We start from the raw sequence: 72,089 nt of genomic DNA, 5'->3' as shown, positions 1-72,089 counted from the left end.
ATAAAAGCAGCAAGAGAAAGAAGCAAATAACATACAATGGAGCTCCAATACATCTGGCAGCAGACATTTCAGCACAAACCTTACAGGCTAGGAGAGAGTGGCACGACATATGTAAAGTATTGAATAAAAAAAAAAAATACCACGTTTAGTATAGAATAGTGTATCTGGTTTAAAAGAAAAAATAAAAATCCTTCAAAGATGAAGGAGAAATAAAGACTTTCCCAGGCAAACAAAATCTGAGGGATTTCATCAACACCAGACTTGTCTGACAAGAAATGCTAAAGGAAGTTCTCCAATCTGAAGGAAAGGGGTGTTAATAATCAATAAGAAATTATGTGAAGGTACAAAACTCACTGATAATAGGAAGTACACAGAAAAACACGGAATATTATTATAACACTATAATTGTGTTGTGTAAACTACTCATATTTTAAGTAGAAAAATGAAAAGACTAAACTATCAAAAATAACTACAATGTTTCAAGACATAATAGTACAATAAGATATAGATACAACGAAGAGTTAAAAAGCAGGCAAAGTTATAGAGTATTTTGGTTTCTTTTTGCCAGTTAATTGTTTGTTTCTTTATGCAATCAATGTAAACTAGTCATCAGTTTGAAATAATAGGTTATAAGATTTTATTTGCAAATCTTATGGTAATCTCAAACCTAAAAACATACAACGGGTAGACAAAAAATAAAAAGCAAGAAATTAAAACATACCACCAGAAAAAAATCACCTTCACTAAAAGGAAGATAGAAAAAAATAGAAGAAGGAAAAGAAGATCACAAAACATCCAGAGAGCAAATAACAAAATGCTCACAGTAAGTCCTTACTTATCAATAATTGCCTTAAATGTAAATGGACCAAACTCTTCAATCAAAAGACACAGAGTGGCTGAATGGATTAAAAATACCTAATGATCTGTTGCCTACAAGAAACATACTTCACCTATAAATACACATATAGACTGAAAATGAAGAGATGCAAAAAGATATTCCATGCCAATGGAAACGAAAAAAGAGCAGGAGTAGTTGTATGTATAGCAGACAAAATGGATTTCAAGATGAAAAGTATACAAAGAGACAAAGAATGTCATTATATAATGATAAAGGAGTTAATGTAGCAATAAGATATAGCAAATATAAATATATGATGCACATATACTAATATATATCTGCATATATAATTTATATGTAAATATCCATATATAACATATATATGTATCTCGTTATATAATTTATACATGTAAATCACTGTCAAGGACAGACTATATTAGGTCACAAAACAAGTCATGAAAAATTCCAAAAACCTGAAATAATATCAAGCATCTTCTCTGTCCACAATGGAATAAAACTACAAATTTATAACAAGAGAAATTTTGAAAACAACACAAACAAATGGTAATTAAACAATATGCTCCTGAAAACAAGTCAGTCATGAAGAAATTAAGAAAGAAATAGAAAAATTTCTTGAAATAAAACACAATGGAAACACAACATACCAAAACTTATGGGATACAGCTAAACATTACTGAGGAAGGGGTTTATAGCTATAAGGGCCTACATCAAAAAAGAAGAAAAACTAAATAAATAACCTAACAGTGCATCTTAAAGAACTAGAAAAGCAAAAGCCAACCAAATTCAAAATTAGTAGAAGAAAATAAATAACCAATATCAGAGCAAAATTAAAGAAAATTGAAACAAAAAATGCAAACAATCAATGAAATGAAAAGTTGATTTTTTGAAAACAAACGAAATTGACAAATCTATAGCAAGACTAAAAAAATGAGAAGGTCCAAATAAATAAAATCAGAGATGAAAAAGGAGACATTACTTCCGATAGTGCAGAAATTCAAAAGATCATTAGTAGCTACTATAAGCAACAATATACCAATACATTGTAAAATCTAAAAGAAATGGATACATTCCTAGACACATACAATCTACCAAGATTGAACCATGAAGAAATCCAAAGCCTGAGCAGACCAACAGCAAATAATAAGATTGAATCTGTAATAAAATGTCTCCCAGCAAATAAAAGCCCAGGGCCCAATGGCTTAACTCCTGAATTTTTCCAAACAGTTAAAGAAGTACTAATATCAAACCTACTCAAACTATTCTGAAAAATAGAGAAAGAGAAAAATACTTTCAAACTCATTCTATGAGACCAGTGTTACCCAGATGTCACAGCCAGACCAAGACACATGAGAAAAAGAATACTAGAGGCTAATATCCCTGATGAATATCAATGCAAAAATCCTCAGCAAAGTACTAGCAAACAGAATTCAACAACACACGAAAAAGATCCATGACCAAGTGAGATTTATCCCAGAGATGCAAGGATAGTTCAACATATGCAAATCAATGTGATACATCTTTCTAACAAAATGAAGGACTAAAACCGTATGATCATTTCAATTGATGCTGAAAAAGCATTTGATAAAATTCAACATCTTTTCACGAATGAAATCCTCAAAAAATTGGGTACAGAAGTAACCTACCTCAACATAATAAAAGCTATATATGCCAGACTCACAGCTAGTATCATACTGAATGGGAGAAAACTGAAAGTCTTTCATCATAGATCTGGAAAACAATAAGGATGCCCAGTTTCACCACTGTTATTCAACATAGTACCAGAAGTCCTAGCTACAGCAATTAGACGAGAGAAAAAATAAAGGGCATCCAAATTGAAGAGGAAGGAGTCAAATTATCATTCTTTGCAGATGATAGGATCCTATATTTGGAAAAGCCTCACTCCACCAAATGACTATTAGAACTTATAAACATATTCAGTAAATACGCAGGATACCAAATCAACATTCAAAAATCAGTGGTATTTTTATATGCCAACTGCAAACAATTTGAAAAAGAAATCAAGAAAGTAATCTTTTTTATAATAGCCACAAATAAAATTAAATACCAATAATTTAACCAAAGAAGTGAAAGATTTCTACAATAAAATCTACAAAACATTGATGAAAGAAATTGAAGAGGAAACAAAAAATGGAAAGATATTTCATGTCCAGGGGATTGGAAGAATCAATATCATTAAAATTTCCATATTTCCCAAAGCAATCTACAGATTCAATGCAATCCCTAACAAAATACCAATGACATTCTTCACAGAATTAGAAAAAATTGTCCTAAAATTTATATGGGATCAGAAAAGACCTAGAATAGTCAAAGCTATTCTAAGCAAAAAGAACACAACTGGAGGAATCACATTACCCGATTTCAAATAATGCTACAGAGCTATAGTACCCAAAACAGCATGGCACTGGCATAAAAACAGACATATGGGCCAGTGGAACAAAACAGAGAACCCAGAAATAAATCCACACATCTACAGTGAACTCATTTTTTACAAAGGTGTCAAAAATATATACCAGGGAAAGGACAGTTTCTTCAATAAGTGGTGGTGGGAAAACTAGATATCCCTATGCAGAAGAATGAAACTAGCCTCCTATTTCTCACCATATAACAAAAATCAAATTAAAATATATTAAAGATTTACATCTAAGACTTCAAACTATGAAAGCACTAAAAGAAAACATGGAAAAACTCTCCATGTAATTGGAATGGGCAAAGGCTTTTGAGTAATATGCCACAAGCCGAAATGGACAAATGTGATCACAACACGTTAAAAAGCTTCTGCACAGCAAAGGAAACAATCAATGAAGTCAAAAAGACAACCCACAGAATGGGAGAAAATCTTTGTCAACCACCTATCTGAAAAGGCATTAATAAGCAGAATGTATAAGGAGCTCAAACAATTCAGTAGGAAAAAAAATCTAATAATCTGACTAGAAAATGAGAGAAAGACTGAAAAGATATTTTCAAAAGACATACAAATGGCCAACAGGTATATGAAAAGGTTCTCAACATCACTGATCATCAGAGAAATACATTTGAAAACTACAAAGGGATATAATCTCACATCAATTAAAATGGCTTATATCCAAAACACAGGCAATAACAAATGCTAGCAAGGATATGGAGAAAAGGGAATGCTTGTACACTGTTGGTGGGAATGTATGTTAGTACAACCACTGTAGAGAACAGTTTGGAGGTTTCCACAAAGTAGCAATACAGCTATAATATTATCCAGCAATCCTCCTGTTAGGTATATACCCCAAAGAAAGGAAATCAGTATATTGAAGAGATATCTTTACTCCCATGTTAAATGCAGCTCTATTTACAACAGCCAAGATTTGGAAGCAACCTAAGTGTCCATCAAAAATGAATGGAGGGATTGCATTGGGAGTTATACCTGATGTAAATGACGAGTTGATGGGTGCTGACGAGTTGATGGGTGCAGCACAGCAGCATGGCACAGGTATACATATGTAACAAACCTGCACGTTATGCACATGTACCCTAGAACTTAAAGTATAATAATAATAATAAATAAATAAATAAATAAATAATTTAATTTGTTTTTATTTTACTTTGAGTTCTGGGATATATGTGCAGGTTTGTTACATAGGTATACGTGTGCCATGGTGGTTTGCTGCAACTATCAACCTGTCATCTAGGTTTTAAGCCTTGCATGCCTTAGGTAATAAACTATTTTTTAAAAGTAAAAAAAAAAAAAAAAAAAAAGATGAATGGATAAAGAAAATGAGGTACATATACACAATGGAGTATTTTTCAGCCATAAAAAATAATATCATGTAATTTGTGACAACATAAATTGCACTGGAGGTTATTATGTTAAGTGAAATAAGCCAGGCAAAGAAAGACAAACATCCCATCACCTGTTGTCACTTATTTGTGGGAGCTAAAAATTTAAACAAGTGACCTCATGGAGATGGTTGGAAGTATGGTTAACAGAGGTCGGGAAGGGTAGTGCATGGGGTAGGACTTGTAGGGGAAGTGGGGCTGATTAACGGGCACACAAAGAAGGTTACAAAGAATGAATAAAACCTAGTATTTCATAGCACAATTGGGTAACTGTAGTCAATAATAACATAATTGTACATTTTAAAATCACTAAAAGAGTGTAATTAGTTTCTAACACAACAGATAAATGCTTAAGGGGATGGATATCCCATTTATCTTTGTGGGATTATTGTGTATTGGATGCCTGTATCAAAATACCTTTTGTGCTCCATACATATATACACGTACTATGTACCCACGAAAATTCAAAATAACAAAATTTTAGAAAAGAACACTCTAGTTGCAGTGTGGATAATGGATCATAAGAAGGCAAAAACAGATATGGGGAGATCAGTTAGCAAGCTATTGCAGTAGTCCAGGAAAGATGATATTGGTATGGTTTTAGGCAGGTTGCATTAGAGATGGAAAAAAAGTAACAGATTTGAAATACATTTAGAATTTGATGATTGGTTGACTATAGACTGTGAAGAAGAGTGATGAATCAAGATTGAAACCCAGCATTCTTTCTGGCTTTTGCAAAAATATGTTGTCCTTTCCTATGAATTCTAAAAAATGAATCACCTCTGAGAAAATGTGGCTACAAAGACTAGTATGTGTCATTATAATGCACACATATATCATAACTTGCATTTGTGGCAGCAGCATTTTACTTGCAGGCCATTGTTGTACCAGAGTGAAATGAATTTGGGCATTTGGGGTCAAACTTTTATTTGAAAGTCCCTTTCCAGTAACTATGAAACCTTGGGCACATTATTTAAGCTGAGTTTCACCTTCCAAATCTATAAATATTTGTGTACACTGAATTAGATAATGTATATATAGTGGGAATAAAATTTAGAGATCTTAACTGGATTTTACATAATTCCTGGTTTTCACCCCATGAGGAAGGCACAAACACACACACACACACACACACACACACACACACACACACACACACATAGAGCAAAGGTCACGGATAACAAGGGTTTTGATTTGCTAGAGCTGAGTATCATGGAACTCAAAGAGTAAAGCCGTGAATACAACTGGACGTGTGTGTGTGTGTGTGTGTGTGTGTGTGTGGCTTGATTGCCCTGACAATGTAAATTATTTTTCACAGGCTGGATGAGATGGTGTTGCAGAAAGGGAAAAGAAAAGGATTCTTTTCTCTAGGGACATAACTAGAGAAGGCAGTTTTGAACAAAAGAATCCCAAGAAATGTTTGGGAGAAATCAGTGCCTAGTTTCCTAAAGGAAGCCTGAGGTAGAAACCTTTGGAAATGTTCCCTATTAACAAAAAAACAAAGTATTCTTATAGTAAAATTTAAAAATGTGACCAACTCATCTGCAACTGTAGATAGCAAATGTCTCCTATGTGGTCCCACATCTGTGTCATGGCAGCAGTAGAGATAGTTAGAAATTACCCTGTGTTGGAAATGAGTTGGAAGCTTTCTTGGTGTCTATCAGTTAGAAAGTGATAGGTAAAATGTAGCAAATGCATACAAGAGTATTATGTTACAGTTAGAAAAAAAGCAGATTGTGTCAAAGAACAACATAGATGGATCTTTAAAAATTAGGTCTTGGGGAAAAATTAGGAAACAGAATGAGATCTACAATTTTTTTCATTGATTACTCATCCTCTTCCTCCATAATCATCAAATCTATGGAAACCCTTTGAACGCTTGCTTTTTCATCTAGTCATTCAACAGATATTTCAGTCCCTATTATGTACCAGCCCAAGAGCTACATATACACTATTCGATGTTAAAAAAGAAGTGTTCAATCTTCAAGAAGCTTAAAATCTAGTAGGAGTGCCAGAAAAGCAAATAGGCAATCACAATGCAATAAAATAATTATTAGCATGTATTCATTCTCTTTCTTACCCTTTTCATCTTTCCAGGTGAAATGTCAGTTTAGCAACTGATACAAAGACACACCTAAAGCCCAAATGACTATAACGACCTCCAAGTACATCAACCAAGTAAGCAATGTCTCATGCATTATCTCTCAGACAGCTGAAACTCATTAGTTTCCTGGGGCAGTCCTATAAATACGTCCTCCACCCAAACATGAACAGTAGGTCCTGACCTTAGTCAGAAAACTGACAACCAAATGTCCTGTGTGTTATATATCTGTGGTATTCACTATGACAACAAGAACCACTTCAAAAAACAATATGTGGCATTTGATAAAATAGAAGGTGCTGGAGGGAAGAGATCATCAATTCAGTAAAATTAGATCCAGCTGTGAGGCACTCAGGCTGGTGCTATCTGTAAATCGCCTTTTTCCCCCTGACTTGTACATTATAGCAATCTACTACAGATTACAAGAGCACGGCCAAAAGCCATATGTTTGGCATCATATGAATAGCATCTGGTATTTTTTAAGATACAACTAAAAATGTTGAAAACACAATAAAACAACTGTCATTCACTTAATGTTTGTGCTTATATCTTAGCTCATAGATGGTTTTATGACAAATAAACAGTTGTATAAAGTCTCAGTTTAGTCACCTTCCATTATACATTTCTTTCCTTGGTGAATTACACTTTTGTCTTTCCTTTTGGCTTGGTCTGAGTGTCCTTTTGTGCTACTGTAGATGGTGAAACATTGTATAAGCAGAATGAAGATATCTTTTGAGGTGGATTCAACCAAATAGTCTACAAGGCCATAAATATTATTTACACTCAATTATGTTTACTAAAAGTCAGTCGGGCTCTGGCTAGTATGTTTCATAAGGTCTAGAATTCAGGATTCCATCAGAGTAGTAAGGGAAAAACACATGCAGTTGGCACTTTGGAAAGTGGACAAGGGCAGTTTTTCCAGCCTATATATAAACTAGCATTCTTGATCAAGTCTATCCTCTGATTTGGAAACAATTTAGGCATTTTGACAAGGGTATCTGTTAATAATTGGTAACCTCAAAGTGGTTTATGTAAACCTAACAAGAGGTAGAAACTTCTTAGTTACTGATTTAGGAAGACACTTAACCCCTTGCTGAAACAAATTAATTATATCGACTGATTCATGTCTTCTTTGCATCTGCCCATACAATATTGCAGTTAGGCTTAAAATTTTAAGGTAGGAATAGTGTTTCCTTTCTGTCTTCAGAAGCCAATTCAGGAAACGGTAAGTATACTAATTGCACTTGAAAGGCATATTACAGAGAGGATGGCAAAAATGTTACTATGGCTTTTTAGAAAACCACAGTTTAAAAAAAACGGCAACTTTCCTCTCTAAAATTGGGATATAATTTCCCAAATCAAGGTACACTGTATATGAAACACCACATTTATACTTATTGAATACTTCTAACCACTCTTTCTTACTTCAGAGTTTACACTTTTCATTGTGATTTATTTTTGAGAGTAGCTAGTATGTGGTCTGCTCTGCAGATATGTAGATTTCATATCCAAAAAAAGATCATAATAATAACAATAAAGGTAAAGATGAATTAGGACAACTTCTCAGTGAAAAGCAGAAAGGCTTGGAATTTATGAAAAGAAAAACTAGAAAATCCCTTAATTAATTTAGCTAATTTATAATCAAAATTAAGGATTTATACTCTAGATTTATTACTTCACTTGTTGGTTAACTCTTAGTTTCTCTAAATAAATCACTTAGTCATTTAAAAATAACCAATTTATTTGTAGTAAATTATTTTTAAATTAGTGATGTTTAATGGTATTACATGGACTAAATTCCAAAGTCTACTTTAATAGAGCACAGAATGTAATTTTTAATTATATTTTTTCCTACCTTGGCACTCCCATGCTACTTTATTCCAATTATAGTACTTATCAAGGTAAAATATATTTACTATAATTAGACTATGTGTTCTTCTAGCCGTCTTATTCATCTTTGTGCCCCTAGTGCCTACCTGGAAAAAGCTAACTGGTAGAGCAGTGGAGGGGGAATAAAAAAGGTTGTTGAATATACAAAAAAAAAAAAAAAATCTGAAAACAAAAGAAGCTGGTCAGTTTGGAGACTGTTTCTCTAGTGCACACTGCACAACTATTTCATCTCTTTAAAGATGTAAACCCTAATCGGTGCCAACCTGTGAAACACAAACCCATTAAAATGGCAGAAGCCACAGTGTACATAATCCAAAGAGCAATAAAGTTGACTAATGGAACTGATGACCATTAAGTTCCAAGCAAGGAGCCTGATATAGTCAAATAGTACTGGGTATGTTTAATAGTGCACTTTACTATGTGAGTTATAGATCAGTCACTGCTAGTTTGGTGAGAGGATGGAACATGGCAGCAGATTGACAACATTTCCCTCACAGAGATATTCTCCCTTCATTTATATACATGGGGAGTTTGTGTTATAACTGAAAGACAGTAAATAGTCTGACTGAGGTAGATGTTACAAGTGGGAAAGAAAGTAGCCTTTGTTTCCTACCTGACCATATGGATTAGATTTGAGCTCTTACTCTTAAATGACAGAAGGCCAAGTGGATATTAATTGGACTTAATGTTGATCCTCTGCATATCTAAAAAGATAAAATTGTACAGAATGGTTTAAAATAACTCCTACTAATCTTGAAACTCACTCCCAAGGATAATTCCTTTTATACCTTTTGTAATATTCTATATTTCAAAAGAATACATTTATACTCTCTTGGTTTATGAATTTTAGGCATTATCAACTGAATTCTAGTTATCTGAAATTTTAGCTTACCTATTGAACTAATCTCTTCTCCTCCTTCTTTTCAATATGAATGGATTCATCTGTTTTCATATTGCTATAAAGAACTGCTCAAGACTCAGTAATTTATAAAGAAAAGAGGTTTAGCTGACACATAGTTCAGCAAGACTGGGGAAACCTCAGTCTTACAATAATGGCAGAAAGCGAAGGGGAAGCAAGGCACCTTCTTCAATAGGCAGCAGGAAGGAAAAGTGCCAAGCAAATGGGGAAGAGCCCCTTATCAAACTGTCAGATCTCATGAGAACTCACTTTCAGGAGAACAGCATAGGCAAAATGGCCCCCATGATTCAATTACCTCCACTTGATCTCTCCCTTGACATACGGGGATTATGGGGATTACAATTAAAGATGAGATTTGGGTGGGGACACAAAGCCTAACCATACCAATGAATAAGCAATATTTTGTCTTCTTTAGTAAAGTTTAAGTAATATATTTACTCATTTATTCTTTGTTGCATTAATCAAAGTAACAGTATGTCTCAAAGGACATGAGTTTGTTCTTTTTTATGGCTGCATAGTATTCCATGGCATATGCACCACATTTTCCTTATCCATAATAGTCTTCTATTAATGGGCATTTAGGTTAATTTCATGTCTTTGCTATTGTGAATAGCACTCTGATTAACATATGTGTGCACATGTGTTCATGATAGAACAACTTATATTTCTTTGGGTATATACCCAGTAATAGGAGTGCTGGGTTGAATGGTAGTTCTGTTTTTAGCTCTTTGAGGAATTGTCACACTCCTTTCCACAATGGCTAAACTAATTTACACTCCCACCAAGAGTGTATAAGCATTCCCTCTTTGCAACCTTGCCAGCACCAGTTATTTTTTAATTTTTTATAATAGCCATTCTCACTGGTATCAGATGGTATCTCATGGTGGTTTTGATTTACTTTTCTCCAATTATCATTCACATTGAGCTTTTTTTCATATGCTTCTCCACCAAATGTGTGCATTCCTTTGAAAAGTGTCTGTTGATGTCCTCTCTCCACTTTTTAATGGAGTTGTTTTTTCTTGTAAATTTAAGTTCCTTATAGATTCTGGATATTAGACCTTTGTCAGATGCATAGTTTGCAAAGATTTTCTCTCATTCTGTAGGTTGTCTGTTTACTCTATTGATAGTTTCTTTGGCTGTGCAGATCTTTCATTTAATTAGATTCCATTTGTCAGTGTTTGCTGTTGTTGTGATTGCTTTGCTGTCTTCATGATTAAGTCTTTGCCAAGTCCTGTGTCCAGAATGGTATTGCCTAGGTTGTCATCCAGAGGTTTTAGTTTTAAGTTTTACATTTAAGAATTTTATCCATCTTGATTTTTGTATATGGTGTAACAAAGGGGTCCAGTTTCAACTTTCTGCATATGGCTAACCAGTTATCCCAGCACATTTATTGAATAGGGAATGCTTTCCCCATTGCTTGTTTTTGTCAGCTTTGTTGAAGATCAGATGGTTGTAGGTATGCACTCTTATTTCTGGGCTCTTTATTCTGTTCCACTGGTCTTTATGTCTGTTTTTGTAATAGTACCATGATGTTTGTTTACTGTAGCTCCATAGTATAGTTTGATTGGGGAGCATGGTGCCTCCTGTTTTGTTATCTTTGCTTATGATGGCCTTGGCTATGCAGACTCCTTTTTGGTTCCATATAAATTTTTTTTAAGTGCTACAAATTTCCCTCTTAACACTGCCTTGGCTGCGTCCCAGAAATTCTGGTATGTTGTATCTTTGCTCTCATTAGTTTCAACGAACTTCTTGATTTCTGCCTTAATGTCATTATTTACTCAAAAGTCACTCAGGAGCAGGTTGTTCAATTTTGATATAATTATATGGTTTTGAGTTATTTTCTTCACCTTGAATTCTATTTTTATTGCACTGTGGTCCAAGAGAGTGATTGCTATGATCTCAGTTCTGCATTTGCTGAGGATTGTTTTATGCCTGATTGTGTGATCAATTTCAGAGTATGTTTCATGTGCACAAGAGAAGAATCTATATTCTGTTGTTTGGGGGTGGAGAGCTCTATAGATGTCTATCAGGTCCATTTGTTGGGTTCAGGTCCTGAATATCTGTGTTAATTTTTTGCCTTGATAACCTGTCTCATACTGTCAGTGGGTTGTTGAAGCCTCCCAGTATTACTCTCTAAGAGTCTAAGTCTCTCTGAAGGTCTGTAAGAACTTGCTTTATGAATATGGGTGCTCCTGTGTTGGGTGCATATATATTTAGGATAGTCAGATCTTCTTGTGTAATTGATTCCTTCATTATGTAATGCTCTTGTCCTTTCTGAATTTTGTTGGTTTAAGGTATGTTTTGTCTGAAATTAGCATTGCAACCCCTGATTTTTTTTTTCTTTTTTCCATTTCCTTGGTAGATTTTTCTCCATCCCTTTATTTTAAGCCTATGGATGTCACTGCATGTGAGATGGGTCTCTTAAAGACAGCATCCACTGGGTTTTGCTTCTTTATCCAGATTTCTACTCTATGCCTTCCAAGTGGAGGCATTTAGCCTGTTTACATTCAAGGTTAGTATTGATATGCATGGATTTGATCCTGTCATCAAGTGAATAGCTGGGTATTATGCTGATTTGCTTGTGTGGTTGCGTCACAGTGTCACTCATCTCTGTACTTTAGTGTGTTTTTGTAGTGGCTGGTAATGGTCTTTTCTTTCCATATTTAGTACTTCTTTAAGGAGCTCTTATAAGGCATTTCTGGTGGGAACAAATTCCCTCAGAATTTGCTTATCTAAAAAGAATCTTATTTCTCATTCACTTATGAAGCTTAGTTTGACTGTACATAAAATTCTTGGTTGGAATTTCTTTTCATTTTATCACTGTTCAATGTAGGCCCCCAATCTCTTCTGACTTGTGGAGTTTCTGCTGAGGTCTGCTGTTACTCTGACTGACTTCCCTTTGTAGATAACCATTCTTTCTCTTTAGCAGCTTCCTTCATTTCAACTTTATAGATTCTGAAGATTATGTGTCTTGGGGATGATCTTCTTGTAAAGTGTCTTGCAGGAATCCTCTGCATTTCCTGAATTTGAATGTTGGCCTCTCTAGCTTGGTTGGGGATATTCTCATGGATAACCTGAAATGTATTTTCCATTCTCTTCATCTCTTTCAGACACACAAATGAGTTGTTGACTTGGTCTCTTTACGTGATCCCATACTTCTTGGAGGCTTCTTTCATTCCATTTTTTTTTTTATTCTTGTTAACTATCTTATTTCAGAAATTAGTCTTCAAGCTCTGAGATTCTTTCCTCAGCTTGGTATATTCTGCTGTTAATACTTGTGATTGCATTATATAATTCTTGTGGTGTGTTTCTCAGCTCCATCAGGTCAGTTACATTCTTTTCTATACTGATTTTTTCTGTCAGTCCTTTATCATTTTATTGATTCTTCACTGTCTTAGATTGAGTTTCAACATTCTCCTAAGTTTCAATTATCTTTGTTCCTATCTACATTCTGAATTCTATTTCTGTCATTTCAGCCATCTCAGCCCAGTTAAGAACTTTTACTGGAAAGCTGGTGCAATTGTTTGGAGGAAAGAAGGAACTCTGGCTTTTTGAGTTGTCAGAGTTCTTGTGCTGGTTCTTTCTCATTTTTGTGGGCTTATGTGCCTTCACTCTTTGCAGCTCCTGCCCTTTAGATATTTTTAAATCCCATTTAATGACCTTCAAGGTATTATTATTATTATTATTTGAGATGGATTTTCACTCATCACCCAGGCTGGAGTGCAATGATGCGATCTTGGCTCACTGCAACCTCCTCCTCCCGAGTTCAAGCGATTCTCCTGCCTCAGCTTCCCAAGTAGCTGGAATTACAGGCATGTGCCACCACACCCGGGGTTTTTTGTTTTTGTATTTTTAGTAGATACAGGGTTTCACCATGTTGGTCAGGCTGGTCTCAAACCCCTGACCTCAGGTGATCCACCTGCCTTGGCCTCCCAAAATGCTGTGACTGCAGGTGTGAGCCACCGTGCCCAGCCAGACCTTCAGGGTTTAATTGTGCTGAGGTGGGTTCAGTCAACTAGCTTCATTTCTGCAAGATTTTAGGGAGCCAAGGTTCAGTTCAGGACTTCTGAACTGTGTGCTCTAATTTTAGGGGACTGGTATTGAGCCCTGGTTTTGTGCTCTGGTCCCTCGAGGTTAGGAACTTGCTGCACTGGCAGGACCAAGATGCTATTGGACCACTGGTCACAATACTATCATGGGTAGTGGCAGCCAAAGCACTTCATAGGGCGGTGACAGTGGGATCCATATTTATTCACATGTCAGCAGCAGCAGCAGTGCAGCAAGGTGCACGTTGGTTGGCTGGCGGCAGGGTGTTAGAGGGTGCTGAGGTGACAGCCTCCATGTGAGCATTCAGATAATGTTGGCTTTTGTTTCAAGAACACAGAGCAAAAAAAGTAGAAAAGCACTTCCCTGGGGCTTGAACAATGTTAGTCTTGACAGTGGATATTCAGGATATTTAAGGTTACTGGTTGCACTATCAGAGCTGGACACTGGATCATGAGTAACAAAGGTAGGTGCTCACATATAGTTTAATAAAAGTTTATATGCATGCATTTGGGATATCTAGTCATCAACTACATCTCTAAAGAAATGTGAGGCCCAAGGCTAAGGTCCTCTTGCCTAGTAATAAGGGTGATACTGCTGCCAACAACGGAAGTGACTCAGATGCCAGTAAAGGTCCTAAGACAACATATACAAAAAGAATAAATATCATTGTTAGACAAAAACAAAAACATTCAACAATACCTGTTGAAATATGGTAAGGAAGATTCATTAAGGACCACTGAGGGACTACAGCAACAGGATTTGTCAGTGGGGGAGAACTGGGGTAAGGGGGATTCTTCATGAAGACAGGCCAGAGTAGTTAGACATCACCTGGGGAATGGTGAAGGATTAAAGAACTTGATCAAATGTTGACAGTGATCAGATATCAAGGGTGGGAGGTTCTTGCCAAACTGTCTTAGCACGGTTCTTTGCTAAAACTGGATTTTACAAGAAAGTACAAACACAGGCCTAGGAGAAGGTCCAGAATTCTGGCTAAAGTTCGATCAACAGAGAATCTTTGTCATTACTAACAGTGACCCTTAAAGGCTCCTATGTCATTGTTATTATTTCAGGAGAAAATAAAGATTTAAAAATTAATAAATTTGACAAACGCTAAACTGCAACTTCCATGATGCAGGTATCATGTCTGTGGAGGTCACTACCATATACTGTGAATACTTGATGCCCAATAGGATCTTTAAAAATATTTATTAAATAAATTAGTGAATAAAACATTTTTATTTTGTCTACTATGCAATATGTGATAAGCTAGAGTTAAGACAGTGGGTGTTCCCTATCCATGGCTTCAAGGGGACACCAGAGACAAGATTCACATGCTAGAGTAGAATTCAGCAACCTCTCATCAGCCTTTCTACAACTTCTGGGACAGCTCAACCTAAAGCACAGGGAGACCCTCTGCCATAAACAACATTAGACACAACAGCAGAGCCATTGCTCATTACTAAGGTCATAGGTGAATTTCAGGGTTAAGTCAACACCAGATCTGAGTTCTCATTACTTTCAATTCAATGCACAATTTGAAAGCAAGCCAATTAATCTGAGAGGATATGTTTCAGTACTATGACAGCCTTATTCCAGCTTCAGCTTGGACTTTGGTTCCCATTACTTTCAATTCAATACACAATTTGAAAGCAAGCCAGTTAATCTAAGAGGATATGTTTCAGTACTGTAACAGCCTTATTCCAGCTTCAGCTTGGACTTTGGTTCCTACTCTGCTTCTGTTCCCGAGTTTAAATGAACTTCCAGTCTCTGTTCCAAATTGGAGTTGTGCCACAAGCATTTCCCCTGGCAAGTCACTTTAGTGATGAACTTTAGGGGTTGGTGGCACAACCCATGAACTTAATCTGGATGGGTAATTTGGAACTGGTAATGAAGCTTGGTTCAATTTATCAGCTGCCAACCCTTGATTGAAATATTTAAATTCATCCAAGCCTCAGAAAATTTATGAGAACTTTATAAAAAGAGAAAAATAAACGTTGTTGCAATAAAATGAAACACATTTTTGGATAATGCCTACTTTTATAGCTGTCAAAGATTATACTTTTCATGGAATTATACTTTAATTCATTTGATTTTTCTTTCTCCAGAATAATCACACGTACCCGGACTCCCAGTCCAGGTAATTACATGAACATGTCAACTCATTTAATGACAGCATGGAGTTTTTACCAGTTATACGTAAATAATGTACTTGTACAACTGGAAGTGATTTGCAACAACTTTGACTTATCAAGCAATACTAAGTTTAGCACTGATAGATATTAGTAAAATGTTGGATGGGATTCAGACCACATTGGTTGGAATAAACCAGTTTAGGTTTCAGGGGAAGCAGAGGGTTAGTAGCATAATAAAAATCAAGAGCATTAAATTCACCTAAAGGGCCAGGCTGACAGCCCTGGAGGCCAATATCTTTCCTTTATTCCCAAAGCATGTATAACATAGGCTTCACACTCAAGTATTAGTAAGATTTCCTCTAGCGTTCTTCCAATAAATTTAGCCATTTTCCATGAAGGAATGCCTTATATATATTAAAGAAAAAAGCCTCCACCTCATCATTTAAAATTTAATCTTAAAATTTCTTAATAAAAGAAAAAATATTTCCTGAGATTACAAAAACCTCCACTGTGAGTTTAAAGCACTTGGAGCTCCTTAAAGACAGAAACTATGTCTATAAGACACATTCCTCACAGAAAGGGTTTGGTCCAAGGTGGGTGTTCTACCCATGCTTATTGAATAAATGTATTAGTTAATATAATTTACTAATTTTGTCAGCATTAACTTAAAAAAATTTCAATTGGAGTAAGAGTTCACACATTTTGTAACTAGTACACGAAGGCCAAATACTGAAGCGCCAATTATCTACCTAAAAATATGCTGACTGAGACAATACAATGTATGTTTTACAATGTAGTATTTTTTCTATATGCAATAGAAGGTTAAATTCTTTAAATTTCTATATACAATATTTCCATTTACAATGCCAGTGGCTAATCTTTCCTGCTTTTTTATTTAGGCTTATTTCTACATGATTTTTTTCTTAAAGAATATGATGTGTATTTCCTTTTTCTCTATAGAGTGCAGCTATGGGAATTAGAAATATTTTCAAATCGTCACATAAACACGTCTGACATTCTGCATTCTATGGATCTCACTGTATGCACACAGCTCTAATCCTCCTGTTCTGGACTTTAGGTTATACCTTGCACATAAGATTAATTACCATTCCCTGCTTTATGAACCCAAGGTGCTCCGGGCAATATATCACAGCAAGAATAAGTTCTAAAGCAGTATGATAAACTATCTTACCATCACAGCTTTACATTATTTGGGGATAGAGTGCTCACACACTACATTTTTTTTTTATTTCTGCCTACATTGATTGAAGTTTATACTAGTTTAAAAAAAAAAAAAAAAACTCAAGGGACATTTTAACTTTAATGGTCCTTGTATGTGTGGTTATAGCAGATGGCCTAACTACTAAAATGAAGTTGTCGTACCATGGTTTTATGGTACTATAACAATAACCTGGGAATTGCATCCATGATAGAAAACTCTACAAGTGGTCAATTATCTTGTGCTCTTAGGCAGAAAAGTACTAAATGAATATATAAATAATTGTATCAATGTATGAAATCATTAGTAGCCAGCTTACAAATACACGAGCTGCAAAAAGCACAAGCCAACTAGAAATAACAGCACTTATCACCCATTCTAGCAAGGTCAACAATTGGAAGTATTTTGGTGGAAAAGTTAAGTTTCTGTTTTCTTTCAACTAAAGGAGAAGATAATTTGTAGCACTCAGACCCTGAGGGTGCTAAAGCCAAGCTGTAGCTAATTTGGAGTTTTAAAGATGGGAGAGCTTCCCCTGGTTATTTCATACCATTTCCCCCTTTGAAAGAGTTCTTAAGCAAATGTTTACCTTGTCATCATGTGTAAGTTGGGCAATATGTTCTGAGTATTATGGGGTTATGCGCTCCCCACTGTGGGTTATTCACAGAACTTCCTCTAGTTGTTGTGCAAAGCAAGTTACTGTGAAGGTTCTCCAAGGTTCTGGTTGATTTGTGTTTGGAATAAGTCTTTTGTTGTTACTTGCTCTCTGACAGAGGAACTGGAAATTATCTGGACTTTGGAAGAGACTTTGTGATATTTGGATAATGCTCTCAAAGTGAGTGGTATATTAGCATGTGGCTTACTCACGCAAAACAAGTCAAAAGACGAATTTAAAATATATTTCTTAAAAGTCTGAGTTTTTTGAAGTCCCTAACAGTCCCAATTTTGTGGTACAACAGACTCACATTGGCTAAAAAATCTAACAAGGCCTTTAACTATCACATTCTGCAATCTGAGTTTAATAACACTGCAGAAACTGTTTCTCCCTTCCCCATAAACTTATAACAAATGCATAGTTTATTTAAGAATCACATCTTAAAAATTAAGTAGACAGTGATACCACTTGTCTGCCACTATATTTTGCCAAGGTCTAAAATAAAGTTTTTGAATAGCAACACCACAAATCTAACTCGATTCTATAGTGACTAATTCTGGTCTTTTTTCTTCATAATAGGATGCTGGGTAGTAAACTGCTAAATATGTAAAGTAGTGAACAGTTAATTAGGGTATATACATTTTCACAAAAGAATACATCCTTTTATTTAAATTGTGAGGATCTCTGTAATTATATAACTCCAGTTAAAAAATAGAAGTATAAATTTGATGCCCAATGTAAACAGAGGTCTGGGTCAAAAGACTCTCTAGCTCTCCCCTATTTCCCTACTCTCTACTCTCTACTCTCCACACACCACTAGAAGATGATGCTGCATTCTTTTATCATAGCTCTCTTCCTTACCCCCAGAATCTACAAATGAAATAATTAAAGAAATGATTTAATTGATGTGCTGGATAAGCTGAATATCACCTTTACCTAAAGATGTGTGCACACAGGATGAATTCATCTCAGAGTGACTTTGTCAAAACGAGAACCGACATACCAACTACAGCCCCATACCTGACATGCTGGAACACCAGGGTGCCCCCATCAGCACAAGACACTTCTGTGCTCTTCTCTCCTTTTATCAATCAATGGCACATTATTCACCATGTGGAACACTTTTTTTGGTGCCAAATTCTATGATTAAGGGAAAGTATTATGTGCTGTTCAGTTTGCCTTTAGGGAATATTTTAACATTTTAATACATCTAAAAACATGATTTGTGACTAGCCACAGAAATTCTAGCAAATGTGTATTCCTAAGTAATGCCCAGTTCCAAGACTTCAGCTGAAGCACCTAGTCTGGTTCTGCTCTCCTGGCTGTTCTCAATCACAGCCCTGTCAACCCTACTATTATTATTAGGGGATCTAGCTGCCTCCTGAGTTGCTACCTTTAAATAGTAATGACTGAAATGACAAGAGAGGCCTACTGTTACTAACATTTTAATACAATCCCATATTAGGGGTATGTCCTTAAAACAGTACAAGACTAGAGACAGTTGGAATCCCAAGTCAGGAACATGTTGACCCTGATGCCCATTTTATCTCAGCAGGATGATGGGCTGCCTGACACACTTATTTGGTCCCAAGTGATAACCTGGCATGTGAAGACTATCAGGAAGATAAAAATTTTTCAGCTACGCATGCAGAGATGAATGGCTATCAGCTTATATGAAACACAAAATATCTTTATGGAACCAAGTGTTTATTTCCATTCATTCACTAATTTATTCATTCACTCAACTCAGTATCAAGTAAGACTCTTGCTTGATGCTGAGGTGAATGAATTAATAAGGCATAGCCAAATAAAGACTGGGTTAGTGTCTCAGCCAGTTCCATCTTCAAGACATGCATGTCATGTTTATTGATATATTCCTTTGATGAGCAACTACATTTTGAGACTTTTCCATGGCCAACTAAGGCTATAATGAGAACCAGGTAGACGGGCCCCTGCATAGGAAAGAGAGAGACAAGCTCAAAATCTTTTAAATTTCCTAGGCTGGATAAATTATAAAAAACTAGCTTCTTCATATGCCTCCTCAAACGAGTAAAGGATTAGAAATTCAGGCCTATCTATGAATGGAAATAAGATGGCCTTTATATAAGGCCTGAAGATAACTAAAGTAATGAAGAGTGAGAGAAAAAAGAAAAGCAGAAAGGAATGACATATAAAAGAAACAGAAGAGGAATATGGACAAGGAGCATTACAGAAAGAAGTAAAATAGGAGAGAAAAGGGGGCCAAAGGCAAAACCGGTGAAGAGCTGTGATGCCCAAGACAGGCCCTCACCAGCCATTGCATTGAATTAAGAGAAGAAAAGGCAATATGTGGAGAGCAAAGATGGGAAAGACAAAAAGGTGAGAGGCGGAGAACATCAAACTTCACACCAACTCCACTACTTTACCTAATCCACGTTGCCATCATCATCATGGAGTACTGCAATAGTGTCTTGTCATCTTTCTGACCCCTGCTTCTCTATAGTTTTTTCTACACAGAATCTAAAATGAACCTCATAAAAAGTAAAAAGGCGATTATGCCTGCTCAGAACATTCAAATGCCTTCCCTTCCCACTGAGAATAAAATTCAAAGTCCTCATTACAGTTTCAGAGTGCACACATTATCTGGCCTAATTTAGCTCTTCTTCAGCATGCTACAAGGCTGGCTGACTTTCTGTTTCTTGAACACACTGGGTTTATTTTCTCTTCATGGCCTTTGTGCTCAGTTGAAACTCTCTCCCATCACATCTTCTCAAAGCTGGCTTCTCATATTGGAGATCACAGCTGAAAACTTTCACTGTATCTATCTCATAGTAAAACTCAATAAACGTCTGCTGAATGAATGAATGAATGAGCCTTATAAAAGCTTTGTCATAAAATTAACCTGAGGAGCAAAGATGACTTGGGTAATGAGAATGCTTGTTTAAATAGATGATTTAGGGATATCTTGTAGGAAAAAAAGAATAATATCTTTTTCTAGAGAACAGAAATAATGTCAATGTATGTAAGAGGAGAATAGGTTTCAGTCTAATACAATACTTTCAAAATTAGAATAGTTTATGTTTCTTTGGATTTCCTCTGTATTGAGCTACTCACATAGCTAGTAATTGACAAAGGTGTTAAATGAATGAATGGAATTACTTCCTACATACTTGGAGTTGACTTTAAATTCCAAAGTGGAGGCCATTGTAACTACTTGCTTTATTAAGAGTTCACTCTAGACTTTTACTTCACACCATAACTACTATAAGGTCAAGACTTACTTGTTCACAGGAGATATGTATTGTAACACTCTGAGCTGTCAGCTCTCACCTGAGTGCTGACGAACGTGATCTCAGTTGCCACAAATCTGTTCTCTACTTATCAAGGAAGCAAAAGTCCCAAGCCATGTATATGCCTGTCTTTTCTTACTTGTCATATATTCGAATAACACACTGGTTTAGTCTGGCATTAACAAGCTATCAGAAAAAAACCTCAAATCTCACGACAACAGAAAATTTTTCCAAATAAAATTTTGCAATTTTATTTCTAAACTCAAAGATGGCTCAATTTTAAAAAGCCACTGGTTTTGCTATTGTTAAAGAACACAGTCCCTATTTAGAATTGCATCGACCTTTAAAAAAATCTATTCCCTATGCAATTTCATTAGTTCTTTCTGCAGTAATTGACACTAGCAATACTAGCTCTATTACTTTGAGTTAATTTTTAAATTTTTATTAGAGTTCTTATTAATCCAATGACATTGTTTTCCTACCAGCACATTTTTGCATATGCTATTCTTCCTGACAGAGGATCCCATAATTCCCCCCCATCCCTGTGATCTATATGCCCAGCCTTTATGACACAGAAAAAAGTCTTAGCTAATCTTTGGAGAGTACTTCAGTTACACAAATTGAGAGAATTCTTTATTTCTTAGAACTCCCACAGCAATTAAGGCCTAGACCACTAATCAGGCAATGTGGTAGCTATTCTCCAAAGACAGCCTCCAAAAATGTCTCCCTTCCCTGTCTGCTGTTTCTCACATCAAGAGTGGGGTTTATTCTATCCCGTTCCCTAAACTCAGTACCGATTTTGTGACTGCCTGGCCCAATAGAATGTAGTAAAAGGGGGTATTTTGGGAAACCCAACTTTGACTTTCTAACTCTTGGAGGTCTCAACCATGACGTAAGAGGTGCAGGCCAAAGAGGCCACATGGAGGATGAGACATCTCTGGGAGACTGAGTCCAGGTGGAGGAATCCGGAGAATTCAAGCAAGTGAAGAAGTCGTCTTGAACATTCTAGTCTAGCTTTGATTTGATTGCAAGAGTATGAGAAACTTCAAGTGAACCTGCAGAAGCACTGCCCAGCATAGCCCCAACCAGTCCACAGAAATAATTGCAGTTGTCGTAAGCTATTTTTAGAGTAGTTTGTTATGCAGCAATAAACAAACAAAATAGAACAAAATAGCAGTTATGTTAGAAGCACAAATTTTTATGGCTCAAAGGGCTTAACATCTTAGCAAACTGTCATATGTCTTCAAGTTATTTTCTGTGTTATTTGTTCAAACTGTAAACTTCTTAAGGACACAGAATGTGTTCTAATGTTTTATATGCCTCTCATTCTCAAGCATAGTGCATTAAAAATAGTACATTATGAAATAATATTTAATATCTTGTCCACAGAATAAATACCTTAGAGTTTCATTTAATTTCTTTTGGTTCCTGGAAGCTTCAGAATAATGCAGATTTTGTTACAAAATCATTTACAAGATTTCAGAATCTGAAACATTATTATGCTATCATTTCTATCTTATACATTTATTATTTTCCATATGTAAAGAAGCATTAATTCATAGTTATTCAACTATAATAATATAAAAAGAAAATAACTTTGAGCTTTCCCTTAGAAAGCTAAGTAGAAAAATGACTCAGTTGCATCCATAAACAACGCAACATTTAAAATTCCAAATGACTAAGAAAAACATTTTATTTTATTACTCCAGGGCATAGAATCTATATTACTCGTAATATCCCAAAGCACTTTAGAGGACTTATGTGAGTAGCAATGAAATGATTGCATTTCCAGAAAGGACACTTAGCAAGTTTATTGCTGTTTTTTTCTGTACTTCATCAGTGACTCAATCTTTTGGCTAGACATTATAACTCCTTCTGAATCACTGGAGGCTTGTTCAAAAAATATTTCAAATAACTGTGTACCTTTAGGGCCTCATTCTTAAAACCTTCAGGAATATTTCAGCAATTTCATGATCTCATGGGCTAATTACTTTTAGCTGTACAATTTTGCACCTATATCACATATTGTCTGAGGAATAAAGTGTACTAAATGTACCTGATAATGTATCTGGCTACATTTATTTCCTATTACAGAAGTGTTATAAGTATTCTGGGTCATTCATTTAATTTAAAGGCTTACCTTCAACTGAGATCACAAGTGGTATTAGAAAGCAAGACAATAAAATGATATGCAATTTTGAAAAGATAATTTAAAATGTTAGAAGCTGAAACTATAAACATAGAATATAAATCAAAATTTTAAATTTAAAGATGTTAAAACTATGTACTTATATAATATTTTTCATATGCATAAATTGGTCCTCAAAGCACATGAATTTTCTACATTTTCTTGCTGGTGTCATCTGGGTTTCCTCTGGTTACCCAATGTGAGAAAGAAATAGGATCAGAATAATAGTAAAAAATGTCCATTTAAGGTCACACCTCAAGGAACTGGAGAAACAAGAACAAATTAAACCCAAACCCAGCAGAATAAAAGAAATAACAAACATCAGAACAGAACTAAATGAAATTGAAACAAAATAACAATACAAAAGATAAATGAAACAAAAAGCTGGTTCTTTGAAAAGATAAATAAAATTGATAGATCATTGTGAGATTAACCAAGAAAAGAAGAGAGATGATCCAAATAAGCTCAATTAGAAATGAAACAAGATTTATTACAACCGATACCACAGGGGGAAAAAAAAAAAAAAAAAAAAAAAAAGATTGTTCAAGGCTACTATGAACACCTTTACACACATAAACTAGAAAACCTACAGGAGATAAGAAATTCTTGGAAATATACAACACTTCCAGATTAAACTAGGAAGAAATAGAAACTCTGAATGGACCAATAACAGGCAGTGAGATTAAAATACAAATTTTAAATATATCAACAAAAAAGTCCAGGACCAGATGAATTCACAGCTGAATTCTATCAGACACTCAAAGAAAAATTGGTACCAATCCTATTGACATTATGCTATAAGACAAAGAAGGAATCCTCCCTAAATCATTCTATGAAGCCAGTATCACCCTAATATCAAAACCAGGGAAGGACATAACAAAAAAAGAAAACTATAGGTTAACATCCTTGATGAATACAGATATAAAAACCCTTAACAAAATATTAGCTAATCAAATCCAACAGCATATTAAAAAGGTAATCCACCATGATCAACTGGGTTTCATACCAGGGATGCAGGGACAATTTAATATATATAATTCAATAAATGTGATGCAACACATAAACAGAATTAAAAACAAAAAGCATGTATCAATAGATGCAGAAAAAAAATTGACAAAATCCAGCATTTATGATTATTTATGATTTATGATTGAAACCCTCAGCAAAAATACCATAGAAGGGACCTACCTTAAGATCATAAAAGCTATCTATAACAAACCCACAGCCAACATAATACTGAACAGGAAAAAGTTGAACGCATGTCCCCTGAGAAGTGGAACAAGACAAGGACACCCATTCTTGCCACTTCTATTCAATATAGTACTGGAAGTCCTAGCTAGAGCAATCAGACAAGAGGAAGAAACAAACTGCATCCTGCCAGGCATGATGGCTCACGCCTATAATCCCAGCACTTTGGGAGGCAGGGCAGGTGGATTACCTGAGGTCAGGAGTTCGAGACCAGCCTGGCCAACATGGTGAAACCCCACCTCTACTAAAAAAATACAAACAAACAAACAAAAAAAAATTAGCCAGGCGTGGTGGCAGGTGCCTGTAATCCCAGCTACTTGAGAGGCCAAGGCAGGAGAATCGCTTGGACCTGGGAGGTGGAGGTTGTAGTGAGCCAAGATCGCGCCACTGCACTCCAGTCTGGGTGACGAAGCAAGACTCCATCTCAAGAAAAAAAAAAAAAAAAAGAAATAAACTGCATCCAAATCAGTTAAGAGTAAGTCAAACTGTCGTTTGCTGATGATATGATCGTATACCTAGAAAACACTAAAGATTCTCCCAAAAAGCTCCTAGAACTGCTCAATGAAATCAGCGAAGTTTCAGGATACACAATTAATGTACTCAAATCAGTAGCTCTGCTATACACCAACAGTGACAAAGCTGAGAATAAAATTAAAAACTCAACCCCTTTTACAAAATCTGCAAAAGTAAAAAATAAAATACTTAGGAATATACCTAACCAAGAGGTGAACGACCTCTACAAGGAAAACTACAAAACACTGATAAAAGAAATCACAGATGACACACATGGAAACACATCCCATGCTCACGGATGGGTAGAATCAACACTGTGAAAATGACAAATTCATTGCAAAAAGAAATCTACAAATTCAATGCAATTCTCATCAAAATACCACCATCATTCTTCACAGAACTAGAAAATATAATACTAAAATTCATATGGAACCAAAAAAATCACACGCAGTCAAAGCAAAACTAAGCAAAAAGAATAAATCTGAAGGCCATCACATTACCTAACTTCAAACTATACTATAAGGTCCTTGTTGCCAACATATCACGGTACTGGTATAAAAACAGTCACATAGACCAATGGAACAGAATAGAGAACTCAGAAATAAAGTCAAATACTTACAGCTAACTGATCTTTGACAAAGCAAACAAAAACATAAAGTGGGGAAAGGACACCCTATTCAACAAATGGTGCTGGAATAATTGGCAAGCCACAGGTAGAAGAATGAAACTGGATCCTCATCTCTCCCATTATATAAAAATCAACTCAAGATGGATATAGATTTAAATCCAAGACCAGAAACCATAAAAATTATAGGAGATAACATTGGAAAAACCCTTCTTGACATTGAATTAGGCAAATATTTTATGACCAAGAACCCAAAAGCAAATGCAAATGCAACAAAGATAAATAGATGGGACTTTAACTAAAAAGCTTCTGCACAGCAAAAGAAATAATCAGCAAAGTAAACAGACAACCCCCAGAGTGTGAGAAAATCTTCACGATCTATAAATCTGACAAAGGACTAATATCCAGAATCTACAAAGAACCCCCCCCAAAAAAAAAACAAGAAAAAAAAAAATAATCCCAACAAAAAGCGGGCTAAGGACATGAATAGACGATTCTCAAAAGAAGATATACAAATGGCCAACAAACATATGAAATAATGCTCAACATCACTAATGATCAGGGAAATGCAAAGCAAAACCACAATGTGATTCCACCTTACTCCTGTAAGAATGGCCATAATCAAAAACTTTAAAAAAAAATAGATGTTGGTGAGGATGTTGTGAAAACGGGACCCTTTTCTACAGCTAGTGGGAATGTACAACCACTATGGAAAAGTGTGCAGATTCCTTTAAAATTGAAAAGTAGAACTATTATTTAATCCAGCAATCTCACTACTGGGTCCCAGAAGGAGTCGTTACATGAAAAAGATATTTGCAAACACATGTTTATGGCAGCACAATTCACAATTGGAAAAATATGGAACCAGCCCAAATGCACATCTATCAACGAGTGGGTAAAGAAATTGTGGTATATATATACACCATGGAATACTACTCAGCCATAAAAAATTAATAATAATAATGGTATTTGCAGCAACCTGGATGGAACTGGAGACCATTATTGCATGTGAATTAATTCGGGGATGGAAAACCAAACATCGTATGTTCTCACTCTTAAGTGGGAGCTAAGCTATGAGGACACAAAGACATAAGAATAATACAAGGGATTGCGGACTTGAGGGAAAGGGTGGGAGGAGGGTGATAGATAAAAGACTACACATTGGGACTTTGGGAGGCGAGGCGGGCAGATCACGAGGTCAGGATATTGAGACCATCCTGGCTAACACGGCAAAATCCCGTCTCTACTAAAAAATACAAAAAATTAGCCAGGCATGGTGGCGGGCGTCTGCAGTCCCAGCTACTCGGCAGGCTGAGGCAGGAGAATGGCATGAACCCGGGAGGCGGAGCTTGCAGTGAGCCGAGATCGCACCACTGTACTCCAGACTGGGTGACAGAGCAAGACTCTGTCTCAAAAAAGAAAGAAAGAAAGACTACACATTGGGTATGGTGTACACTGCTTGGGTGATGGGTATACCAAAATCTCACACATCACCACTAAAGAATTTATTCATGTAACCAAACAGTACCTGTTCCCCAAAAGCCTATTGAAATTTGAAAAAAAAAAAATCCTAATACAGTATCCAAACAACTAAAAATACTCCAACCCAATACATTAAAGTTTTTATAGTTTAATATTTTTGAAGAATCAATGGGTTCTACAGAACAACTTATTTGTCAGAAATGCCTACCCAGTGTCTGCTTCTCCTTCCCTTAATTACAGAACCTTCACTGTGCTCAGCCAAAACCAAAATAAAACAAACCTCACTTTCTCCAGACTCCAGTGCAGCTAATGGTGGTCTATGACATGTATAAGTGAATAAGATAAAAAGCTTTGTCTTTCCTGATGCAGGCACTACCTTTTCCTGTTTCTTCTTTTATTCCCCCAGTGCAAAACATAAAGATGATACCTGGATATGCAGTAGCTGTCTTTAGACTAGAAGGATATGCACAAAGATGAAGAAAGGCCTTCTCAGAAAGACTGAGAAACAGAAAGAGCCCAGTACCCTGATGAAATAGTTAAGCCACCACAGAAAACCTAAATTGCCCACTTCCCCATTTTATCTAAGCTGCTGTATCTGGGATTTTCATAACATATCTTAACATCCCAAACTAATGCAAGTCCTCTAGATTATGGTTTAAATCAAAATCGTAATTCATCAATGTTTACCCTCAACTGATTAAAATTAAGTTAAACTGACTTAGACACTAAACAAACACTTTATGTAATTTTTTTTTTCCTTCCTGAGTTCTCCCACATCTGCTGCTTCCTCTTTATTTCAGAACTTCAAGCCTTTGGTGTAATTACTTCATACCTGACCCACTCAAACGCCTTCCAAATTAGTTTCGCTGTCCCTATTATCTCTTAACCCACTCAGTTACTAGAATAATCTTCAAGAAACTCACTACCTCCAGGTCCCTACACTGATTCTACATCTCTGGTGTTTCAAGTCTCCACCATTTGGAAGTCTTCCTGACAATCTCTTCAGTCTCATCGTATCCACCCTGCTTCACTCCAATCTGGAGTTACTCTTAAGGTTTATTCCTTCTTGTATCATTGTACCACTGCCTGTATGTTTTCTGCCAATTGTCAACCCTCCTTTATCCTTTTCCACCATGTCTGAACTTAGTGCCAAAAAAAAGAAAAGAAAAATTATATCAGGAAGACTTTCTGATCCAAATCTTGTACATTGCATGTCTGTGATTACTATGACCTTGATTGTTTTTCTGTATTATATATGATCACTATTTTTTAAATTTATTTTACTTTTGCTGTTGGATACAATATACACTATCTGGGTGACAGGTACATTTAAAACCCAAACTTCACTACTACACAACTCATCCGGGTAACCAAAAACCACTTGCATTACTAAAGCTATTAAAATAAAATTTAAGGCAGGGCATGGTGGCTCACGCCTGTAATCTCCACACTTTGGGAGGCCGAGGCGGGCAGATCACGAGGTCAGGAGATCAAGACCATCCTGGCTAACATGGTGAAACCCCGTCTCTAATAAAAAAATACAAACAAAATTTGCCAGGCGTGGTGGCGGGTGCCTGAAGTCCCAGCTACTCGGGAGGCTAAGGCAGGAGAATGGCATGAACCTGGGAGGCGGAGCTTGCAGTGAGCAGAGATGGTGCCACTGCGCTCCAGCCTGGGCAACAGAGCGAGACTCCGTCTCAAAAAAATAAAAATTAAAATAAAATAAAATAAAATATAAAAACAATAAAATAAAATTTTTAAATATATGACTGATTCTTAAAAATTTTCACTGGCAAATATTTAAACAAATTCTATAGTAAGTACTCTGGTATGGTTTGAATGTGTCACCCAAAATGCATGTGTTGGAAATTTAATCTCCAGTACAACAGTGGGGAAAGGTAGAGTCTAAAGGGAGGTGTTTAGGTCATGAAGGCTCTGCCCTCATAAAAAATTAATGGCAATTATCAAAGGGCTTTAGGCTGCAAGTTCCGTCTGTTGCTCTCTTGTGCATCTTTCTTGACCCTCCCACATCAGATGAGACAGCAAGAAGGCCCTCCCTAGATGCAGGTCCCTCAACCTTGAACTTCCCAGCCTCTGGAACTATAAGAAATAAATCTCTGTTCTTTATCAATTATCCAATCTCAGGTATTCTGCAATAGCCACAAAAAAAGAGACTAAGATACACTCTCAAATAGTTAGATGGTAACCTGAAGTACAGGGACAGTGTCTCTCTTTCACTCTACTTGATTGCTGAGCACATAGCAAGAACTAAATAAACAAACACTCCTAACAAGATTGAGTATATGATATATATTTAAAAATTCAGAAACTATTCATAAAATGGCACTCATAAAGGTATTATTCAATCTCAAAGGTTCATATACAAGTATAGTTCATTAATACTTAATCTAAGATCAACTTAAAATCTAAACTGACAAAAATGTATATAGATTACTAAAAACTTTGTTGCAATAGTATATTGAAATATTAGATGACAATTTTAAAAACAGAAACTTTAATGGTTTAATTTACAACAAAATTTCAATGAACTTTCTAAAATTCCTAAAATTTGTAGTCTTGAAAACTGCCTCTTTCACTAAAAAGTTTATGCAAAAAAGCTAATAAAATATATGTATTCTATTTATGAGTAAGGTAATTTTAAAAAATCAGAGTAAAATTTTGGAAAAGAAAAAAATTATTTTGAAGGCTCTAACTTGAACTTATAATACAAATCAAATGTAACTATACTATACATATATTAGAGTCGAATGTTTTCCCCTGCATAGTAAATATCATGAAAACTCAATCCCAACTTTATTTTCATATTTGACTTATTTTTAGTAATGTTTCACAATTTCAAAGCCTTAAACTTCAATGCTAGTAGGGATAAAAATGAACGTTTTTCCTCATTTAAATCTTGGCAGCCTTAACTCTCAAAGTTCAGAGATAAAATTTGATTTAAAAGCCCACTAAGAACAAACTGCTTAATCAGAAATCTGGACTTCACAATTAAGTTGGTTCATCATCCACAGAATATGGAGAGAAAATTCACTGTCACGAAACATAAAAATGTTCATTTCCTTTCATTCTTTGTGGGTCAGAGTTAAGGAGAACAAAAACAAACATGTGCTTTTCTTGCTTTACCAGTTACAAAAAAATCTCTAAACAGTAGCTTTATATTACTCTTTACAACAAAAATGCATGTATTTTTGCACATGTATAACATTATTTTCTTTATACTAACATATCCTAATAGTGGTTGATATGGTCGGGTTCTGTGTTCCCACCCAAATCTCATGTCAAATTGTAATTCTCAGGATTAGAGGAGGGGCTGGTGAAAGGTGATTGGTTCATAGGGGCAGACTTCTCCCTGGTTCTTCTCATAATAGAGTTCTCAGGAGATCTGGTTGTTTGAAAGTATGTAGCATCTCCCCCTTCTCTCTCTCTCTTCTTCCTGCTGGTTATACAAGACTTGAGACGTGCCTGCTTTCCCTTCAGCTTCCGCCATGATTGTAAGTTTCCTGAGGCTTCCCCAGAAGCAGAAGCCTGTACAGCCTGAGAAACCATGAGCTCATTCAACCTCTTTTCTTATAAATTACCAGTTTCAGGTATTTCCTTACAGCAATGTGAGAATAGGCTAATACAGTGGTTTAATTGCAACTCATGTAAATTCCTCAAAATCTATAATTAGGTCGCAATTCCATTTTAATTATATCCCTGACTCCCAAGTTTACAATATTCAAAGAGTTAGGCCAGGTGATCTAAGTTATCCATCCTCATAGTCTACTTCTCCCCCAAAATTAAGAAATACTAAATCACTTCACATTATCCAGATCTCTATATTCACCAGGGACTATTATCTTCAATCCTTGTGTCTACATGAAAAATGCCTGCATGGGCAATTTTGAGCACATACTGAATCTTAAGTTTCTTGATTTGTGACTAAGTGAATAATTGTGAATATCTTTCTTACAGGCTTTTGTGGGGACTAAATACCTTAACTATTATGCAAACAGGGTATTTTCTAAGTGCTTTTACTCCATAATGATTGCCTGGGTATTAATATGCTTTATATATCCAGTATTTCAGTAATTCTCTTTCTTCATATAGCAGGGTGACAAGGTAAGAGACAAACTAAATTTCCTCCATTCAAGTTTTCATTGTACATACAAAATGGACAGTTTTATTTACTCATTCACAAGAGAGTTGTTTCTCATGAGAAAAGCAACCTTGATAGGAAAAAGTTACATATAAAATGGATAGGGGTAGAGATAATACCTGGAGGGTTATGTGTTCACATACATTAGGATGGTTGGAAATGTAGTGCACAAGAAGAAGAGGAAGAGCTACTGAACATTGAAAAAAAATATATTGACAGTTCTCTGGAGAGAGTACGAGAAGCAGAAATTTTATTAATCGGAAACTTTGGGGAAAGGGAAACTTATCTGAAGAAAAATCTTAGAAACTTCTCTATGAAATGCTATAGAAAGTATGTAGCATCTCCCCCTTATCTCTCTCTTCTTCCTGCTGGTTATACAAGACTTGAGACGTGCCTGCTTTCCCTTCAGCTTCCGCCATGATTGTAAGTTTCCTTACATGATTGTAAGTACTAGGCCTTTAAGAGAGCCTAAATTATGATCTGCATTATTCTTCAAAACATTTGAACACAGGTTTCTGTTCCTTTGAATGTGGCACAAAGACTAGGTCAAAACAAGATGAGTTTTAAATCATTTCCATCACTCATCTACTCAAAAAATATGTAACTCAGTGCTCAAGTGGCGTAGGCATGGCAATGCATTTTGCGGGGTGACCATTCAGAATTACAGAACTCAAGTGTAATACCAGGTATTGCTTACAGTAAATTACCACTCTAGAACTAAGTCTAGAGTACATTTTCACTATGGCCTGTCAAATTCTTGGGATTAAAAAGCAAAAAAGTGTGAGCAAGACAATTAACTCTGTGCTATTATGGTTCCTAGAGAAGCGTCATAAAAGAAAAAGAGACATTGCTGAGTAAGTACAATTTAAGAAGGTCCCCTTTGGTGCTGAATATACAAAGAACCAAATCCCATGTAGCACTATTATCTGCACACTAAATTCAGGAGGTCCAAGAAACTCCTTCAGAAAGCAGCAAATTGGACACTAGTTTTAATCTAGCCTGTTTAGAAACAAAAAATCTTAACAAATTTGAGTTCCCTTTGAATAGGAAAGATAAGGTTGATAGGAGATTTTCTTAGATTAGTTCAAATACTTAGCACTACTCTAGATTCCTTAAGGCCCTGGCTGTTGGTACTGGACTTACAATTGAGCAAGCTCTTGAACCAATCGTACAGGCTAATTGCTACCGGAAACATGAGAAAATATTGGAAAATAACATGATGAGAAAGAGAATATAATAGAGTCACGGGTAGTGCATGCCACTAAAATAATATAAATGTCAGATTTAAAGTTTTCAAATGGCTTATGAACGCAAATGCCTACAGAGGTGCTATAGTTAACATGAGTAAAGTCTAAATGGAGTGAACCAAAAATGTGCCTTCATCTAAAGGGAGAAGCTACTATTTAGGTCCAACTAATTATGGGCATATTATTGCCATATTGTCCAGTTTTTCAAAAGAAGCCAGAAACTAAACTTGTACGTGAAATCTAATTTTGAAATGTAATCAAGTAATTCCATTTTTTAAAAAACTATGTGGGCCAAATAAAACTTATCTGCAGGCCAAACATATATACCTGGGCTGCCGGTTTATGGCTTCTAGTTCTCCCATCCAATTCTAGATGGCCAAGTGATGAAATCTCTCCATCTGAACAGGAACCACTTTTCCTAGCTGGTCTATTAGATGTTAGGAACTGAACACAGAAATCTCAGAAACCCTGCACTTAGCAGTACACTGTCTCTAGGTAGTGCTGTTGTTCATTAAAGAAACAGATCTTGCTGGCTGTGAATCCACAAATAATCTTCAAATTGAGACTAACATAGGTAATTTTTATTTTAAAATATATTTTTAGATTAGCTAAAAATATGTTTTTTAAAACAAAATTTCAGCATGCAAGCCAAAACTGTCCTAATTCCATACAAGAGATATCTTTGCAACAACCCATCTTCCACCAGCAGTATTTCTCTCATAGGTAGCTTTGGACAAATCAAGAAGAGTGGTTCCAGTATGAGTCTTAACTCCAAAAAGATTGTTTTCTGTACAATTTTTAAAGAAATTACAGGAAATCATAGGAGAAGAAATCAGAAGAGAGGAGGACACAGAAAAAAGAATTAAATGCTACACTGACTAAGAAAGGTTATCCACAAAACAGCTTCTCTCCTTCAGTGCTCTTATATAAGCAAACTTAAAGATACTAGTGCACTCAGAACTGTTATATATAATCGAGGTGGGGGACAAGAAAGCAAACTAGACACGGCCACAAAGTACTGTTACCACTGAGAGAGAACAAATTAACAAGTAAACCAACATAATTTGGGTATATCTTTGGAGAGAAAACACTGAGGGTGGATGGAGAGACAAGACTAACACTGAGGCTGAAGAGGAAGCTGAGAACACTGAATCGGGTGCACCAAACAGCTCCTGGGGAAGGGTTGAAGGGACTGAAGGACAGCCCCATCTCCCTGCAGGCCACTGGGATCCTAGCTACAGGGAACCCCACACTCCCATGAGCCTGTGAATTGGCAGAGGGATATGGCCAGGGAGTAAGCAGACAGGGCTTCAGCTGGCACAGAGCCCATGAGCTTTTGTGCATGGGGGGGTGGCTCTAACAAAGTGCAGCCATAGATGCTCACTCCCAGGGCATGTCATCTCCCTCTGAGAAGCTCCAGCCCCAGCTGACTACCAAGCCAGGAAAGGGCAAGACTGGCTTTCCTTCAGGACTAGGGTGCATAAGTTTTACAGGCCCTCCTGCCCACTAGCCCCTCCCAGGGCCCCTGTTGACCCACTCCATAGAAGTGTATGCATAGCACAGCCTCCAGGGCCCAGCCTGAGTGCTTTAATACACCTGAGTACTTTCCTGGGAGCACTTTGTATCCCCCAGCAGAGCCAGAGCCCAGCCTAAGCCACTGGCTCTCCCAGCATGCCAGGGCTCTGGCACACAGCTCTGGAGTACTGAGCTAAGAGCTGTGGCCAGCACTCAAGCAGAGGAGCCCTCACTCTCATAGCACCAAGAGGGACAAGATGTGTGGCAGTGGGGTGTGCCTCTTTCCACAGGACCAGTTCAGAAAGAGTGTGGTCTATCTCCCTGTCCTGGTCTCTACCTGATGAAGTGCCACACCCTGGAACACTCAACAAAAGAAAAATGAGAGTGGTGCTAGTGATCAAAGGGGACTCCCTAAATGCCCAGGAGCAGGCCTGGTGAGAGTGTCATCTTTCTGCCCACCACAGAGCATGGTTATGAACACAGAAAATACAGAAGAGGCCAGGTGCAGTGGCTCACACCTGTAATCCCAGCACTTTGGGAGGCTGAGGCCAGTGGATCACGACGTCAGGAGATCGAGACCATCCTGGCTAACACAGTGAAACCCCATCTCTACTAAAAATACAAAAAATTAGCCAGGCGTGGTGGCGGGTGCCTGTAGTCCCAGCTGCTCGAGAGGCTGAGGCAGGAGAATGGCATGAACCCGGGAGGCAGAGCTTGCAGTGAGACGAGATCGCACCACTGCACTCCATCCTGGGCGAGAGCAAGACTACGTCTCAAAAAAAAAAAAAAAAAATACAAAAGAGCCACACACCTTGATTAAGAGCCCATCTACCAGCCATTACTCTTAAGCGCCTTCTACTGGATCACAGCTGAAACTACACCACCAAAATTATCTGGCTAATACACACCTCTGTGAAACCAAGTACAAGAATTAATTCACAAATAAAGATCCCATACAAAGTCATTACCCTCTGAATGCATCGAGAAATAAACCCAACTTATTATATTCAACGTATACCACAGTTAAGAGAATACTAGCCCCTCCAGATGAGAAAGAATCAGTGCAAGAACTCTGGCAATTCAAAAATCCAGAATGTCCCCTTAACCTCCAAATAAGCCCACTGCTCCCCTGGGAATGGTTCATACACAGATTGAAATGACCGAAATGACACATATAGAATTCAGAATCTGGATGGCAAAGAAGCTCATTGAGATTTATGAGAAAGTTGAGACCCAATCCAAGGAATCCAGTGAAATGATCCAAGAGCTGAAAGATGAAATAGTCATTATAAGAAAGAAACAAACTGACCTTCTGGAACTAAAATTCACTATGGAAATTTCATAATACAATAGAAAGTAGTAGCAGCAGAACAAACCAAGGTTGGGGGGGGGGGAACTCAAGAGCTCAAAGACCAGTTCTTCAAATCAATTCAACCAAGAAAAAAAAATTATTTTTTTTAAATTAACAAAATCTCTGAGAAATATGGAATTATGTAAAGATACCAAACTTACAATTCATTGACATTCCTAAGAGAGGAGACAGAATAAGTAACATGGGAAATATATTTGAGGTTACATACCGCAAAAATTTCCTTAATCTAGCCAGAGAGGTTGACATGAAAATTCAAGAAATACTGAGAACCCCAGCTAGGTACTATACAAGACAACCATTCCTAAGGCATAGAGTCTTCAGATTCTCCAAGGTCAATGAGAAAGAAAAAACTCTTAAACACACCTAGAGAGAAAGGTCCGGCCACATACAAAAGGAACCCCATCAGCAGAAATCTTACAAGCCAGAAGACACTGAGAACCTATTTTCAGCATCCTTGAAGTAAAGAAATTCCAACCAAGAATTTAGTATCATACCAAACTATACTTCATAAGCAAAAGAAAAATAAAATCCTTCCCAGTCAAGCAAACACTGAGGGAATTTGTTACAATTAGACCAGACTTAAAAGATGTCTTTAAAGGAGTGCTAAATATGGAACTGAAACATGTTTTCTTACCACAAAATCAAACGTAAGCACATAGCCCATAGACACTATAAAGCAACTACACAATCAAGTCTGCCTAACAACCAGCTAACACAATGACAGGATCAAAATTTCACATACCAATACTAGGCCTGAATGTAAATGGCTAAACATTCCACTTAAAAGGAATATAATTGCAATACAGATAAAACAACAAGACCCAACTATCTGCTGTCTTCAAGAGGCCCATCTCGCAAGTAACAACATCCACAGGCTCAAAGTAAAGGGATAAAGAAAGGTCTACCATGCAAATGTTTAAAAAAAAAAAAAAAGGCAGGAGTTGCTATTCTTATATCAGACAAAATGGAATTTAAACCACCAACTATTAGGAAGGAGAAAAACGGGCATTACATAATGATAAAGAGAACAATTCAACAATAAGACGTAACTATCCTAATTATATAATCACCCAACATTAGAGCACTCAGATTCATTAAACTCTGTTCTTGACCTAGGAAAAAACTTAGACACACAGTAATATTGGGAGACTTCAACATCTCACTGACAGCATTAGACAGATCACTGGGGCAGAAAATTAACAAAGAAATTTTGAACTTAAACTAAATACTTGACTGATTTGATCTAATAGACATCTAGAGAATAACCTATCCAAAAATCACAGCATATACATTCTTCTCATCTGCACATAGAACATATTCTAAAATTGGTCACATGCTATCATAAAGAAAGTCTCAATAAATTAAGAAAAAAAAAGAAATAATATCAAGTACACTCTCAGACCACAGTGCAATAAAAATAGAAATCAATATCAAGATCTCTCAAAATTACACAAATACCTTAACAACTTTTTCCTGAATAACTCCTGGGTGAACATTGAATTTAAGGCAGAAATCAAAAATTTTTTTGAAATTAATGAAAATAGGGATATAACTTACCAAAATCTCTGGGATGCAGCTAAAGCAGTGTTAAGAGGAAATTCTGTAGTGCTAAACACCTTCATCAAAAATTTAGAAAGGTCTCAAATTAACTATCTAACTTTGCACCCAGAGGAACTAGGAAAGAAAAGAAAAGAAAAAAGGGTAGAAGCCAATCCCAAAGCAAGCAGAAGAAATAACTAAAATAAGAGAAGAACTTAATTAAATTGTACATCTGGAAGAATTTGCCTATGAATTCATCTAGTGGGTTTTTCTTTTTATTTATGATTAAATTTTGGAACTTGTTATTGGTCTGTTCAGGGTTTCATGTTCTTCCTGGTTCAATCTTGGGAGGTACCAATTTTACTGAAACTACTCCAAAAAAATCAAGGAGGAGGGGCTTCTCCCTAACTCATTCAATGAAGCCGGCATCAGTCTGACACCAAAATCTAGCAGAGACACAATGAAAAAAGAAAACTTCAGACCACTAATCCTGATTAACATAGATGCAAAAATCCTTAACAAAATACTAGCAAACCCAATCCAGCAGCACATCAAAAACTTAATACACCACAATCAAGGAGGCTTCACTCCTGGGATGCAACACTGACTCAATATATGTAAATCAATAATGTGATTTACCACACAGAATTAAAAGCAAAAATCATATGATTATTTCAGTGGACGCAGAAAAAGCTTCCAATAAAATCCAACACCTCTTCATGATAAAAACGCTCAGCAGACTAGTCCATCTAAGGAGCATGCCTCAAAATAACAATAGCTATCTATGACAAACCCACAGCCAACATCATACTGAATGGGCAGAAGATGGAACTATTCCCCTTGAGAACTGGAACCAGATAAGAATGCCCACTCTAACCACTCCTATTCAACATAGTACTGGAAGTCCTGACCAGAGCAATTTAGGAAAAAGAAAGAAGGAAAAGGCATTCAAATAGGAAAAGGCAATATATCTTTACTAATGATATGATTCTATATCTGGAAAACCTTAAAGACTCCACCAAAAGGCTCCTATAAGTGATGAACAAATTTAGCAGTTTCAGGATACAAAATCAATGTACAAAATTCAATAGCAATTCTATACATCAATGACATTCAAATTGAAAGTCACGGAAGAAGACAATCCCATTTACGGTAGCCACAAAAAAATGGAAATACCTAGGAATACAGCTAACCAAGGAGGTGAAAGATCCTATAAAAAGAATTGGCCAGGTGTGGTGGCTCACGCCTGTAATCCCAGCACTTTGGGAGGCAACGGCAGGCGGATCATGAGGTCAGGAGTTCAAGACCAGCCTGGCCAATATGGTGAAACCCCATCTCTACTAAAACTACTAAAATTAGCCAGGTGTGGTGGCACATGCCTATAGTCCCAGCTACTCGGGAGGCTGAGGCAGGAGAATCACTTGAACCTGGGAGGCGGTGATTGCAGTGAGCAGAGATTGCGCCACTGCATTACAACCTGGGCGACAGAGCGAGATTCCATCTCAAAAAAAAAAAAAAAAAAAAGGAACTATGAATGAAATATTGCTGAAAGAAATCAGAGAAAACACAAATAAATCAAAAAATGTTCCATGCTCATGGAAGAATAAATGTCATAAAAAACAGCCATACCGCCCAAAGTAATTTACAGATTCTATGTTATTCCTATACAACTAACAATGTCATCTTTCACAGAATTAGTAAAAACATTCACATGGAACCAAAAAAGAACGCAAACAGCCAAAGCAATCCTAAGCAAAAAGAACAAATCTGGAAGCATCATACCACCTGATTCCAAACTATACTATGAGGCTACAGTAATCAAGACAGCATGGTAATCGTACAAAAACAGACACATAGACCAATGGAACAGAATAGAAAACCCAGAAATAAAGCTGCATACCTACAGCCATATGTTCTTCAACAAAGCTGACAAAAACAATGAAGAACGCACCCCTATTCAATAAATGATGCTAGGATAACTGGCTAGCCGTACGCAGAAAGATTAAACTGCACCCCTACACCATATAAAAAATTAAGTAAAATGGACTAAAGACTTAAATGTATGACATAAAACTATAAGATTCATAGAAGCAGCCTAGGAAATACCCTTCTCAACATTGGCCTTGGCAAAGAATTTTGGGCTAAGTCCCCAAAAGCAATGGCAACAACAACAAAAATTGACAAGTGGGACCTAATTAAAAGTAAAAAGTTTCTGCACAGCAAATAAACTATCAACAGAGTAAACAGACAACCTACAGAAATGAGAGAAAATATTTACAAACTATGTATCTAACAAAGGTTTAATATCCAGACTCTATAAGGAACTTAAACCAACAAGCAAAAAAACAACCCCATTAAAAAATGGGCAAAGAACATGAACAGACACTTCTCAGGAGATATACGAGTGACCAACGAGCATATGGAAAAGTATTCATCATCGCTAATCATCAAAGAAATGCAAATCAAAACCATAATGAGATACCATCTCATACCAATCAGAATAACTATTATTAAAAAGTCAAATAATATTAGATGCTGGCAAAGCTGCAAAGAAAAGGGAATGCTTATACACAATTGATGGGAATGTAAATTAGCTCAGCCACTGTTAACAAAACATAATTATATTCTCAGGTTACTAAGGGGTTTAATTAAGAACGATTAAATGTCTCAAACATTTATTTTGGCATCTTTGATATTACTAGCATAGCAAATCCCGCTGTCCCATATCTCTTTCAAATCATTACCTTCTCCATGTTTCCCAGAGAAAAACCTTATCCTAATTTAAAGTTCCACCTATTAGTTTCACCTACACTTGAACTTTTTACAAATAAAATCACACAGCACACAAAAACAAACAAAAAGTGTTATAATCACATTGTGGTTTATAAACTCAAGATAACATGAGTTAGGGCTTGGATACATCCAAATAGTAGGATATTCACCATGTCAGCTTTCTCAAAAACTAATGTCTTTTTTATTTTTAGAGTTAGGTGTTAGATACCATTTCCTTCAAATCCTTAATTTTATATAGAGAGATGGACTTACTTTGCCTAAGTGTAGTTTGTGACAGCATCAAGACAGGCATCCAGATTTCTTAAAACATGCGGCAATGTTCTTTCTCTTGGATTATTATCCTTACAGTTAAGTAAAGTAATGGGTGCATTACTACTGGCTACATGTAACTGGAAGAATTGATGCTCCCTCTCTATTAAGTCTTGCTAGTTGAAAATCCAGTTCTTATTTTGTGAATAAAACATCTGTACATGGACTTTGAGTACTAAAGAATCAGAAGCTCTTGTCCTAGAAGAGCTTCCATTCTGAATGGCAAAATACCAAAGAAATGTGAAATTAAAGTTAAAAATAAGTTAAAATATAATTTAAGACAGCACAAGTACTCCCACAAGACAGATTAATTGCCAATAAAATGGGTCTTGTACCTGATATTCAATACAGCCTTTTAAAAAATTATAACTCAATATTTTAAAGAAACACATCTACCTTTGTAGCATTATTTAATGGACAAACTTAAAATATCAGTATAACACAGGAAGGACAAGATACACTGTCTACAAGTGAAACAAATAACTGTCTTCAGGTTATGGATCACAGCTTTCTGTCCCCAAGAGCATAAAATGTGCCTTTATAACACTTTTCTAAGGTACCCATTAGTTATGAATCCCTCAGAGTATTGAGTTATTGCCTTAAAATAAGACAAACTGGCCAGCCTGAACACAGCACAAGTTTCTGAGATGTTGATAGGCAAACATTTTACAGTCAAAAAATACCTTTAAAAAGTGGGAAAATAAAATTCAAATTTTATAAAAAACAACTCCGATTTTAGGAGGAGGAAGACATTCAAAACTATTTCAAAAACAAAACTAATGAGTTTGCTAATTATTTGCTTAAGAATGATTAACAAGATAATAATTAAATGTTCTTTTAAACTCTTTAGTAGGTACAATTTCTAAACAGTAATTATTTGCATTTGCCTCCTGGAACACTTTTATTCATGAAAAAAATGGTAATAAGAATTTTAAAGTAAATAATTTAACACACAATTTCAATGTGAAAATTCTTTTCCACATGGGTTTTATTAAAAGTACCTTTCTGAATATTAGTTTCATATTCAATTAAACTTACTTTTATTTCTAGGTGGATTGGAAATACAGTGACCAATTATCCCAGTTTGCTTAGGATTGAGGGGTTTCCTGAGATGCAGGACCTTCAGTACTAAATTGTAACAGTTGAGCAAAGCAGGACAGTTGGTCACCCTAGTTGGAATATATGTGTGGCCAATCTGTGTTCCCAATGAAAACAAAAAGAGCTAGATAATATACAGAAACCGTTTAATTGAAGACAGCAAAGATCTGCTACAGTGACAAGAAATGGAGGGAATAAGACTCCAAAAGGGAGACACTTAAAGAGGTGAGCTGATGTTTACTGATGATTTTACCATGGAGACATTTATCAATTCTAGGCAAATGGAGGTTGAGACTCCAGGCTACTGTAGTACAGCTTTTAGAGAGACCTAGGACTTTTAACTAAAAGGTCAGCTTTTCCTTCAGGATATTTATAGAATTTTTGTATTAGGTGGATGCAAAAGTAATTGCAGTTTTTTGTATGTAGATATTAGGTTGGTACAAAAGTAATTGCAGTGTCAAAAATCGCAATTACTTTTGCACCAACTAATATCTACATGCAAAGACTCTGAAGAGTAAAGCAGAGTTTTTGGCATTCTCACATGTCAAAGATTAGCATTCGTTCGGTACATGCCAGAAGAAGGGCTGCAAAAAAACACAGCAAGCTCCCAGTTAAAACACCTGGAGGGCCAAGGGTAAAAAGAGGCCGAGTGAGTCTCATGAGAAATACAACTAAGCCTTGAAATTAGTACAGTCACTAATTACATTAAGGTGCTTAGCCATCTATCTGCATAGCGGGGGAAAAAATGATCCCTCTGTGGAGGCAAACATCTTTTTTTTATTTAACAAAATACCAATTATTTGAAAAAACTTTATTAGTAATGCCAAAAGACAGGACTACATGATCAAAAACCAAGAAAACAAAAAACAGATACTCCAAATATTGGAATTAGTTGATAATTACCTTAAAATAAATATAATTAATATGTCTAAGAAACAAAGAAAGATAGATAAAACAATTAAGAATTTCCTCAGAGAATATTAATAAAAATCTTTTAATAATCAAATGTAGGCATGCAAGGAAAAAAATACACATACACATGATCTGACATGTAGAACCCATTAGATGTTTGAGAGTAGATGAAACGGATGACAAAATCAGTGAAACAAAAGACAAGTCAACAGAAATAGCCAAACTTAAAGAGAAAAAATTCAATGGGAAAAATGGAAGAGCGTAAGAGATATGTGGGACATAATCAAATGTCTAAGAACAATACATAATTAGAATATCGAACAGGAGAGAGAAAATGGGGCAGAAACAATACATGAAAAGATAATGGCCAAGAATCTCCCAAGCTGAAAAAAAACACCATCCTACGGTATCAGAAAGTTCAGGCAGGAAGCTCAAGCAGAATAAAAAAGGAAACAATAACAAAAAAGACAAATCCTTTACATCCCTTGTAAGTTGGATTCCTAGGTATTTTATTCTCCTTGAAGCAATTGTGAAAGGAAGTTCATTCATGATTTCGCTCTGTTTGTCTGTTACTGGTGTATAAGAATGCTTGTGATTTTTGCACATTAATTTTGTATCCTGAGACTTTGCTGAAGTTGCTTATCAGCTTAAGGAGATTTTGGGCTGAGATGATGGGGTTTTCTAAATATACAATCATGTCATCTGCAAACAGGGACAATTTGACTTCTTCTTTTCCTAACTGAATACCCTTGATTTCTTTCTCTTGCCTAATTGCCCTAGCCACAACTTCCAACACTATGTTGAATAGGAGTAGTGATAGAGGGCATCCCTGTCTTCTGCCAGTTTTCAAAGGGAATGCTCCCAGTTTTTGCCCATTCACTATGATATTGGCTGTGGGTTTGTCATAAATAGCTCTTGTTATTTTGAGATACGTTCCATCAATACCTAGTTTATTGAGAGTTTTTAGCATGAAGGGCTGCTGAATTTTGTCAAAGGCCTTTTCTGCATCTATTGAGATAATCATGTGGTTTTTGTCTTTGGTTCTGTTTATATGCTGGATTATGTTTATTGATTTGTGTATGTTGAACCAGCCTTGCATCCCAGGGATGAAGCCCACTTGATCATGGTGGGTAAGCTTTGTGATGTGCTGCTGGATTCGGTTTGCCAGTATTTTATTGAGGATTGTTGCATCAACGTTCATCAGGGATATTGGTCTAAAATTCTCCTTTTTTGTTGTGTCTCTGCCAGGCTTTGGTATCAGGATGATGTTGGCCTCATAAAATGAGTTAGGGAGGATTCCCTCTTTTTCTATTTATTGGAATAGTTTCAGAAGGAATGGTACCAGCTCCTCCTTGTACCTCTGGTAGAATTCAGCTGTGAATCCATCCGGTCCTGGACTTTTTTTGGTTGGTAGGCTATTAATTATTGCCTCAACTTCAGAGCCTGCTATTGGTCTATTCAGGGATTCAGCTTCTTTCTGTTTTAGTCTTGGGAGAGTGTAAGTGTCCAGGAAATTATCCATTTCTTCTAGATTTTTTAGTTTATTTGCATAGAGGTGTTTATAGTATTCTCTGATGGTAGTTCGTATTTCTGTGGGGTCAGTGGTGATATCCCCTTTATCATTTTTTATTGCATCTATTTGATTCTTCTCTCTTTTCTTCTTTATTAGTCTTGCTGGCAGTCTATCAATATTGTTGATCTTTTCAAAAAACCAGCTCCTGGATTCATTGATTTTTTGAAGGGTTTTTTGTGGCTCTATCTCCTTCAGTTCTGGTCTGATCTTAAGGACCTCTTCAAGGAGAACTACAAACCACTGCTCAGTGAAATAAAAGAGGACACAAACAAATGGAAGAACATACCATGCTCATGGATAGGAAGAATCAATATCGTGAAAACGGCCATACTGCCCAAGGTAATTTATAGATTCAATGCCATCCCCATCAAGCTACCAATGAGTTTCTGCACAGAATTGGAAAAAACTGCTTTAAAGTTCATATGGAACCAAAAAAGAGCCCGCATTGCCAAGACAATCCTAAGTCAAAAGAACAAAGCTGAAGGCATCACGCTACCTGACTTCAAACTATACTACAAGGCTACAGTAACCAAAACAGCATGGTACTGGTACCAAAACAGAGATATAAACCAATGGAGCAGAACAGAGTCCTCAGAAATAATACCACACATCTACAGCCATCTGATCTTTGATAAACCTGAGAGAAACAAGAAATGGGGAAAGGATTCCCTATTTAATAAGTGGTGCTGGGAAAATTGGCTAACCATAAGTAGAAAGCTGAAACTGGATCCTTTCCTTACTCCTTATACGAAAATTAATTCAAGATGGATTAGAGACTTAAATGTTAGACCTAATACCATAAAAACCCTAGAAGAAAACCTAGGTAATACCATTCAGGACATAGGCATGGGCAAGGACTTCATGTCTAAAACACCAAAAGCAACAGCAATGAAAGCCAAAATTGGCAAATGGGATCTAATTAAACTAAAGAGCTTCTGCAAAGCAAAAGAAACTACCATCAGAGTGAACAGGCAACCTACAGAATGGGAGAAAATTTTTGCAATCTACTCATCTGACAAAGGGCTAATATCCAGAACCTACAAATAACTCAAACAAATTTACAAGAAAAAAACAACCCCATCAAAAAGTGGGCAAAGGATATGAACAGACATTTCTCAAAAGAAGACATTCATACAGCCAACAGACACATGAAAAAATGCTCATCATCACTGGCCATCAGAGAAATGCAAATCAAAACCACAATAAGATACCATCTCACACCAGTTAGAATGGCAATCATTAAAAAGGAAACAACAGGCGCTGGAGAGGATGTGGAGAAATAAGAACACTTTTACACTGTTGGTGGGATTGTAAACTAGTTCAACCATTGTGGAAAACAGTATGGCGATTCCTCAGGGATCTAGAACTAGAAATACCATATGACCCAGCCATCCCATTACTGGGTATATACCCAAAGGATTATAAATCATGCTGCTATAAAGACACATGCACATGTATGTTCATTGCAGCACTACTCACAATAGCAAAGACTTGGAATCAACCCAAATGTCCATCAGTGACACACTAGATTAAGAAAATGTGGCACATATACACCATGGAATACTATGCAGCCATAAAAAACGATGAGTTTGTGTCCTTTGTAGGGACATGGATGCAGCTGGAAACCATCATTCTCAGCAAACTATCACAAGAACAGAAAACCAAACACCACATGTTCTCACTCATAGGTGGCAACTGAACAATGAGATCACCTGGACTCGGGAATGGGAACATCACACACCGGGGCCTATTATGGGAAGGGGGGAAGGGGGAGGGATTGCATTGGGAGTTATACCTGATGTAAATGACTGGTTGATGGGTGCTGACTAGTTGATGGGTGTAGCACACCAAGATGGCACAAGTATACATATGTAACAAATCTGCACGTTATGCACATGTACCCTAGAACTTAAAGTATAATAATTTAAAAAAAAAAGACAAATCCTAGGAAAATGAATCATAGTAAGAATGCTGGAAACCAGAAAGAAAAACCTTTAGCAACACATTTTTAAAAAAAGACATATTACTCTCTATAAGCCTCACTAACTTCTAAAAAAAAAAGTGAGAAGCCTGAAGACATAAAATGACATTTTTAACATGCTACAATAGGCAATCTAGACTTTCATATCTAATGAAAATATCTTTCAAGTTTAAAGTAAAATATTTCATCAGAAAAAAAAAAAAAAAACCAGGGAACGTACTATCAAGAAACAGTCCCTACAAGAAAATAGTAAAGAGTGTTCTTCAGACTGTTAAAAAAAAAAAAAAAAAAAAACCTAGATCCCATAGGGCAATATGAAATTGTTAAAGAAAAATGATCAGCCAAGAAAATGGTAAATGTGATAATATAAATATTCACTTAGTAGTGACAGGACCAATCGATACTAGTAATACTACATTTGTGTCTATATGGTTCAACAAATGTAAAATTAAAATAATCAAATGCAGCAAGTAAATGGCATTAAAGCCTTCTAAGGTTCTAGAAATAGTCAACAGTGCAGATTATAATCTTTAGTAAAATTTTATATAAATAGCAGATTGATAGAGGATATAACAAGTCAATGATGCATGTTATCATTCCTAGCACAAGAATCTATAACTAGAGTAATAAAGGATAAAATGAATCATAAAAGTTAATTCAAAAGAAAATAATAGCAAAAAGAAAAAGGTACTTAAAGCAGGTGGGTCACATACACCAGCAAATAGTAAAATATATAATAGAAACCAAACATAGCACTAATTACATTAAATGTAAATGGACTGCAAATTCCAATTACTAAGACTAACAGATAAGATGAAAACACAAAACCCGAATATACACTGATTATGAGACACACTTTAAAGAATGCAGGATGTTTGTAAGTATCATGATGGAAGATATATATCATACAAATGCTAACCAAACAAAACTCTTATAGCTAGTTGGAAACAGGAAATGCCAAGTCTCAGTAAGGTAGATTCCTTCAAAAAGGAAATACAAGCAACATGGATTAGAGATGATAATATCTCAAGAAAACAATGTAAATAGTTGTTTTGCTGGTGATAACTGGAGTATGTCAAAACTCTATCCCTCACTAAATCCAATCAGAAGAAGTGTCATACTTCAATGTAGCTAATATAAACAAAAAGTAGCCTCTGGAGTAGCAATCCCTCTTTTGCCAGTTTGGCTCAAGTAAAAGCAAAATACAGAGGATAGGACAAGAATTATCTAACAGGGGTCAGCAAACTTCTTTTGTAAAGGGGCAGATACTAAGTAACTTGGCTTGTAAGATACACAGTATTTGCTGCAACAACTCAACACTACCCTAAGTTGTAGTATGAAAACAGCCACAGATAAGCAGCACATGTGTGCCTGTGTTCCAATAAAGCTTTATTTACAAAAATATTGCCAACCTGTGATCTAGAGCAGTTGTTCTCAAAAGCATGGCCCCTGGATGGCAACACTAGCATCACCTGGGTACCTGCTAGAAATACAGATTCTCAGCTCCCACCTAAGTAGAATCAGAATCCCCATGAGCAATCTGTATTTTAACAAACCTTCCAGGTGATTTTGAAGCTTAGTAAAGCTTGAAAGCCACTAATCTAGGGAGTATACTGTTATTAAACTTATCTAGAGCCACAAGGTACTATATTGATTGTCAAGATTAAAATACTGAGGAGGAAGAACTAAATATCCATCTTAAGGTCTCATACCCATCTCATGCTCAGCAATCGAGACCTAAAATGAGGTTGAGGATTTTAAAGTAAAAATGAAACCCACAGTTGACATATAGATCACCCAAAATCATGAAGTCAAAACTGAAGTCATCCTGATTTTCCCAAAAAGGAAAATATGTGGCCAAAAACAGTAGTTACTAAATGTACACATGGGGAAACTGAGGCTCCAGTTAAATTACTTGTTCAAGGTCTCACTCTCTTCAACATTCAGTTAATCTAACAAACACATCTTTCCCCACCTCTAATGAACTCCACATTCTAGATTCTCTTTATCTTTTCTAACTCAAGTAGGGACATATGTAGCATATAAACATCCCAGACAATATAGAAAACAAGCCAATACATTTATCGTATCACTTTTACTATCCTCATATTGACTTTGGTTTAGTTCAGTCTCTAACTCCCCAACATGAAAATGCCGGAGTTATAATTTTTTACCAAAACAGCAAAATTCCTACCTACAAGAAAGCCTCCAAAAGGAGGCTTTTGGCTGTGTGGTATCACACGGATACCATCACCTACTTCTACTGACTCTACCAACTTCCCTCATCTTACTCCACTTACATACACACACACACACACACACACACACACACACACACACAAAATCTCTCTCTCTCTCTCCCCTTTCCACCTTGCCTGTTTCAGGGACAAGGCGGTGGGATTAACTGCATAATTATGATGATCTATCACTATATAAAAGATAGAAAAGATGGGGAAAACATCATTTAAAAAAAAAAAAAAAAGACATTACTTCTGAGCACATTAGTTCTAACCACCCTAAAACCAAAATTCCCTAGTCCAGCTCTTAAAGGAAAAATAACATTTTGATATTAATTACATTTACAGAACTATTCAGCATTAACTACATATTCTAGTTGTGTGTTTTTTTTCAAATTTTTCAAAAATGTAAATTTGACTTCTTGAGAAGTCCTATTTATCTATAACTATTTTTGTTCAGAATATAATTTTATGTTAAACATGTATACTTACATGACAAATAAGATTTAACTTTTTTCACATTAATGCTTTAAAAAATTACTAATTTAGTAACATATATTATATATATTACTATATTATGCTGAACTATGAATCCATGAGGCTTTCTGTACAAGACTGACCACACAGGTATTCTTTCCCTTAGATGTCATTACAGTATAAAAATGTGTAAGTCAATATACAGATGGCAAATAAGCATATGAAAATAAGTTCATCATCAGCTATTATGGACTAAATGTGTCCCCCAAAATTCTTATGTTGAAATCTAATTACCGGTGTGATGGTATTAGGAGGTACGACCTTTGGGAGGTAATTAGGTCATGAGAATAAAGTCCTCATAAATGAGATTAATGTCCTTTAAAAAGAGGCAGAGAGCTCTCTGGCCTTCTTTCCTCCATATGAGGATAGAAGGAGAAGTTAGCAGTCTGAAATTCAGAAGAGGACCCTCACCAGAACCTGACCATGCTGGCACCACGATCTCAGACTTTTGGCCCACCAACACTGTGAGAAAAAAATTTATGTTATCTATAAGCTATTCAGTGCATGGTATTTCACTATAGCAGCCTAAACTAAGACATCAGTCATCAGGAAAATGCAAATTAAAACCACAATTCTACATATTCTTGTCAGAACAGCTAAACTAAAAAATAGTAACATTACCAAATATTTGTGAGAATATTAAGAAAGTGGATTTCTCATACACTGCTAATGGAAATGTAAAATGGTACAGCCACCCTGGAAAATCATTTGGCCATTTCTTTTTAAAAAATTAAACCTGAGCCAACTGAGCACAGCAAGTTGCACCTGTGATCCCTGCTACTCGGGAGGCTAAAGCAGGAGGATAACTTGAGCCCAGGAGTTTGAGACTGCAATGAGTTATGATCACACCACCACACTCCAGATTAAGCGACACAGCAAGATCCAGTCTCTTAAAAAAATAAAAATAAATAAAAACTAGGCCTATACTCACCATGAACTCAGAATAAAACTCCCAGGCATTTCTCCCAGGGAAATTAAAATTTATGTCCATATAAAATCCTGCAGATGACCCTTCACAACAATTTGTAATAACCAAAACTGTAAGTAACCAAAATGCCCCTCAATTTAAGTGAATAGTTATGCAAACTGTGGTACTTCCATACTACAGAATACTACTCAGTAATAAAATGGAACAAACTACTGATACATGTAACAAATTAAGAAAAAAATCCAATGCCCAAAGGTCACTTCCTGTATGATTCCGTTCATATGATATTCTCAAAATGACAAAAGTATAGACTATAGACGGAGAAGAGTTCATGGTTGCCAGGGTTTAGGAATGGTGCTAGGGTAGGACACATTTTAAACAAGGTGTAATTGTAAAAGGATAGCACAAGGAGATCTTTTTGGTAATGAAACATTTCTAATTACAGTAGTGGTTAAACAAATCTACACCATAAAATGGCAACAGAACCACACGTACACTGTACCTATATGACATTCCTGGTTTTGATATTATACTATAGTCACGTAATATGTAACCACTGGGGGAACTGGGTGTACCGTACATGGGATTTCTCTGTACTATCTTTGCAACTACATGTTGAAATCTATAATTATTTCTAAATAACAAGTTAAAAGTAATAACTATTTGATGATATACAATAAATTTCTAAATTATCTTATTTAGGGGGAAAAATTATCTATTAAATCCATGAGACCTGAAGAAAATAAGTCATTTGCTCCATAATTTCTATTATTTTGATTTTGGGAGGGAGAGAGGTTTTGAAAAACCTACCTGATGTTTATCATTGTCCAGTTGAGAAATTATAACATTACTACTGGCATAATGTAAAAGTAGATTGCTTTGCTTTGCAAAGACATTAAAAGTTAAAATATTGAAAGTGCACCTAGATTTGACTGCATTTGTCTTTCTTCAGAGGTTAAATTCCATAGTTAACTGTGGCTAAATCTAAATATATAAACGTAATTCTAAGAAGTACATTTTTAAAGTATTTAATATAGTTAAGATTTCATTTTTGATACATAAAATATTTGTAATAGCAACAAAACAAAAGCAAACTGAACTAGAGGACATTTAAAATAAAAATAATAGTAATTTCCATAAAAGTTAAATAGTCCTATGCATTTACTTGAGATATTTCATGCCAGAAAAAAAATACGAACACACACATCAGTTATAGCCAATATTTAATAATCCCAAATTAATTGATGTGTAAAAAAGTCTTTATGATCTGTTACCGCCCAAAAGAAGGCATCATAATAACTTTCAAGAATATGTTCTTTGACTTCTAACCTCTGCTCTTCTTTAGAATTACCTGTAAGAGGGGAAAAAATAAGATTAATATAATATCTATGAAAAACAAAACATCATTCCTTAACAAAAAGTTAAATAGTCCTGGGTGCATATTATGCAAGACTTACTTTATAAAACCGAATTTGGAAGATGATTAGGGAATCTTTTGTCTTATAGTCTTAGATTTCTCTAAAAATAGTCTTATCTCAATGAATATGAAACATGCCTAGATTCTAAAAACCTGGCTTTATTAGTTACCTCTTGATGTTAATTTCTTCCACTGTAAGCCAAAAGTGTTCAGATTAATGGTTTCGAACTTGAAATTTTTATACAATTTAGTTATCTAAATTAGGAGTTACATAATACCAGTTAAGGAGTTAAACAATATTCTAAAACTCAAAAAGTCTATTATAAATCAGACATTTCACAACTATAAAGTAGGACAAATCCACTGCAACATTAAATTTATTATATTTGGACTGGAATTATAATCATTTGAGACTAAAACTAGTCATCTTATGCTGAACAACTTGTTAAGTAGATTATTTTTAAAATATATAGTCTGTGGTACAAATTTTTTTTTTTTTTTTTTTTTTTTTGAGACGGAGTCTCGCTCTGTCACCCGAGCTGGAGTACAGTGGCCGGATCTCAGCTCACTGCAAGCTCCACTTCCCGGGTTTACGCCATTCTCCTGCCTCAGCCTCCCAAGTAGCTGGGACTACAGGCACCCGCCACCTCGCCCGGCTAGTTTTTTGTATTTTTTTAGTAGAGACGGGGTTTCACCGTGTTAGCCAGGATGGTCTCGATCTCCTGACCTCGTGATCCGCCCGTCTCGGCCTCCCAAAGTGCTGGGATTACAGGCTTGAGCCACCGCGCCCGGCCTGTGGTACAAATTTTTTAAAAAAGGAGATTTTTAGTTGTAAAAAGACTGACAGCATTAGTCAGAATATCTGTTTTTTTAAAAAAAAAAAAACTTATCTACGATTTTAAGTAAATAAACCTACAGTTTATTAATACAAATCCTAAATTTAAAAAATACGTGTATATTCTTCAATATCTTAAGCCTTGTTTTTCCTGCAGAAAAATATTTACATTGACTTTAACAGTCTAGAAATTTGTCGAAATGTTTATAATTGCAAGATAATTTAAAATCCCTAGAAAATGCCAAGACATGCACACTTCTAGACTTCCACAAGACCATCAAATAAATCTGTGTCTAGGTTAGTACTTCTCTGTTCTACAAGATAACATCATGTGTACTTCAAAAGAAAGTTTGAATAGTCAAATGAATTTACAAAATGCTGAGTATATTATGTACTCAAATAAGCTTACAAAATACTAAACGGAGTTCAACAGGTTTCCTTACTGCTGTATTTCTCTCTTGGCCTTTCATAACTTTATAAAACTATAGTTACATAAGACATCAGGATTATGAGAAACTGGACACAGGGTGCATGGGAACTCTAAACTATTTTTTGTGCCTTCTTATTTTAAAATAAATTTAAAACAAAAACGTCTACAAAAAGGTAGACTGTCAAAAATAAGTTTCTCTCCTCTATCATCCCCAGTCAACTGTGGTTGCCAGTTTCTTACATATTCTTATAGAAACAAGTTCTACAATAATACTGTGACTAATCAAGGAAGTACAGTATGCCAGGTTATCTACACTTATTTGACCACAGAAGCGTTTAAGGTAGGGCCTTGATTAACATCATTTGGAAATAACATTTTCAGGAACATATCTGGAAAATTGCGCCGTAGACAACATATTCTTAACATTACATAAAAATAACAGTAAAAAGCAATCATCTCTACTTATATATTTTTTTTTCTTTTTTTTTTTGAGACGCACTTTTGCTCTTGTTGCCCAGGCTAGAGTGCAATGGTGCCATCTCGGCACACTGCAACCTCTGCCAAAACAAAGTTAAAAGAAATCAAATAGTGATATGGTTTGGCTTTGTGTCCCCACCAAAATCTCATCTCGAATTGTAATCCCTTCATGTCGAGAAAGGGAGGTGATTGGATCGTGGGGGTGGTTTCCCCCATGCTGTTCTTCTGACAGTGAGTGAATTCTCTTTCCTTCATAAATAACCCATACAGTCTTGGGTATTTCTTTATAGCAGTGTGAAAATGGACTAATACAATGAGGTAATTAGGATAATTTTAAACGATCAAGAAGAAAGTAAGTTTTGATAAATTTCAAGGTGATATATCTTCTCCGTCTACAGATTAGCAGTCTGTAGGAACATGAATGTTTCCTCTAAAGCAGTGGCCATTAATATTACCATTGGAAATCAATAATATACATATGGAGGAAATCTAACTCCTTAATTAAAATAATTAACTCATAAAAGGCCAAATATCGACTCAATCAACAAAGTTGAGTAAGGTATACAAATCAAGGAGAGGTGATGAAACGAGTGGTAATTTTGAAGTTTAATTCTTGCTCAAGAAAAGAAATCTGGATTTTACCTTTGCTGCAGCCAGTACATGCTCCTTGTTAATGACTCTACACTTACTCTCACAAGCGTTTGTCCTGGACTCTTCTGCTAATCGATGAACAAACAGTAAGCAGTTCAGATGGACCTTTAAAACAGAAAATCCAAGTGGATTTTTAAGTTCAAATACTGATGCACTGAAATAATGATTTTTAAAAATTAATTATCTCAAAATGTATTGTTATACTATTTACCATTGTGATTAACTAAATTAAGTCTATTTAAAATTACATAGAATTCAGTCCCTCTTAGATTCCCTGCAGAGAGACTTGGTCACTGCAATACATAAAACAAGCTATGCAAGGCAGACCAAAGGCCATTTTGTAAAGCATCATTACATATCAAAATGTATGTAAGATTCACTTAGTAACAAATATTCCTGCTTCTCATTCCAAATGGATTTTAATTTATAACATAATTTAAAATTTCCAGAAATTTTTAAATCAAAACATACCAACAACTACATTTTAGGTTATTATTCTACAATCTGAGGTCAAAGATTTTTAAACAGATATATTTAATTTGAAATATTTGTTTAAAAACATGTTAATAGTTGAAATTGTTTAAGTCTGCTAAATTGAAAAGTGTATGCACAAAGGTCAAGTTATTTGTCATCCAACAACTATCATAAAATAACCATACTTACTATTAATAATCTTCAAGCCTCTTTTAAAAAATTATTTAAAGTAGGTAATATAAGCAGACTGAAAAATTTAAAAGTCTATAAAAAAACTCTAGTTATGTAAGATATGAGAAGTGTGGGAAGCTGGGTAAAGGATACATGGAAACTGTGTACTATTTTTGCACCTTCTTTTGAGTCTATAATTATTTTAAAAATATAAAACAACAAAGTTTATAAAAGGATAGACTATCAAAAATAAGTCTATTCCCCATCTCATCCCCCAATCAACCACTGCTGACACTTTCTTGTACATTCTTACAGAAACAAGCTCTACATAAGCAAAACATATGTACTCATCATCAGATAATATATCAATATTATCTGATTACATATATGTATAAACAAGCGCTGATATGTCATATAAAATAACATTTTGTTAAGTATTTTACTCAAAATCACCATCCAAAGCAACAAAAGTCCTAATCTACAAGCACATTCTTTGGAAAAAAGTTAAAGTACATGTAATCCAAGCAGAAGACAATGTGAAGTGAGCTAAAGTTGTATCTCAGTCTCCAATCTAGGATCATATGTAGTACTTTTATTTATATTATTGGACATATCTTCCCCATCCTTTGCTTCTGCCAGGTACCTGAGGGCACTACCAACTTAGATCCAATTAGATAGTGTCTTTAACATGATTTATTTTGTTATTTACATCATGGCAAGTGATCTTTGCAGTTAGAAGAACAATTTATACACAATACTTAATATTCACTATCTTGTGTACTGAACACTCTCCCACAGTTCATCAAATGTTAAATAACTAGTAATATGGTGTTTTAATGCTTTCTATAATGCAGAAATCTTTAATAGATTGTTATATAGGTGTTTAATAATGTTCTAGTGATATGTGGAGAAAACAGAGGTTTGGGAATTTAAACAAGATGAACAATCTATAAAAGGTGGACACTCTTTTGGTACATTTTTGATGCACTATCTTCTTTGATTCTCACAAGAACTCCGAGGTAAAGCAACCCAATACCAATTATTTACATTATACTGTGCCAATTATTTTTTAAACTTTCAATGATAGCCCATTTATTTTGGTAGCAAAAACACCCCATAATATGGCACAATTTCATTTGTTAATCTATACTTTGTACTTCTAAAGGTAAATAGCTTCCAGATACCCTCAGCATAAATTCCAAATTCCTTAACACTAAATCCCACTTGACTGGGGTTCTAGTTTCACCTCTCACTGTTCTAAGCTTCCAGTTCTACACTAGGCCTTTTGAATTTCTTTGAGAATTCAAATGCAACCTTGCCTCTAGGCATCCTACTTGTTTATAGACTTCTCTGAAAAGTCCAGCTTCCCCCAAGATGTAAGGTTATATTGATCCACAGCACTCTGAACTTCCTATCACTGCATAGACTACATCATGCTGTAATTTCTCACTTAGCTGTCTTCCTCAGTGTACTCTAAGGACACGAATTATGCCTAGCCTTTTCAACACTCTATCCCCAGTGTCCCTTAACATATTTTTTAATACATAGTAGGTAGCTAATAATTATTATTGCATGAAGACCCCACCACATCTCCCCAAATAAGGCAAAAAAAGTTTTTTTACAAATCAGATTTGATTAAACCACACTGTCTTAAGACTTAATTCACTAACCTAGATGGAATACCCTTTCCTCTTCATGGTCATGAGCCATGGATATTGTGATGGTTAATACTGAGTGTCAACTTGACTGAAGGATGAAAAGTATTGTTCCTGGGTGTGACTGTAAGGGTGTTGCCAAAGGAAAATAATATTGGAGTCAGTGGACTGGGCAGACCCACCCTCAATCTGGGTGGGCACCATCTAATCAGCTGCCAGCATGGCTAGAATAAAGCAGGCAGAAGAATGTGAAAGTACTTGACTTGCTGAGTCTTCCAGCCTTCATCTTTCTCCCGTGCTGGATGCTTCCTGCCTTTGAACATCAGACTACAAGTTCCTCAGCTTTTGGACTCTTGGACTTACACCACTTATTTACCAGTGGCTCTAGGGCCTTCAGCCACAGAGTGAAGGCTGCATTGTCGGCTTCCCTACTTTTGAGGTTTTGGGACTGGGACTGGAACTGGCTTCCTTGCTCCTCAGCTTGCAGATGGCCTATTGTGGGACTTCACCTTGTGACTGTGTGAGTCAATACTCCTTAATAAACTCCACTTCATATACACATCTATCCTATTAGTTCTGTCCCTCTAGCGAACCCTAATACAGATACTGAGACAAATTAGTATTACTTTTTCAGATCTCACAGAAATTTTTTCAAGTAACCGATATGCTTTCAAGCAACCTTACTCCAATGCACTAAGGTTTATATTAAAATGGTCAGAACAAAAGTTAGTTTTAGGGTATTAGCTAGGCATTCTAACTTGAAAAAGGTAAGCTATTCCATCAGTAAGTTACTTTTAAAAATCCGCTTGCTTAAAAATAAATCAAAGGAAAATTTATAAAGAAATACTTATTACAGTCTCAGTTGACAGAAAGACTGGGCCAGTCTGACTTCCTCCTCCCTTTGTCATAGCACTTTTGAATTTTACATGAACTATAAGCACCCAGATATTTGCACAGCATTTCTTTACATTCAACATGTTAACTCTCTCCCTAGTATCATCCCTGGGGCTAAACAATCAAATAAGGCATAAAACAAACAAAATAACAAAAAGCTAGTGAAGAATGATAAAATAATACAAAGAAATTATAAATAAAATGCTAGAAATAACATCAATCCACATACAGTTGCATTTACAAAATTAATTGTAGACTCAGAATGTTGAAGCTATTATGCAAAACACCAGGAATACAAAAATTTCCAAATTCAAGTTCCCAGACTAGTAGGATAATCAAACCCATAATGAAAAAGGCAAATGGGTGACAACAGATGATGGAAAGAAGGATAAGATTGATCCTTTCTAAGGACATTAAGGAAAGCTTCACTGAAGTAACATATGAACTGGATTTTGAAAAAATTGTAGGTTGCCAAGTAGAGGGAAGACTTCTTCAAGCAAAAGAAACATCATGTACAAATGCAGCATAAAAGTAGATTAATTTTGTGTTAAAGATAATGGGAGACAAAAAAGGAGCTACTCACTCTCCTCAAGAAGCTGCATACTGCACTAGGAGGCATCAACATATGAAACTCCTAGACAACAGTGTTAAGAGTCCCAGCAGCTCAATTGTATGATGTATACTCTTACTGCTGTCCAAGTTCAGAAAAAAGAACCGATCAAAACTAACTGCCTTAACTACAGAAAACTTTGTGGATGATGTGGGATGCAAGTGAATTACACTTCCACATAATCTCATTTGATTTTACCTTAGGTCTTTTCATGATTCTAGCTTTTCTTTACAAATACTGCTCCCTTTAATTTTAAGGTTCCTCTCACTTAACCTTGGAATAACTTTCAGGTGTAGTTTAATGCTAACTCATTGAACTTTCTGATAACTCATTGAACTGGGTAAGATTATGAAGTGTCAAAGGTGAGCAGAAAGCTATAAACTATGCCATATACCAGACAGTGAAGGGGAACTGTTTAATGAAAGCCAAAGACGACGAGCATACTACCTGGGAAAAGCTAGTGACCAAAAGAACACTCTATACCCCATCAATGCAACCGCTTGAAATTTCAACTCACCCACTTTCCCATGCCACCTGGATCTCACCGCACTATGGAGCTCCTCTGTCCATGGGTTCTTCGGAAGAAGAAAGGGGTAGATGTGGGAGGATGCTAACTACTTGAGAAATTTCGACTAAGCAATTTGCACCAGTTGGTAGTCTCCTGGATATCTTTGATCAGGTACATTTCCTCTCCCTCCATTTAGAAGCCCCAGTGAAAGCTCCATAATATACTACGTAAAAATGTTTTGCAAGTGAATTTTATTTTAATTCCGTTCATTTGTGCCACCTCTATCACCAGCATGGGGTAGTTAATTGGGGTCGAAGCACAAGACAGCCTGTATTGCCTCTTCTCACAGGATTTAAGAAAGTAACAAAAAAGAAGGGCAGAAGATTGAAGTAATACTTTTCTGGGGGAAAATGTATTTTTGTTGTGTTTTGGCTTCAGAGACCAAATATGGAGAAAAGTGGCGATAATTCTATAGCAGTTTAGCAAAAAGGAAGAAACAGATACAGTAGCAGTGGAGAACTCCGGGAAGTAAAAGAGTAAAGAGGAGGTAGAAAAACCAATGTCGTTTAAGAACAGCTAGGATGATGCATTCCCAAGACTATTCATGCAGTATGCTCTTATTATCCACAATTCTGTACCTTGATCTCCTGGAAATTATGTGTCCATTTGTAATGGCTCCTTTACTCAAAGAGCCAAGGACAAGATACCGAACATGCCTCCTGTGGTTTAAACCTAGAGAAACAGCGTTCATTGTGCCAGAGGAATATGTGTTCCAAGCATTCAACACACAAACTGAATTTATTTCAAGACAGAAACATTATTATACAGTGGGTTGATTGTGGCTTCTTATTAGGAGAATATTATGCTTCAGGTATTATGAGTCAGATAAGCAGGCTTTAGTAGTCTAGCTTAAAAACTGACTAGGTGTTCTATTATTTGTCTAGCAAAATGAATTAACAGTTGAGAGCATTATTCCTACAAATAAACTTTCCCATCAGGGTCCTTTAGTAAGCACCCTAACCTAGAGGAAATAGGGCAACATGTTTGGTTAAATGCGTAAATAGAGGAGAGACGGAGGGAGGCAAGGGAGGGAGGCAAGAAGGGAGGCCCTTAAAAGGCATGTGAGCAATGCCTTTTACAATAGCTAAATAAAAATGGCACAGACTGAATTCCAAAATCTATTTTTTAAAGGGTGAATCTTTCATACCCTTTGCAAGTACATTAATCACGGTGCCAGATTGTGTCCCTAAACAGCAATATTTAAAAACTGTAAGCAGTAACTGTACGTTAAGCTCACGTGACCAAGAGCCTCCCTTTAAGAAGATCCAGATATTTACGTTTCGGCGCGGCCCGGTACAACTGAGCTCCAGGAATATGAACTGACATGCCAGGGTAGGGCATACGTAACCTGTCATTGCTGGAACTGCCTTAAACATGGGCCTGAAAGAGCTATAAATTGGCTCGGGGCGGAAAAACAAAGGCTGGAGGTTATTGCCCTTACCTCTCCCGTGCCCCATTCCCAGCCCGAGAAGGGATGGAATCTCACCAGTAAGTCACCACTTTTCTCCAGACGAAGTTGAGGCTTCTGTCGCTTGAAGACTCGCTTTAGAAAGCCACGGGGAGCCTTCCGCTTTATCTGCTTCTTCTGGGAGACTATGGTCGACAGCGCCATCCTCTCCGTCAAGTACCAGCTGCCTCAGCTTCGGAGGTGCTCTCTGTATCGCACACAAACTCCGGGGACACTGGGCCAGCGAGAACAATCCGGTCCCTCTTACGCTTCTTGAGGCAGAGAAACCCGGGTCAGAACTTTCGAATCCACCGCCAACGGAACGCGCCCGTCGCTCAGTAGTGACGTTAACCCTGAGCAAGCCCCGCCCCCGGAGGCGCCTGGCTGTAGGTGGAAAACGCCCACGGTGGGCGGGTCCCGGGAATACCTGACGTCATTAAGAGTCGGCCTCCTCCTTTCATCACATTCTGTATTATAACTTTTGCTCTGTGAAACTATTTCTGCTAGGTTCCCTAGAGATGATTGGAAGTTGTGGAGAGATAGATTGGTAAGGCAAGGCAGTTCTTCAAGCACTCACTCTATTCTGTCCCTAATACCAATGAACAGAAGTTTGTGGCGTTTTATCAGGATTCCTAAAGCACCAATGCAATGCCTTCCTAGCAAGGAATGCATGATTTTCAGATACTAACAGTTAAGAATTTTACACTTCTACATAATTTCATTTGATCTTACCTTAGGTCTTTTCATGATTCTAGCTTTTCTTTACAAATGCTGCTCCCTTTAATTTTAAGGTTCCTCTCACTTAACCTTGCAACAACTTTCAGGTGTAGTTTAATGCTAACTTATTGAATTTTTGTTACTTCTTCAAGCTGTTAATTTATCTATCATCTGTCCTACTATAGAAGTATTAATAGTTATCAAACCTTAATGTGCATCAAAATCACCTGGGGGACTTTTTAAACTACTCTTTGCAGGGCTCGGCTCCCAGAGTTTCTCATTCACTAGATCTAGGGGATACTCAAAAATTTGCAATTCTAACAAGTCAGGGACATTGGCATTTGCTAGTCTGCGGACCAATCTTTGAGATCCGCTGTGATTTTAATTATAATTATCTCTAATACTATCTCTGTTGAGATCTCAATATTATATTATTGTGATCTCACCCACACAAATGATCATTCTGCTATCTGACCTCCCATTTCTAAGACCTCCTCTCTGCCGATCATCTTCTCCTACACCCTTGAGTTATTCACGCCTGTGGTCATACCCTAGGTGGTGTCATTACTAAATACCTTACCTTCGGTTTGATCTGCCACTTTCAATTTAGTTGTCTCTCTTCAACCGTATCTTCTATCTTTTGAACTTACTCCCTCCAACAATTCTTCGATGCTACTGGGACTACTGTCCTATCTTTTCCAGTTCCTCTCACCACACCCCCACAGCCCTGCCACCCCACTCTATGCCTTATCTTCCCTCCTGTAGCCCATTGTGCATTGATCATCATAATACTCCCCTGTATTTCTCCACATCTCACCACTTCCACTGCTGCTGCACTTGGCCTAGACACCATCATTCACATGGCTTATTGCAATATCCTCCTGAGAGTGTCTCAATCTGTTTCTATTCTTTCTCAACAAAAGAGCTAAATTTAATTCAGATTATGTCATCTCAGGCTTCACTAGTTGTTTCCTGTCTCCCTTAAAATCAAAAACAAAGTCCCTATAATGACCTGAGGCCTTACCTGCCCCCTACAAATGCACATGCACTTACAAATATATAATTAACTTTCTTATCTTCTACAATGGAGCAACTCACTCTCCACCAACTGTGTTAGTCTCCTTAATAGATTCAATGGTCCAGATGTTTTTGTCCCCCCAAAATTCATATTTTGAAATCTAATCATCAATATGCTAATATTAAGAGGTAAGGGCTTTGGGAGATGATTATGTCGTGAGTGGAGAGCAGAGTCCTCATAAATGGGATTAATTTCCTTATAAAAGAGGTCCCAGAGGACTGCATTCCCTTTTCCACCAGCTGGGAACATAGCTAGAAGGCACACCATCTAGGAACCCCAAAAGAGGGCCCTCACCAGAACCTGACTTTGCTGGCACCATGATCTCAGACTTTCCATCCTTCAGAACTGTGAAAAACAAATTTCTGTTGTTTATAAGTGCTATCGTTTGAATGTTCCCTTTAAAACACACTGAAACTTAATCCACACTGTGGCAGTATTGAGAGGTGAGGTCTTTAGGAGGTGATTGGGTCCCGAGGGTTATGTCTTTATGAATGATTTAATCCCTCCATGAGTCAATGGATTAATGGGATATCATGGGAGGGGAACGGGAACTGTGGCTTTATAGGACGAGGAAGAGAGTCCTGAGCTAACACATTAGCATGCTCAGCCTCCTCACGATGTGATACCATGCACCATCTCAGGAATTTGCAGAAAGCCCCCACTGGCAAGAAGGCCCTCACCAGATGCAGCCCCTTCACCTTTAACTTCCTGGCCTCCATAATTGAAAAAAAATAAAGTTCATTTCTTATAGATTACCCAGTTTTAAGCATTCTGTAATTGCAAGAGAAAATTAACTTAGACAATAAGCCCCCCAATCTATGTTATTTTTGTTATATCACCCCAAACAGACTAAGATATTTCAGACAGACCTCAAGTACATGCAGCACAACATACTCACACACCCATCAGGTGTTTGCACTAACTATTCTCTCTGCTAAGAATGCTTTTTGGTCAGGCAGGGTGGCTCACGCCTGTAATCCCAGCACTTTGGGAGGCCAAGGTGGGCGGATCACCTGAGGTCAGGAGTTCAAGACCATCCTGGCAAACATGGTGAAACCCTGTCCCTACTAAACATACAAAAATTAGCTGGGCATGGTGGTGCACACCTGTAATCCCAGCTACTCAGGAGGCTGAGGCAGGAGAATTGGTTGAACCCGGGAGGCAGAGGTTGCACTGAGCGGAGATGGCACCAGTATACTCCAGCTTGGGCCACATAGTGAGACTTTGTCTCAAAAGAAAAAAGAAAAAAAGAATGCTTTTCCCATTTATCTGCATAGGTGGCTTCATCACCTCTTTCAGGTTTTTGCTCTGACAAGTATCAGAGAAATCTTCTGTTTACAGTATAAACACATGTAACTACGTATATGCCTAGAAGCTCATGTACACACATACATACACATATTCAGTCATGTGCAGAATCTGATATCTCATCCCAGCTCTGTGTTCAGTAGTATTATGTTGGTAGCTAGAGACTGGTGATGGTACATGTATTTACAACATGGAAATTGGCAAATACCAAAATTCAGATATTATTATTATTGTTGTTGTTGTTGTTTCTGAAAAGCAAGTTATTAAACAATTACCAAAATAAATTATACATATCTCTAATGGCTTGAAATCCCTAACCATCTCTGTGGTTCATTTTTCTTTGTAACACTTTTTGCCATCTAATGTTTGCCTCTGCATAGAGAAAAATTTTATTGTAGCTTTATTTATAATAGAATTGGAGACAAATAACTTTTATTAAGAGGGTAATAGAGACACATGTTGTCATATGTATATATGCATATTGCCAATGTAACAAATTATCACAAACTTACGGCTTAAAACAACAAAAATGTATTATCTTACAGTTCTGAAGATCAAAAGTCCTAAAACTAAGGTATTACTGTGTGGCATTCTGTCCGCAGACTCTAAGGAAGACTGTTTCCTTGCCTTTTCCAACCTCTAGAGGCAACCTGCATTCATTGGCCCATGGTCCCTTCCTCCCTCTTAAAAGTACATCACTCTAACTTTTGTTTCCATCATCACATTGTAAATCTACATAACAAAGACAGAGAGGTTTTCTTAAAAATAATATTTATTCAGGAACAGGGCATTGTAATGGGAGTATGCATGCCATCGTAAAATTTGTGCATACTGAGAGAAGTAAAGAAAGACAAAGGGGTTTATTTTGGTTTTGGTTTTGGTTTTAGTTTTTGCGAGAGAGTCTTGCTCTGTTGTCCAGGCTGGAGTGCAGTGGCATGATCATGGCTCACTGTAACCTCTGCCTCTCAGGTTGAAGCAATTCTCAATTCTTCTGCCTCAGTTTCCTAAATAGCTGGGACTACAAGCACACACACCATGCCTAATTTTTGTATTTTTAGTAGACACGGGGTTTCGCCATGTTGCCCTGGCTGGTCTCGAACTCCTGGCCTCAAGTGATCTGCCCGCCTCAGCCTCCCAAAGTGCTGGAATTACAGGTGTGAGTCACCGTGCCTGGTCAAGAAAGACAAGGGCTTTAAAACAAAAAATGAAGAGGATTACTTGTTTTGAGACAATGAACCTTGGCTATGGTGTCAGTCTGAGATTGGACAGGCAAATCCTGGGCAGATGTCCTTGCAGAAATATTTTTTGTGTTAAGATTGCAATGGCCTTTGTGAAAAGTTCTGGTTTTTGCAGACCCTTTTGTGATAGTTCTTGTTATAAGGCATTTATTAATCTCCCACTCCACTTCATGACCTTCCCCAGCTCTATTTGTCAGGTGTTTCTCTTGTTTGTTTGCTTTGAGATGGTGTCACATTCTGTCAACACAGGCTGAAGTGCAGTGGCACAATCATAGCTCACTGCAGCTTCAAACTCCTGGCCTCAAGTGATCCTCCTATCTCAGCTTCCCAAGTCACTGGGATTACAGGTATGAGCCACCATGCCCAGCTCAATTTGTCACTTTTTAAAAATATGAATGAGTCCATTTTGATGTCAACAACTTTGATATTTCCCAATTTTAATCAAGACATTTATCTAAAAGCACTGCTAATAAATCATCCTGTAATTCGGTTTTGATTGTTCCATGGTGCCAGGATGGACTTATCTTGGGTTATTGGTCTGGTCCCATATTGGAGGGAGTGAGTGACTACTAAAAATCAGTTTCAAAATCCGTTTAGCCAGATTTGAACAACAGAAAGGTTTAAAGAGAGTGGCTCTCCAGCTAAGCCTGTGGTCCATTATTAAGTTCAATTTTTGTCTGTTCCATAGTCTTTTGCTATCATCTCGAAGTGCTGGGTCAGCTTTATTCTGTTAGTACTTGTACTGCTGCACAAATTTAACAAGTAACAGATACACAGCTTAAAAAGGGGAAATATAAGGTAAATTAGTATTAATATGATAGTCTCAGTTTGCATAATGGTATTGAGCCACAAACCTAGGATTAAGGGAAACCAGTTTAAATAAATCAATGACCATTGTCTTCCAAGTGAAAAAACTAGGCATTAAAAGGAATTAAGTCTCATTATGATATGGAGCCATTTTCTGTCATCTTGGAAAAGCTGTCTATCACATGAAAATATAAACTTCTTGTCTTTCTTTGTAGTTTGAATATCTCTGGCTATAGTGTCAGGTAGTAGGGTAAACTTTCTGTGTAACCCATGCATTAGGCATGAGACTTGTTCCTTAAAATTCATCTACTTTCCACTTATAGAACTTCAAGAAGAGAGTAGTTTCTCTTTTAATAACTCTATGGAAGAAAATTGGATTGGAGGAACCTAGAAGAATTTAGAATCTAGTCTAGTCTACAGGTAGATAACAAGAACTTGAAAGCAATACACAAAGCTACAATCTAATAACAGATGTAGTATAGCTTTTCTTTAGAAATGTAACTTTTTCTCTCCATATTGATAACATAGGAATCAGATTTTAAAACCTCTTGGGGCTAGGAAGCCAAACCAAGGTAGACTTTAGATTTAACTTGTAGTCTTCAATCCCTGGACCTGCCAAAAAGTGACAGTTTTTATTCATTCACTGTAAGTCTGGGAACCCTTGAAGTAAGGTATTCTATGCATATTCTCAAATATGACACTTTAGTCAAAACCTTGATAACATAACCAACATTTCCAATTGTATCTTGATATAAGAAGAGAGCAGATTTTTTATTGAACTTATGCAAGTAACTATAGTGCCGTAAGAATACTCAACAATAGTTTCAAAATTTGGGGAGAACCAAGTAGAAAGGAAAAGCAAATGTCTCCAGCTTTATTCACAGAAGTATTCTTTACCAAACTGCTGTATAAATTACTCTAGATAAAAAATTTTCTTAAATCTGGAAAAGATATTTAAGTAAATAACCAGCAATGCTTCAAATAAAAGTTATTATTATTTTTGTCAGTTATTCAAGTTGATGTAATGAATTTTTGATTTTTTTAGCAGTTTTGTGAGCCAATCAATTTCTTTATGAGAGTTCTGAAAACTTTTTATTTAGTCCATTTATCTGAAAGTTTTTTGAAACCTGTATTTAACAGTACTTGTTAGAGTCTTTTCCATGAATCCAGTTACAGATCTCTTTAGAAAAATTTCAAAACATTAACTGTAGATGACAAAAACTTAAAAATAATTATGGTTAAAAATCTGATGGAAGTTTACCATCACCAGAAATTGACAAGAAAATTTGGTCTTTTTTTTTGGCATGCAACATAATAACTGGAATTATGGCTGATAACATACTAGATTTCTAAAACATAATGTTGGAACTATTTGAATTTTGGAACATTCATATTAATAACATATTCATAAGCATAAATGAAAGAAAATCCAGTGTCACCTATCATTTGACAATACTTCTCATGTAATTTACCAAATAAGCCTAATCATTTAATATCTCTATAAGACAAGAGATACATCCTTTGAGGTCCTTCAAGGGCCCAACTGGAAGATCCCAGGATTAATTTTAGGTCAAAATTACCTAATTTAGAATCTTGATTCCAGGAAAGTCTGCTGAATATATCAAAAGGTTCAAAACACAGATAAAAACAAAATTACAAGTCACTGTGAAATAATAGTCATTTATTTAACCAGAGTGATAATCAGAAAATGTAAAGAAAGCTACTTGACTGTAATAGCCTTAACCTTTTCAAATCTCAGTTTTCCTACATAATCAGTAAAATCTAATAAAGACAACACAGGAAAATATCTTGATAAATATAAAATATTTTCGGTTTTATTTAGGCTAATTAAAAAGGTTAAAAGAAAACCTTCTGTAGTGTGATTGCTTTCTCTTAGGAAAAGCCCATTTAGACAACCTGTAAGTCAAACATAATGGAAAAGTCGTTGGATTCAATCGGACACGTACAGAATGTGTCCAAGGTTATGAATGTGTACCACATTAAAGAGGAATATAAACAAGAAAACTAGTACCTTAAGCAGGAGAATACATGGCTTTAGTAACAGCATGGGAAGTGTCCTCATTCCATAGAACAATTCAGACACACCAAGAAAAGTCAAGACTACAGAATCAAGTCTTACTGGGGGAAAACATTGTTTTTCTAGGTCTTAAGGACAGAACATTTTATTGACAATTAAGACATCAGAGTTAGAACTAGAGGAAAGGGTTACAAACGCTGATGAGAAAGTTCAAAGACAGAGTTATTACCTTGCCAAGCAAAATGATTTAACTTCTGAAAAGGAGAAAAAGCTGAAGGCAATGATGTACAACTTGTAAATTATGTGCAAGATATGGCAAAAGTCTAACTTCTGAGATATGAATCTGAAAAGCTTCAAAAGTAAAACTCTACTTCAAGAAATGAAGTTACCATTCCAAATGGAAGAGACAGCATTTCCAACCTGAACTTGGGGGAATAAACAGATTGCAGAAACAAAAGTGGCAGAAATAAAAAATGTCTACAATTTAGAAGATGGCTGTTGAAGAAACAAATTTCAAAATTAAATCAAAACCTCTTGCAATTTTACCAAGAGCAGATCCACACTTCAAGGAAAACGTATTGTTGTAATTTTAGGGAAACAAATTTTTAGTTTTGTATCCATGTATTTTTAATATTAAAGATCAATCTTTTAAAAGACAAATAATTTCCTTCTGATTGTAGCCCATTTGATTACACATAAAATTCCTTTCATAAATTCATTCTTAATGAACATTTTACAGCCTGCGTAGACCTTCAACAACATACTTAGACATTCTGATTTGTCCTATACTTAAACAACCACACAAGATTCTTTTTCATACAAAATTGTTTCTTTTCTTTTTAACTTTTCTTACCAAACATCCATCTTCATATTCATAACATCGTCACATCTCTCTCTCCTACTTACTGGTTCCTTTCCATCTTTCTATTTCCTTTCTAAATCCATGTTTTGAAACAACCTTGTAATAAGATCATACAAATAAAATTAGTTTTTTCAATAGAGAACACATTTTAATGCCTTTCTTATGCCCCTACATGGCACACAAGGCAATTTTTATGCCAGACAGAGATACCTTATATTATCTCTCTGAACTTAAAATTTTGACCTGTTTGATCTGAAATTGTAACTTTTATAAACATTTGTCCAATTATTTTTCTTTTAAAATATTAATCTTTCAATTAATTTTTCCATCATCCTAAGCAATTGTTAGCCAGGAAAACCTAAATTTACATTAAAAGAGATGACTCAGAGGTCTAGGTTGATGGTTGCCATAGAGCTATTGTAAATTATAAAGCCATAATTAAAAGCCCTTTAAGACATTTTTTTTTCTATCTTGGCTACAGTTCCATAAAGCAGTGAATTTTATCTGAACACCTGAAGACGTATCAGCAGATTCAAAGTGGAAAGAAAAAAATAGAGAAACAGTGAATGCAGAAGATTTTACATGTTAGGTCTGTATTTGCAGGGGTTTGTTGTTGTTGTTGTTGTTGTTGTTGTTGTTGTTGTTGTTGTTATGGAGTCTTGCTCTGTCACCCAGGCTGGAGTGCAGTGGTGTGATCTTGGCTCACTGCAACCTCGGCCTCCTGGGTTCAAGTGATTCTCCTGCCTCAGGCTCCCGAGTAGCTGAGATTACAGGTGCGTGCCACCATGCCCTGCTAATTTTTTGTATTTTTAGTAGAGATGGGGTTTCACCATGTTAGCCAGGATGGTCTTGATCTCCTGACCTCGTGATCCGCCCACATCAGCCTCCCAAAGTGCTGGGATTACAGGTGTGAACCACAGAGCCCAGCCTGCAGGGATTTTTAAAAAGAGATTTAAGTTATGACCATCTGGTCTCTAATTTTTTCTTGTAATTTGCCCATCACTCTAAAAATGAGCATAAAAATTAGCAATGGGCTGTATTATAGCCAGCTAGAGTCCCAGAAACCCTGGTAAACCTTAATGTTTGAGAAGTCCATTTAGGTTCTTATTAAGCTCTCAAAAGCAAAGAAAATCCCATAAATCCTGTAATAGAATGTCAGGAGTTTATACCAGTGTTTTAGATGATGGTGATTTCCCTAGTGGCTTTTAATTAGCCATTCTGTACCCACCATTTGTAATGTTTAGTTTTGCTTTTGGAAGATTTTTAGAAACAAACAAGAAAAAAGAGACAAATTATTTACAGACATATATAACCAAACCAAAATAAAACCAAAATCAGAGTGCTCACAAATATTTTAACCCAGGTGTGTAGATCAAACGAAATATTAAATTAAGCATGCAGAAAAGAGCAAAACTAAATTAACCAGAAAAGAATGTCCTATAGAGAGAACACAAATTCTGTAGAAACCAGAGTATTCAAACTAGAGGAACACTTGTCTTTCTACCAGCAAGGACTTGCCAGAAGAGACCTTTTCTTTTTTATCACCCCAGGAAGTATATAAAGCCTTTGATAAGCCTGTGTCAAAGACTGTCTTATAACCAAACCAAATCCCAAAAGAGTTAAAAACAAAACAAACAAAACCAAAAAACCACCTCTACCAAAAAGAAGGAGGCTCACTCAGCCTGAGGAAAGATTCACCAGGACAGAAATGGCAAGGCATGAAAGTAGAGCACTCAGAGGGCTCAAGTGAGTACTGGACACTAAATTCAAGAATTGCCAATTCCTTTCCAAAGTGATTACGCTTCAGGTCTTGCTTCTGGATACCATTTATGTCAACCTAAATAATAAACAGGGAAGCTCTCTAAAAGAAAACAATATTTATTAAGAAATAGGGCATCATACTGGGAATATACATGTATCATAGTAAACTATGCACACATTTAGGGAGATAAAGAAAGACAAAAGTTTTTAAAGAAAAAATGAAGAAGTTTATATAATTGTTTTGAGACAATTATCCTTGGCTATGGTGCCAGTCAGAGGTTGGACAGGCAGATGCTGAAAAGATATCCTTGCAGAAGTAATTTTTGTGTAAGGTTGCAATGGACTTTGTGTGAGGTTATGGTTTTTGTAGTCTTTTGTGATAGTTATTATCAGGCAATTGTGCATGACAATTCTCCCTTCATGACTTTCCCCAGCTCTCTTTGTCAGGGATTATTTTTTTCAAACACAGGTGACTCCATATTTACTCTAACAACTTTCACATCTCTTTTCTTCTGACTCTGACCCTCATGCCCTCTTCCTCTAGAAATTATAGTTATTACACTGGGCCTACTCAGATAACACAAGGCAATTTTTCATCCCAAGATCCTTTGCTTAATTATATCTGAAAAGTCCTTTTTGCGATATAACGTAGTATTTTCAGGTTCTGAGTACTAAGACATAGACATTATCAGGGAATTGTCATTCTACCTACCACAAGTTCTCTTATTGGACTTGATTGAAGAGCAATGTTGTTCAATAGAGCTTTCTACAGTGATAAATATATTCCATATCTTCTCTCTCCAATACAGTAATGCCATTCATATGGCTATTATTTGAACTATGGCTAGTATAACTAAAACAATAATTTTATTCAATATAATTAATTTATGTTTCCATTTAATAGCCACATGTAGCTCATGAATGTCATGTCATATTGGACAGTGCAGTTAGAGCAAACTAACAAGTAATTCTAGAAAGTAATTCTCTCTGAAAGTTTTGGAGGTGAGTAGGAGGCAGAAAGCAGGACTCAAAAAGGACTTACAATTTATTTGCATTTTTATGCCTTTACAATGAAAATATACTAATACGTATTTTAAAAGTTCATTTACTTAAAAGAATACTTTTAGTTGGATAGGAAAGGAATAATTTTATTTATCCCTGTAATGAAGCTACACTTTATCTTTTTTGATCTTAATAAAAGTATATTGGTAGGGTTGGGATGAATGTTATAATTTCTATTTTACACAAAAGGAAATCATCAGAGAGTTTGAGAGGCCCAAAGTGTGACAGCTTGTGTGGAAAAGTTAAGGCCTTAACCCAGGTGTTTTAGTTTTTCAATATATTATACTGTCTTTAAGTGGAAGAGAAGCATCTGAATTTTGCTAAATTGCTTTCTTTTAAAATTTTTATTTTTATGGACTTTCATCCTCATTTATTAAAGAGTCACAGAGTATACTATGGACAAACTTTAGCACAACCTAAAATTTCAAACTGTTCTCCTTTTTTTTTTTTTTTAATCATTTTTCAGTAATTAAAGTTCCTTTGATTCAAAGGGTTAAAAATCACAAGGTAGCCATTGGAACCCTAGCACACACAGGTAGAATCTTCTCTCCTAACCAAAGGTGACTTGAGATATCTGAAAGCTCCTAATTCCAAATCAAATGGAACAAAATAAATATCCCAGAAATAAATTCATGCACTCACATTCAACTAATTTTCAACATAGGTGCCAAGAACACAAAATGGTAAAAGACAATCTTGTCAAGAAATGGTGTTGGAAAAATTGGATTTCCACATGCAAAAGAATGAAAATAGCCTCCTATCTCTCAGCATATTAAAAAAATCAGCTCAAAGTGGATTAAAGACTTAAATGTAGAACCCAAAACTATGAAACTACTAGGAGAAAATGTAAGGGAAATGTTTTACAACAGGCTGCCTGAGGATTTTAAAATAAGACCTCAATTCACAGGAAACAAAAGCAAAAATAAACAAATTAGACTACATCAAACTAAAAAGATTTGCACAACAAAGGAAACAATTAGCAGAGTGAAGATACAACCTACGGAATGGGAGAAAATTTTTCTAAACTGTAGATCCAGCAAGAGATAATATCAAAATATATCAGGAATTGAAACAACTAACAGCAACACAAAACAAAACAAAACCCACCAAATAACCCAATTTTTAAAATGAGCAAAACACCTTAATAGATCTTTCTGAAAAGAAGATATTCAAATATCAACAGGTACATGAAAAAATGCTCAGCATCGCTAATCATGAGAGAAATGCAAATCAAAACTACATGAGATATGACCTCAATCCAGTTAGAATGGCCATTATCAAAAAGACAAAAGAACAGGTTGTTGGTGATGATCTGTGAAAAGGGGACACTTACATACTGTTTGTGGGATTGTAAGTTAGTATAAGCACTATGTAAACTGTGCTTAAAATTTTTTCCCTTAAAAGCTAAAAGTATAACTACCTTATGAACCAGCAATCCTACTACTGGGTATGCAGCCAAAGGAAATGAAATCAATAAGTCAAAGAAATGTCTGCATTCTCATGTTTATTGCTGCAGTTTTTACAATAGCTAAGATGTGGAATCAAGTCAAGTATCCAACCATGAACACATGGATAAAGAATATATGATATATATTCACAATGAAATATTATTCAGCCATAAAAAGAATGGAATCCTATCATTTGTGACAACATGGATGGTCCTAGAGGACATAACATTAAGTGAAATAAGCCAGACACAGAAGGAAAAACAAATACCACATAATATCGTATGTGGAATCTTAAAAAAAAAAAAGAAGAAGAAGAGTAGTTGATATCACAGAAACAAAGAGTAGAACAGTGGTTACCAGAGATCAGGGAGAAGGGAGAGAGAGGAGAGGGGAGGATGGGAAGAGATTGGTCAACAGATATAAAGTTATAATTAAATAGGAAGAATCACTTCTGGTGTTCTATTGTATAGTAGGGTGATGATGGCTAACAGTGAAATATTGTAACTACAAAACAGCTAAAAGAGAAGCTTTTGAATGTCCTCATCACAAAGAAAGGATAAATTCATGAGGTGATGCTTATGCTATACGTCCCAAACTGATCATTTTACAACATATGTGTATAAAACACCAAATTGTACTCCTCAAATATGTAGAATTACAACATGTCAAGAAAAAAAAGCTATCAAATACCATTGACAAAGAAGACATCATGAAAGCATTTAGAGAAAATAAACTGAGAAAATAATTTTCTATAGAAACAGCAGAAATCACAAGACAGTGCAATAAAAACTTAATCTGCTGAAAATTAACAACATTCAACTTGGGATTTTATAACCAAACCATCATTCAGAAGTGAGGGCAATATAAAAGACATTTTCAGACAAACAGAAGTAATCATTATCATGAATAGCCTTGACAGAAAGGATGTCTCAAGTATGGCCTTCATGAAGAAAAAATAGAAAACCATAA

The 72,089-nt window shown here is 36.0% G+C and overlaps 1 protein-coding gene across 3 annotated transcripts; it reads right to left on the bottom strand.

Moving 5' to 3' along the window:
- Positions 1 to 50,378: 50,378 nt before the first annotated feature.
- On the bottom strand, positions 50,379 to 59,167 carry CENPW (centromere protein W). 3 transcript variants are annotated; one of them, XM_015137300.3, is made up of 3 exons: positions 58,796 to 59,167; positions 52,974 to 53,087; positions 50,379 to 50,523 (listed from the first exon to the last, which is right to left on the bottom strand). In XM_015137300.3, the coding sequence occupies exons 1-3, from the start codon at positions 58,964 to 58,966 to the stop codon at positions 50,497 to 50,499; spliced, it is 312 nt and encodes a 103-aa protein (XP_014992786.1). In that variant the 5' UTR covers positions 58,967 to 59,167; the 3' UTR covers positions 50,379 to 50,496. The 3 variants fall into 3 exon arrangements, with proteins under 3 accessions (XP_014992786.1, NP_001180306.1, XP_028702634.1); NM_001193377.1 differs by having other exon boundaries at positions 50,497 to 50,523; positions 58,841 to 58,966; XM_028846801.2 differs by lacking the exon at positions 50,379 to 50,523 and having other exon boundaries at positions 52,970 to 53,047; positions 58,841 to 59,167.
- Between the last annotated feature and the right edge of the window lie 12,922 nt (positions 59,168 to 72,089).

Source organism: Macaca mulatta, chromosome 4, assembly GCF_049350105.2.
Source record: "Macaca mulatta isolate MMU2019108-1 chromosome 4, T2T-MMU8v2.0, whole genome shotgun sequence".
Lineage (NCBI taxonomy): Eukaryota > Metazoa > Chordata > Mammalia > Primates > Cercopithecidae > Macaca > Macaca mulatta.
Note: the sequence above shows the minus strand (reverse complement) of the source record. Positions and strands in the feature narration are given on the sequence as shown.

Coding starts and splice junctions, on each gene's coding strand:
- CENPW (XM_015137300.3), bottom strand. CDS start 58,966: ATGGCGCTGTCGACCATAGTCTCCCAGAAGAAGCAGATAAAGCGGAAG. Junction 53,088..58,795: donor GGGAATGGGGCACGGGAGAG/GTAAGGGCAATA, acceptor TCTGTTTTAAAG/GTCCATCTGAACTGCTTACT. Junction 50,524..52,973: donor ATGTACTGGCTGCAGCAAAG/GTAAAATCCAGA, acceptor CCCCTCTTACAG/GTAATTCTAAAGAAGAGCAG.